Here is a 72,089-nt window from a genome sequence, read left to right as displayed (position 1 = left end):
GCTGGCACCACTTTTTGCCAATAGAAGTTTCTCATGGGCTTTAGGGAGAATTTCCCATACTTTATGTTCGGTATACTTGCTTGGTAGGCAAATTGTCGACATTTTATTGTGGCATTCTCTGTCCAAGGGCCGCTGTTTAAGTTTGCACTAATTTGCATGCCCAAGTGTCTTGTATTTGTTACGGTGCTTAATGTCTCCTTTCCCAGATGCCATTTGAAATTTTTGTTTTTCGAGGCCTTTAGGTTTTGGAATGTTAGAACCTCACTCTTCTTTTTGTTTATATATAGGCCGTTAGATCTTATGTAGCTTTCCACTGCGTCCATTTTTCGCTGTAGCCCAATCGGTTTGCCGTCCAACAGGATCAGATCATCTGCGTATAGCAACCAATTTATCATGGACCAATGCAGTTTTGGAGAGAATGATCGGACACCTTCAATTGCTCTACCGATGTCTGATAAGAATATGTTGAATATGATTGCAGCAAGGGGACATCCTTGTTTTACACCACAAAATGTATTGATCGCCGCCGTAAGAGTGCCCATCTGATCTAAGCGAATCTTGATGTTTGTTGCGGTGTGCAAATCTTTAATTGCTGCGATCAAGCTTGGAGGGAAGTCCCATATCTTCAGCTTCGCCCAGAGTAGTTCCTGGTCTATGCTGTCGAAGGCGTGCGAGAAGTCGAACACCAAGTACACCTTATTTCCAGTTCTTATTGCTTCCATTTTGAGAAGGTTTATTCAATGCACGCCCAACACCCTTCACAAAGCCAGCCTGTTTCGGGTCCATGTGATTGCTTTCCACAGCCCATTTCACCAATTCTTGTTGCAGAAGCGTTGCATACACCTTGCCCAAGACGTCCAGTAGAGCTATTGGACAATAGTCCTTTGGGTTAGCTTGGTTCCCTTTCTTAAATATAGGGACGACAATAGACTTCGGGGTTATGCAGTTAGATATTCTTATGAACAACTCAAAGCATAAATCGGCCAATCTCTCCCGATTTAGTTTTAAGGTGTAGTTGGTTAGGCCATCTGGTTCAGGGGCCTGTGAAGTACTAGCCTTTTTGATTATGTTTAAGATGTCATCCCTATCAAACTTTAGGTCCCAACACTCGAGTTTTGGTAAGGCAGGCTCCTTCCATTCGCACTTTTTGCTGTAATGTTCGCCATAGTGTTTTATCCATGCAGTTTCCAATACCATGTTTGATAGCAATGCCATTTGGGGAGCTCCCTCGTTGTTGATTATTTTCCAAAATTCAGACCAGTTTTTGTTTTCCATTTTTTTCCATTATTAGTTCAGAGTCTTTCTGGAGCATAAGTGCATTGTGCGATCTGATCCAATTTTTATATTTTTGTATGGATGCACGTTTAGCAATTAGATAAAATGTACTTTCCCTTTTTGATATTAGTCTGATTTGGGTTCGCATTTCTCGTTTCCTCTTCAACACGTCGAGATCACATTTGTGTTTCGCAACAAACGCTCTTTTTCTTGGTCCGTGTTTTTTTTCCGTTCTTTTCCACATAGTGTGTTAGTAGGTGGTTGTATTTGATTTCTTCCTGTCCATCAATATAGGCTCTTGCAATTTGACCTACATCGGCTTCTTGTAGCTTTAGTCTTACTCTGTTTGATTGCACCATGATACAGAGTTTCCATGAGGTATGGTTTGCCTCATCAGGTGTTAGTAACGTCAGCATCACTAGCTCATGGTCACTGTGAGTCATGGGAATCACCTGTAAGGAAGTGGTTTTTTGATGTATGTTCTCCGAGAAGAAGAAATAGTCTATGATGGATTTCTGCTCACGTCTAGACCATGTCGGAGTGGCCGGAATGTCACCAGCGGTGTTTCCGTTTAGCATGACCAAGTTTCTTAGCTCCAACTCCAGGCAACATCTTCTTGCTAGTTGTGCCAAGGCATAGTTGTCGTTTTTATCTTCTTGGTTTATGTTTATGCAGTTGATGATTAAGTCACAGCATAATATGATGTCTGTGGTTTCATCCTCTCCAAGCATTTTGTCTACTAATGCTGAGACTTGGTTGATAAATGTAGATGTACCTGCCATTTTGTGGTTCCAATATGAATTCATAATGTGGATGAGGCCTACATCCGAATTCAGTTTTTTTTATGGTCGTCCCATGTATGTAGGCTGATATGTTCATTGATTTAATGATTCAGTAGCCTGAGCTTCTTTTAACCAGGGTTAAAAGGCCAGCCATTGGCCCACCCTTTGGTCTTTTGATGGCTGGGTTGATTGCTACTTTGTATTCCCCAGAGGTGGGGCAAACGTCCCAGCCACGTTTCCTGCAGACATACCACATCCAGCCCATCAAGACAACAAGTGTGAAAATCCCCCAGTGTTCCATGTCCCAAACTTGTGCACTAGCTGCAACAGCTTGGCATTAGCTTCGAGCCGTTCTGCTCAGTGCTTCAGCCAGCCAGCACCAGTTGGTTGGCTCAACCCCTTCGTTTTTATGAAGTGAGTCTTCACTGGTGTCTGCCTTGGTTGCGTTCTCGCAAGCTATTGTTATTTGAATTTGTTCACCAGTACACAAAGGCTCTGTTATGTCTGCTTTGTCTTCTTTTCTGTTTTGAAATTTCATGTTAATCGGGTTTTGTGCAAATTCTCTGATGTTCTCATGCACCCGACCGTCACATGCTTCGTTGGCTCGCTGATTCACTGAAGGAACAGCACTCGTTTCGTTTTTTGGGTCTTCGCTATTTGGATTGTCAAGTACTTCCAATGTGTCAAAACCCAGTGACATAAGGGTAGGGGCTGCGTCTATAACGATGTTTAAGATGAATTTGGATCTGAAGTGCAGTATCACTTTATCGTACAGCTCCTCCTGCACAAATTCAACTATTTTTAGATCTTTAGATTGGATTGTCCTTAGGCAAGGCACGCAATGGAAAAGGCGTAGAACATTGCTGCGGTTCATTATAAGGCCATCGCAGCTCTCGATGTGTTCAAGCCTTGCTCTGTGCGATGGCTGTGCGTTCCATCTGTCTCTTACTCCGATGGATTTGAGTACCTTTGGCGCGGGTGCCTCGTTGGTGATCTTTCAGGGGACACTGAGACGCTGCAGTTCCAGTTTTGGTCATACACTGAGTTTTAGAGCTGTCTCTGAAGTTGCCAAAAATTCTCTTGTCTGCCGCCGACCGTGACTCAGTTTGCTGAACCTCCAAAAATCGGCTCTGCTTTGTTCTGCGGAATAGACCATTTTTCTCTCCTTTCTTTTAGTGTGACAAAAATAGGACTCAGTGCTTTTGTCATCTCTACATAGGCCTGAGGACGAGCCTGTATCAGCGTGCAGATTCTGAAAGGGGGTGCTGGATTGAGCATGTCCGCCACACCACCAATCTTGTCTTCTGTTGGTTGTATGGCAGTGTCTAGGGTTGGGGCACTTGGCTCCGGTGCCTCTTTCTCTACATCATCTTCGTATACTGACGTGTCCATAAGGTCAATTGTTGATTCATCTTGGCCACCAGGTTCGTCCGGCTGGTTCTTTGGTTGTCCAGGTGCAGAAAGCACATCGGTATCTTTCCTTGTTTTTGGAAATGTATCGGTTTTGGTATTGTGATTAACAGTAACGTTCAGTCTTGATATTGCGCAAAAACATTTTTGAGTCATTGCAGTGGCGTGACTTTTTCGTATGTTGGTTTTTTGTTTGCGTTTGTTTTTTTCTGGCAACTTTGGGTGTTTCAGACGTCAAGTTATTATTGCTCTTGAATATGGCAAATATGTCATTGGGTGCTCCTTCTTCCATAAGAGTCTTTGCCAAATGATATGCTTGGAGTGCACAGCCGCCTTCCGGATCAGTTGATGTGGTGGCTGTTTGTGGATCTAGAGTTGTGGGGTTGCCAGGTGCCATGGTGTTTTCCATGACACTGGAGAAACAAGGGATGGGAGTTTGCTTTTCCTGCAGGCATGCCGACGCCACACTAGGATTAGGGGCTGCTATGGTTTTTCCAGTTACACCTCCTGATTCTTTCATCATCTTTGGAATGTCCATGTTGATGTGCCGCAGTTGCTTCTCTTGCTGGCTTACTCTTTGCGAGGTCTCTAGTTGTGGGAGACTTGCCGATTCTGCGTCCCGCACCTTAGGCGTTCTGTCTGGGGCTCCTGTTCTACTGACCTGCCCTGACTCACAGCATACCTCTCCCATGTTTCCGTGCCTCATGTTGTGGGCATTTATTGCTGCAATGGGGTCTCATTGTTGCAAGGATGAAACTCCCTGTGCTGGCACGCACAGGCATGCTCGGCTCGCATGGATTTCCTCCGCTTTAGGAGACTCAGTGCCTCTGTAGTGATCTCTGCAAATCGTTTTTTTACATTCCATTGTTTTTCTTTTGGTCAGCAAAAGTATTTAAGGAGGCTTCTATCTTTCTGTTTAGGTCATGATGGATCTGTTTGGATGTTATACTTTCCATTTCCAGATTTATCAGTTTGGAATTTATGAGGGCCACCAGGGTTGTCAAGTCCTTAACATAGTCGTTAATCTGCTCATATAGTTTAATGAATGGTGCAATTGAGATGGCCATTGATGACATCAGTAAGGGTTGAGGTTCTTGGATGAGTCTTTCTCCTAGATCCATTTGAGGTTCATGGCCCCTCTAATGCAGTCTAGTTTTGAAGTGCAGCTTGTTTCGTCTTCTTTTTGGGTAGTTGGGTTCCATAATTGACAAATCCGTTGAAGGAGACTCGGATTTGTTGCTACCACGCCTTTGACCTTTGGGCTTGAGTGTAATTTGCTCCTTGTTTTTATTTTGTGAACAGCTGATTTTCGGTGACAAACTGTTTCCAATCCGTCTATGTTTGACTTGTCCACTTTTCCAATTTTTTGGGGTCACACAAATAAAGGTTTCTCTCATGACATCAGTGATGCTCACAGCAGCTTCCATTAGCATTGGTTGGGGGCTCATGTTTGTACCGCCAAATTTACTGGCAAAATTACAGGTTTTGTTTATTAGTGACGGGTCATATAATATTTTGTTGACAACGTCTAAAGAGTTTCTTCTGTTACTTTCGTCAGATTTGCCTTCACAGCTGGCATTGTCTAGGAGAACAAGACGAGAGGCATGACAGAAGACTTTGTCCTCGTTTGCAGGGGGTGTATCACAAACGTCACAAGCGTTGGGAGGAAGATCTGAGAGTGCAGGAAGACTCTTCTGTTGCACATCCACCAGGTCTATCAGTTGTGGATGTTTCAGCCTACTCTGGGCAGTTTAGGGGCATCTGCAGACCCCCGTTTTCAGCGTGTAATCTTAACTTGGTCTGAACACGCCACACCAGAAACCTCAATGGCCCCAAACGAGTGAGCAGGTTCCATGGTTATGGCATTTACTTGATTAGTCTTGAGAGGTCCCAGAGCGGCGTATAATTGGATGTATATGAATTGTTCGAACTACAATTGTTCGAATCACAATTGACCGAATTGTGAAGGTCAATTGTTACATATCTGCGGGGGGGAACCCCCGCAACCCCCCATTATATTTATATATATATATATATATATATATATATATAGTCAATTGTGCAAAGGTCATTTCGGACCCTTGACTTTCGATCAATTGGGTCATTCGAACAATTGTGTTCGAACAATTTGGGTAATACCGTATAATTGCTTGATAGAAGACACCGAGTTCCAATGCTGCAATTGAAGTCTGGTCTGTGGGTGAAGGGGGCAATCTGCTCATAGTCTGGGATTATGGAGCCGGTCTTCTAAGAGCGAGCGTTGGTCGCTGTACATCCTCACAGCCCTCACAGCCAAACACCAAAACACACTGTGCGTGTAGCAGTCTATGTACTGCTGCCTGCAGGCAGCAAAGCAATGGTAGAACGACTCCTGGAAACAGAAAGCAGCCCGAGTAAGATTTTGGGGCAGCCTCAGGCTCACCAAAACGCACTGTGCGTGTATGTATATATGTGTATATATACACATATATTTCTATAGAGCCTTATTGCCATTGTCATGGCCACTCCGCTCCTCAGGGAGTTCGGATTAGTCTGCACATATATGATTAAAAAAACATATAAGAATGCAAGAGGGGATTCTGTGTGCTACTATACATTTACTATTGAATGCAAATTGCCAGCTTTTGGCAGAGATGGCTAGTACTGTCATTTATTTTTAGCACTTCTGTGTTGAGTGCTGTGTGATTTGCTATGCCAGTGAATGTAGTTGCTGGCATGGATGGAATTTGGTATGGGTACACTGCACTGAAAGGTGGTGTGAGCAACATCTAATTGTGACCCACCTGGAAGCAAATTACTACAGCTGAGGGCTCGGCGATATTTTACATACACATTTGGTATACATCTGGTCAAAATGACATGTTTGAATGAGGTTAATATATTCTGAACATCCATGATAAATAATATGAATTGGACCGTGAAACTACATTTAGCAGTTCTATGATTTGTGTGCTGTGTGATTTGCTGTGGTAGTGAATATGTGGTCGCTGGCATGGACTGAATTTGGTGTAGGATTCTGCCAACCAAGACGCAGTCACTGCACTTAAAAATGAAGCAAGTGACTTGTATAAAAATCTCTTACACTAGTGCAACTGGCGACATATGAGGGCTTGCAATACTTTGCATGCACATTTGTTAAGCATCTCATGTTAAACTTTATGCTTAATTTACATGAATACTTGGCAGACTGAGGTTTGGTCATACATTTGTGAGAGGACATTTTGTTAAACTTGAGGCCTGACCAATTCCGTTGCTGCATTGAATGATTATTCAGCAGACCGTGGTAAGAATAGGATAATAAAAATGGGTCCTCACATATGTGGGCCATACTTTTTGGCAAGGGGAGCCCCAAGTCCCCTTGCTATCCTGCTAGTCACAATGGACCACCGTCTCTGCTCTCTCCTCCCTTTCCTGGAAGTAATGTTACCATCCTGGACAAGCTTGCAGAATTCTCTCTGCTTTCCCACCACTTATTGGATGGCAGTGGTGCCATCATGGATACTCGCGTAGCAAGCAGGATCTCGGAGATGAAGCCGTAAGATCCGAAGCCTGGGTCCTAAGCCCCTTCCCATTGCAAGGCGTAGAGGGGGTTCTGTGACCCAGGAAAGCCAGCCTCTCCCCACCCTTCTCTACATCAGGTCAGATTGCTCTGGAACAATGTGCTACTAGTGGTAGACCTCAGCCTTTCTTCACAGTTCCAGTACCCCAGCTTCATATGAGAGTGAGGGGGGGCAGGAGGCCCATTGCAGCGGGTGAATAAGCAGGGAACAGCACACTGAGACCTTAGGGAAACATCCTAAAGGTGTGGGGGTGGTGGGAAGAGGTAAGGGGGTGATATATGGCTCTGTTAGCACAGAAATAGAGAGTGAAGGAGGGCGAAGTGAAGATGAAAGAAGATGAAAGAAAACATGTGGGTGAAGATGAAAGAAAACATGTGAAGGGAGTTGAAGAGGGGGGCGCAAAGGGTAGGGTTGAAAGGGAGGGGGTAAGGAGGAAACTGAGTGGAATGGGCCTATGGGGTGAAAATGGGAATGGCACAAAAGTGAGGAGCGAATTGGGAGAAAGGGCTGCAAGAGGGGACATGGGGTGAAATTGAGTGTGGGGTTCTACGGGAGAAGGAAGTAAAGAGCATGAAAGAGAGAGGGGAAGCAATGAGGTAAAAGGATGGTGGGATGGACACCATTTTGGGTGATCCCAGCAGCTTCTTTGCAGCACATGGAAGTGCTACTGCTACCCCTGGTCAAAGACCGCTGTCTGGAGTAGATGTTTAGCACAAGGAGGCATTCAGGTTAATGGGGGGAAAAAGCATGACCTACAATCTGTTTTCAAAATGCATGAAATCATCTAACATGCTGTGATTTTCAAGGAAACTCATATTCTCAAACGTATTGGATGAAGCAAGCTGATTCTCTAGTACTTCCACTATTGTCCAAAGCATTTTGTTTTAACAAGATGGTGGGGCAGTCTTTATCTTCATAGATTAGGTTAACCAAATGCAACAATAAAGGGCTTGGCTATTCATGAACCCTGCACTGGGAGCACATTTAACTGTATTGGCAAAGGAATTTTCTTTTGCCCATGATCTTTTTTTTGTTTTGCATTCTAGTTCTTGTGCTTTTATAATATAGAAAATAAAATACGGTGTACTAGAATACAAAAAAATGATCTGGATAAACGATGCAGACCTTACATGGGACAACATTTGACATTTTATAACACTGTGCCTTCAGGTAACATTGCAGCTTTCCACACCAGTAGGTGAAATTGTTCAGTTCTCTCTTCAGAAATGTGTGCTGCCTGCAGTTATAGGATGCCCCCCGCCCCATGCCTTCATCATTGCAAGGTCAACAAACTGAATGGCATCCCACTGGGTACTAATTAAACTTATACTTATAATACTTAGAAGTTGTAGTGTTCCATTATTGAGCACTATATGAAAATGTGAATTATATTTAATAGGAAAAAAGGTCTGTAATATGTATTAAGTTGGTGGGGCCATGATTTGCTGAGGAGCTTGGCATGCCCAGGCCTCCGCATAAATCTTACTTTGATGCAATACCTCTTTAGATGAGAGGGGCTCAAGGTGCAGGTCAGACTGTACCTGTATAAAGGAAGCACAACTGGCATTTGATGGCAATATTTTGGTTGGAAGGCTGCAGCTTGCATATGACTATATAGCCATCACGTGACACAATATGGGGCATAAGATGGCTTATCCCTGTTTGGTGCAGTGCATCCATATTTCTGCACAGCCTATGATGTATCTATAGAGTATGGTTTAGGCATATTAATGTAGTACCATCCTAGTTAACCTGTTAAGATGTGGTTGTTAACCTAAAGAACCCTTTGCTTACTTAAACAATTGTTTAGTTTTTACACCTGGTTTTTCTTTTGTGTGTACATCATTTGATGCTTCTCCCTAAGATAACTTTAAGGTTTAAAAGAGCACGTGGAGGTCAAAGGTCATGTGATGTGACTTGCATTCTTGCCCTTGGTCAAGCAATGTCACTTTCCCCATCACTGACATTTTGTTGAAATGTTTCTGGCCAGAGCAAACTAAGAGTTGAAATGGGAGCACATAGTGAAATTGGGGGGAGATGCCAGTGTAAGGAAGGCATGGTAACAACAGTAAGACAGAGACACAAGTGACCACAGTTCAAGGGTGTTTATTGAACTTCAAAAAGGGGCTGAAAAAAACGCCCATCTAATCCTAAATCTACAGTTGGGAGTAAGCTACGACCATCAAATAATAACACGGTCCTAGTGGTGTCTTGTCAAAATAAAAAGGCCTATACTAATAAACCTTTTGCCAATCCTTACCTCTAAATACAAATAGTGTGGGAAATGGTGTTATGAAAAAGAAAAGTGTTCACACAATGATATGTCAGAATTTTCAAGCCTTTGGCCTCTCTTCCCCACATTTTTAGCACAGGACAAGGAGGTTCACTCTAGTGCAGCAGTGTCTCTGGCTTCTTTAGCACAAGGATACAGTTCATTCATTAGAATCAGGGCCTTCTGTGCACAAGTCTCCTTGCTTATCCTAGTCTCTTCACTCAGAGGGCCTGATGTGACAAAATAAATGATGGTTATTTTCCTCTCTCAGATTTTCACAATTACTCAATTTAGGTGATTCACTATTCACCGTGGATCCCCCTCAGCCGGGCACAGATCCTTTTAGCACAATGTTAGTCATCTTGGATCCCTGTCAACTGGGCTCAGATCCTATTAACACAAACTTCGTAGGATATATATTTTTTTTTAATTATACTTGTCTACAATCAAAAGAAAAATTTTGATTTTTACAAGAAGTCACGTCCCATATCTCAGATATGAATGTTAATGTCAAAATCTCAGATGTAAATGTCAAAACTGTTAAATTGCAGAACAGATAAGGACCATAGGAAAATAAAGAAGAAGAAGAAGAAAAAGAAAACAGATATTCTTTTTTGGTGACGCTTGGTTCACCCCAGAGCCCCCTCAGCCAGACTCCAATTTCAATTAGCATTAACTATCAAAGACTTTCGAGTGTGCACAGGGGTTGGCTTGACCTGTTGCAGGACCACTTGGATTTCACAATTACTTTCCTTTTAATATTTGTCAATGAGCACCCACGTGGTGCCAGCTTCAAAGTTCAGTCACTCATCTGCTGTTCTAATTATATTTGCTTCGCTTGCCACATATGCTTCATACACTCTCTTTTCAGTTTTCTCTATACAATGTTGCCACTTGCAACCTTGGCTTCAACACAGACTGGTCTGGTATCAGTCTCCCCAACTCACCGCCTGTGCTGACTTCACTGATGCTGCTTTGTTGTGGGAGCCAAGGACAATACCATGTCGGCATACGATTCTCCCTGCCATGACTATCGACGCGGGAGAGCCCTGGGTACCTCCAACACACAATGCAGGATTCTCCAGCTTTGATTCCGGGTCTTATGTTTCCTATTCTCGAAGGCTCATGAAAGTTATAGTCTTTTGGTGAAAAGGTCATTGCAATCCTCTTCGGTCTTGTCATCTTTCGTCTTGTATTAAACTGCCATCTTGGAACTTCTGCTTCCTCGTGTGCTTTGCCTTGCTCAAAGTGTGCTTTCGTGCTCTGCCTTTTATCTGTGTGCAGAAGTGTGATGGAAATCAGGTGTGTGTAATGATCAGTAATTGCCTGACCATTGTACTGGGACACGTCAGGTATATGGCTCGGGTATTAGTCTGTTTTCTCTCACAGTGAGCTGTCTTTGAGAAGGTTTTTGTGTTGGAAAAGGGGGTTGGAGGGGTTTAGTTCCTAACTATCCTAGCGGGTAGGAAGGGGTAAAGGTGCTACAGGCAAGGGGATACTGTGTCTTGCCATCCGGTGTCCCACTTCCACTCCCTGAAGACCCCTCATCCAGGTGATCCTCCCGCACTGGTTCACCCTCAGGAAATTGATCCAAAAGCGATGGCTGAGTCCTGGCCACCTGGATGGCAGAGCCCCGGTGAGACACCTTTAGTTTTCTCACAAGAGTGAAAGAAATAAAGGGGTTAAAAAGAGAGAGCATAGTGAATGGAACGGTAGTTAAGCAGTGGCAAAGGGGATTTGGGTGAGACGCTGGTGTAAAGGGAGAAGGAATGAAAAGAAGGGTGAAGGGGCTAAAAGGGAGTGAGAATGAGTGGGTGCAAGAGGGTAAGGAGGATCTAGGTGAATGAGGGAGTGAAAATGCGGGTGAAGAAGGGGATAGAACAGGGAGTGAGGTGTGAAAGGGGATTGTGGGATTGAAAATGGAGCTTTTAGGCACCGAATAGGGGATGTTGTGAGAGGTGGACCGGCTGTTTTGATAGCCGAAGAATGTTCACTTACTCTACTTCCATCTTGCTTCATGGTGTTTGTGTTTTATAGGGGTAACCTTACCGTCGCCAGATGCATACTCTGCAGGTAAATTTGATGTCTGCCCCTGTGAAATGGGGACTGAGAAACAGTTGGCTCTTCTCTCGGTCTCTCAAAGCCGATGTGACTCTGTATTCTGCAGGTGGCCGGCTCCTTTGCGATTGTATCACATTAAATGGCAGTGTTTTGTATGGCGCTCCATAAGTGTTTTAGGTTTAAAGAGTTTGCATTCCACACACTTGTCCTCCTGATCCCTCTGTAGACAACTATTGCACACTGCATGTCTATCCAAAGAAATGTATGGTTGCAGGATACACACATTTTAACCAAGTTCTGTGAGCCCTGAGGCAATTGAAGGTGTCAATCAATGTATGTGTCTGTAGAAATATCTAGAATGCCCTCGATTGTGTTTATCCATTACCTGCCCTCTCCATACAGTATGCTATTCGTCCTGTAGTCTATGATGCTGAGGGTAAAATATGTAAATATGTTCACCCCTTTTTATTGTCCACTTGTTCCTGAGGGTAAAGGATGCCCATCTTAAACCAACTCCACACCATACGAACCATAGGCAGGTCCCTACTCAGCCCCCACTCCCCTTTCCATGCCACACCTTCTCCCATTTTTCACCAACAGCTCTTCCTTTCTTAGCAGCTGCAGTTGGCCCTTAATTGTTAGTCCAAATGTTGTTACCTCTGTTAATGTCTTAAAGTCAAAATACAGTACCTTTATGGGCCTGTCCACCACTCTTTGGAAGTCTGGAACTCCTTTAACTCGACCCTGATCTGCCATGGGTGGTTATTAAATAGTCTGTGTTCAGGCATGACAAAGTGCCATCCCCAATTTCCTCAGTGGCAGTTAGGACAAGGGAAGCCCAACTTTCCTCCGTCTCAGTGCTTCTATTATTCTTGGGGCTAAACAGTCCAGATTTCCTCTGTGACTGCCATAGTTGTAACCTACTTCTGCAGCTGGTTTCCTCTGTGGGTGGTGCTGATCCCAGGCAGGTAAGTGTTAGCAAAACCCTCAGCCCAGATTCCACCTACCTGGGGAGAGATTACAACTATCCACCACACTCCTCCACTGTACCCCAGCTGTATCAGACTTAGCACGCCTGGGTAGGTCCAGCTTGCCTCGCCTGCCTTGACCCAAAGGAGGAGGTGGTCACTCCGGCCACATTTCTCACGCCCCATTACTGGTGGGGCCGAGGGTTTAATATTCGCCCGCTAACCCGGTATGGCAGAGTATCCGACCTGGGCCCAAGCTCTGTGCCCTTACTGCCCGGCTGCAACTGGCATACGAAGCATGATAACTGCATCATGGGAGGTCGCTTAAGATCACAGCCCCACCCATTGCCAATGGTGTGCTGCACTTCCCTTACTGTCTTCCATCGTCTCAACCTTCAATCTTTTTTTCCAAAATACCATTCTCCATTGGTCAGTCCTGTCCAAATCCATCAGTCTCAAGGCTCTATAGACAGGCTATGGTAGGGAACTTAGTACACAAGATAGTATTTGCAAGAAATTATACACCCTTAGTTAATTGTGTCCCCCCCCCCCTCCCCCCCCCTCTTTCCTCTTCCTCAGACCATTCATGCCGGGGGTCCATTTGTGCCAGGGGCTAATTTCGGTATAGTTGCATATCTAGATGTCAGAGTCATGTGAAACAATCTGAGCTGAGGTATCTGAAACCAAGTGCTTGATGCCACCCAGCATAACTAAAAATAAATTACTAGTCACCAACTCTGCATGCTTGCTTCCAAACAGACAGAGGGGACAGAAAAAAGGAGGATGTCAATGCGTGAAGGAGCATGGGTAGCTGAACACCTAGGTCAACCCTCTCGACACCATTTTCGAATTCAAAAAAGATTTAATACTCTGCACCAAGCACTCGATGACCTTTTATGCATAGCATGTTAATCCAAGCTGATTCACAAGCCCCAGAAAGCTTTATATTAACCGATTAACAACTGTCTGCAAGTTCTGATCAGTTTACATGTACACCAAACTCCTGAAGCAAATCAGGATGAGTGGTGGAAGTTGGTGCTGAGTTTCAGGTGGGCCTCCTGGTCCTCCGTGGCTGTGCGTGTTGAGGGTGCATGCAGGTAATTTGCATCTATGTGCGTGTGTATGGGGATTGTTTTAATGTATGCATGCAAGAAAGAATGAGTTTGAATGTTGCATGAATGCGTAGGCGAGAGGGTGCCTGTGCCACCCCCTAAATTTAACGCCAGACGAATCTGTGGGGAGCTTGTAAGAGGATTCAATTCAACACTACAGCTAAGTCAATGCCTAGTCTGGGATACTGAATGGAAACCCTTATTGATATATAAGGGTATATATTTCGCGGCACGAAAACGAGGCTGAGCCTCGATAACCCGCCCTAATTTGAAATCTGCATCCGCCGGCAGGCGGACGCCGGCGGCCACACGAAGGCCATACTAAGGCCTGTTCCTGCGCCTACAAGCCCACTCTGACGCCCATGCCAAGGGAAGAGGGCAGGAGCCCTTTCCCCCCTCCCAGAAGCGGCATCCACATCGCGGATCACAGCCACAGCATACAGGGGGCCTGCCTGTCCCTGTCCCACTTCCCTGCCTGACCCTGATATGCCGGGCGCAACGCGGCACGAAAACGAGGCTGAGCCTCGATAACCCGCCCTAATTTGAAATCTGCATCCGCCGGCAGGCGGACGCCGGCGGCCACACGAAGGCCATACTAAGGCCTGTTCCTGCGCCTACAAGCCCACTCTGACGCCCATGCCAAGGGAAGAGGGCAGGAGCCCTTTCCCCCCTCCCAGAAGCGGCATCCACATCGCGGATCACAGCCACAGCATACAGGGGGCCTGCCTGTCCCTATCCCACTTCCCTGCCTGACCCTGATATGCCGGGCGCAACGCGGCACGAAAACGAGGCTGAGCCTCAATAACCCGCCCTAATTTGAAATCTGCATCCGCCGGCAGGCGGACGCCGGCGGCCACACAAAGGCCATACTAAGGCCTGTTCCTGCGCCTGTTACGCGCATGGAAGCGCGGCGTGGCCACCCCCCCTGCACAATTTTTCTACTCTCCAACCGATAGACTACCACCCGGACAATGAAAACGTACTGTAAGTACATGCCAGCACCGGAGACACCACTGTATGTTTATAACCGTAACCGACTCCACTGAAATGTGCTCCCAGCCTCCAACATGGGTCGTCTACAGACCATTTAGTCTGCTATATTGTGCCTTTTGGTCGTCTACAGACCATTTAGTCTGCTATATTGTGCCTTTTGGTCGCCTACAGACCATCTAGTCTGCTATATTGTGCCTTGGTCGCCTACAGACCATCTAGTCTGCTATATTGTGCCTTTTGGTCGCCCACAGACCATCTAGTCTGCTATATTGTGCCTTTTGGTCGCCTACAGACCATCTAGTCTGCTATATTGTGCCTTGGTCGCCTACAGACCATCTAGTCTGCTATATTGTGCCTTTTGGTCGCCTACAGACCATCTAGTCTGCTATATTGTGCCTTTTGGTCGCCCACAGACCATCTAGTCTGCTATATTGTGCCTTTTGGTCGCCTACAGACCATCTAGTCTGCTATATTGTGCCTTGGTCGCCTACAGACCATCTAGTCTGCTATATTGTGCCTTTTGGTCGCCTACAGACCATCTAGTCTGCTATATTGTGCCTTTTGGTCGCCTACAGACCATCTAGACCGCTGTATGGTGCCTTGGTGCATGCATTTAGCATGTACTTTTCCTATGCGCCTCAGTTTAGAATGTGCCTATTCGCCAGCCACCGTGCCTTAGTCTGTTGACCACTGTGCCTCACCTTGAATGTGCCTACTTGCTAGCCACCGTGCCTTAGTCGGTTGACCACTGTGCCTCACCTTGAATGTGCCTATCTGCTAGCCTCTGTGCCTAGTCCATTGACCACCGTGCCTGCCCATTGTACCCACTCTGATCTTGACTACCTGCCATCCTGCCTATCCCGACCCAGTCGGCTCCCGCCTCACCTCAAACTACTCTATTACTACCACCTAGTCAACCTCGGCCAACTACACCCGGGTCTTACTCTGACCACCCATGGCAAACTTCTACTTAGCCACGCTCACCTTAACGGCTACACTCGCCCTGCTCCACCACAACAACACCACCCACCACAAACCCCGTCCGCAATCACTCCCAACCCAACATACTATGGGTTTTTTGGAGACCCAACATATTGACAAGCCTGACGCCCTCAGTCCTATAGAATGGATCTGCCGATTTGCTGCTCCGCCCACTCCTTGGAACCCATGCACATTGAAAGACAGAAACCTGAGACTCGGCTCTCGGTTCATAACCCCCAAGACACTCGCCAAAAAACACTCCTTTCATCCCACACACATTCAAGCAAACTCCGCTCAAACTTTGAACATCACCCAATCAGCCCCCTTGAGCACATCTGAACAGCCACTAATCAAGGGCGCCCTCGTCAATGCCCGCTCCCTGGTCGCCCATGCGCTAGATATCGCAGACTTCATCTCTATCAACAATCTACACTTCCTGGCTATCACGGAAACCTGGCTGCACCAAGCAGCAGGCCCAGCCTTATCCCTCGCCATCCCAGAAGGTTATTCAATACTAAGGAAAGACCGGGACATAGGTAAAGGAGGAGGAGTAGCCTTCATCGCTAAAACATCCCTTGGACTTAGATTAATCCCTCCGCCCAGCTTCCGATCTGCAGAACTTCTGTCAGCAAAGCTCCAACTCTCTGCCACACAAACCATACTATTACACCTCCTTTACAGACCTCCAGGCCCCATCACCACATTTGAGGAAGAGATATCTGACCTCTTGACCACCAACACCAAAACAGGATCTCAAATTATCCTTCTTGGTGACCTCAACCTCGGTCTCGGCGACCCAAACGATACCAATGCACTCTCCCTGGAAAGCACCATCTCCCAACTAGGGTTCAAGCTCAGAATCACAGACCCTACCCACAACAAAGGCAGGACCTTGGACTGGCTAGCGGATCTCAACTGCTCTACGACCATCACAAAAAACGAGCAAACTGCTTGGTCTGACCACCACGCCATCTCCTTCTCCATCCAAGGGAAATCACAACCAAACTCTCCAACCCCTACCATCCCCCAAACCCTCACCAGAAACAACCGCAACATTACCTTACAAAACCTCTGCCCACTTATAGACAATATCTGTACCCCTACAAACTACGCCAACCTAGATGCGGAGAAACTCGCTGACCTCTACAACAAAACGTTAGAATCAGCAGTAGACACCATCGCCCCACTCAAACTCACCAAAGCCAAACCGGCAGCCCATATGAACAAATGGTTCACACCAGAGCTAAAAATCCTCCGAAACTCCAAACGAGCCGCAGAAGCCACCTGGAGAAAAACACCCAACCTCTCCAACAAAACTCAACTCTCGATAGCAGCCACCACCTACAAAACTGCTATCCTTAAGGCCAAAAAAGAGACATATGATAACAGAATTGAGAGCGCCAAATCCAAAACAAAAGAGCTTTTCAATATCCTCAGGGAACTGGAATCCCCCCCCCACTCTGGCTGAAACCTGCGTGAAAGATGCAGACTGGTGTGAGAGGATTCAAAAAGCCCTAGCAGACAAAATCACCATGTTACAATCCAAAATCGAACAGAAAAAGCTCAGCCTTTCCAAAAAAACAAACCATCCTCCGTCCACCACCCCAAAAACACCTACTTGCCCCCCCTTCTCCTTCTCACCAGTTTCCACTAAAGAAGTAGAAAGCATCATTAAGGGCCTCAAGCCCTCTAGATGCCAAGGGGACTCATGCCCAGCTCCCATCATCCAAGAAGGCGCCAACACTCTGGCCCCCTTCATAACAGCCCTCATCAATGCATCCTTCAAATCAAGCTCAGTGCCCAGCAGCCTCAAGGAGGCCTGGGTCATGCCACTTCTAAAAAAACCTAATCTAGACCCCAATAACCCAACTAATTACAGGCCAATCACCACCGTTCCCTACATCCTAAAGATCCTAGACAGAGTGGCCTACCTGCAAATACAGAAGCACCTGGAAGACAACAACCTCCTGGGTCTCAGACAATCCGGCTTCAGGCCAAGGCATGGAACAGAGTCAGCCCTACTGGACCTAAAAATCCAGATGGACGAGGCAAAGGACAAGGGTAATCTAGCCATTCTCCTACTGCTAGATCTATCAGCTGCCTTCGACCTCGTCGACCATCAGATCCTCACAGAACATCTGATGACCTCAGCGGCCTTCTCTAACCAGGCGACTGCCTGGATCCAGTCCTTCCTAACCAACCGAACCACCCGGGTCTTCTCCCCAGGGGCATCAGCACTCCCTGTCCCCATCACCTGCGGCGTTCCTCAAGGCTCGTGCGTCTCGCCGACCCTATACAATATCTTCACAAAGCTATTGTTTGACCGCCTAGATAACCTAGGTGTCACATACACAAACTATGCTGACGATACCCAGGTTCTCATCACCCTATCAGGGTGCTACGACGAGGACTCCACCAGAATCAACAACCTTTATTTAGAGATCCAAGCCTGGATGGCAGAGCACGGCCTATGCCTCAACGACGAGAAAACTGAGCTCCTCATTGTCGGCTCCCAACATCGACTAAACAAACTAGACCCCCGTTACGCGTCCATCAACATAGACGGTAACCTAATCACAGTAGCCAAAGAAATTAAAACCCTTGGGGTTTATCTAGACTCTACTCTCTCGCTCAAAAGACAGGTGAACGCAACTGCCTCTTCAACAGCTTACACCAATAAGCTCATCAACGCCTGCAAACCTTTCCTATCACCTTCCAGCTGCATTACACTAGCCAGAGCGTTAGTGCTCTCAAAAATTGATTACTGCAATACCCTCTTTCTTGGCTCATCAGAACACAACCTGAACAAACTACAGGTACTTCAAAATAATGCCATCAGAGCCGCCTTCAGTATCCCACGAAACGCCCACATCTCCAGCTTCAGACAAGATGCTCACTGGCTCCCAGTACGAGACAGAATCACCCTCAGATCCCTCGTCATCGTCCATAAATGCCGCTCTAATGACGCACCCAAATACCTGGCAGACAAGTTCCACAACCACACCTCAACTAGACCAACTAGAACACCATACGCACATTGCCTTTCCGTTCCCAAATTCTCCCTAAAAAAAGCAGGTGGCGCCAGCTTCCCGGTCCTAGCTGCCAAACTATGGAACGCTATGCCACCATACCTTAGAGCAGAACCCTCATTTTGGACTTTTAGAGCCAAAACAAAAACATGGCTTTCCAACAAAAACGCTGCTTAATGCACTTCCTCTCTGCATGCCTCTGTTGACCACCTGTAACCCGGTCTGCTACACCGTTGTTGTTTTATCACAGTCTGTATTGTATATTTTTGCCATGCTGTAACTGTTTCTAAGTCTCCGGCGCCCAGCTACCCCAGGGTTCGGTGCGCGGTACAAATAAATAAACTAAACTAAACTAAACTAATATATCTTTATGTCCAGTTCATGCGTTCTGGATGACTACCCCTATATAACACCCCTCTCTTGGAATCCCCCTGACCCCACTGAGCCAAGAAGTAGTTCTGTTTTGCAAGTTTAAAAGGTTTATTTGATAATTTAAACAATAGATATATATATCACACTTTATAATAATTAATAATTAAATATGACACTTAATATGAGCAGTAATCAATAATGGATAGTCTGGCACTGCACACTTGTGAATAGGAACAGAAGAATAAGGTGGTAGAGAATGCTTTATATAAGTTCAGATGGATGTAATGTTGAATGAAAATGCAATACAGAAAATACTCAATATGATTTCAACAAAACAATGTAATCACTTTTCTCTGGCAATCCCCTCCCCCCTTTATGCAATGCAAGGAAATGGAAGGAAAGCACACAGTTCTCAGAAATGCAATCAAATGTAATTCAGTTCACCCCAGCAAGCTTAGACTACAGAAGTTTGAAACACAGGCCCAAAATGCTTTTATATGTGCTGGCAATGAAGTGAAAAATATACTAAAATGCTTTTAATTCCCTCTAGAGGTTCAGGGTGAGTGGTATCAAGTTAATATTAGTCCAGGCTCACTCTAGCAATGATTCAGGGATTGTTCTTAAGAGGCAAACAAATTTTTAGCAAGGAAAGCAAGGAATCTGCTGTTTTCACACGTGGAGAAATTTGCAAATCGCGGCAAATTCGCGAGTGCGTGTTTCGCGATTGCGGCAAAGGTATAGGGGGTAGGAATGTGGTTCTAGGTTCGTAGGAAAGCCAAGATTCCCAGCTTTCAGAGGAAAGTTACTGCAAGTCTCTAAGACAAACGGTCACGGAGATATGAGCGATATGGTAAAGGTCGTTTTTCAGATTTGAAATTTTAAAGTTCAAAGTGACAAGTGACAGCTTTGCAATGACAGGCGACAGTTAGGAGGCAGTTCTACTTAGATTAAAATAGCTTGGATTAGATTATTTTAACTAAGAGATTGGTTTTGCACAGTTCTGCTAGGTACTCACAATATATTTTTGAAATAAATGGGCCTCGCCACGGATCTGGTCAGGTTTTCTTCACTCGCCATGGACGGGCTCTGCGCACAGCGTCTGGGTCAGCTCTCTAATTCTGCGAACAGCGGTCTGGTCTGGGTCTCTGGTTCTGATCAGGTCTGTGGGTCCGGATACAGCGGTCTCCGGTTCAGCTGGTCTCTCTCTGGATACAACACTGCTCTCTGGCAAATGGCAAGAGTTCTTGCAAAGAATTCAAACAGCTCGCCTGGCTGTGATAATGGCAATGATTTGAGGCCTGCTAAGGAGGGATTTAGCTTGTAGTTGACCTCTCTGCTACAAATTCTGAAGTAAAGTCTTGGTCTCTGAAGGTGGATAGATTGAAGTCTCTATGTTGGCTCTCTGGAGGTTGATGGAGGTAAAGTATGGATTTTCCCGGCAGAGCGTCCTGCAGCAGATGGAATAGAATGTCCCTATCTGTCCTGACTGTCTGCCTTTATGTGTTTTGAAAATGGGTGTGTGTGCAGCATCACTAGCCAGCCCCTCTCTCAACTGCAGATTGGTCAAGCTTTCCTTTCTCTCTTGATTGGGGAAAAGAAGTGGAGTGTCAGAGCGATGTCATTTAATGGCTTGCAGATAGGACACTCCCCTGTCAAATTACACACAATCTATATTTGATCAAAAAGACATATTTCATAGCTACACAGTGGTTTGAAATTACATGCACCCATCATGCATTTACTGATGGTAGCCCCTGTTCAAACTCTGCTCTTCCTGGGGGCTTGCATTCAGAAATGGCAATATTTTTCACTTTTTGGTCAAGTTACCAATATCAGATTCTTACTCAAATTTATCCAAATGTGTGCAAGGCATGCAGGCATTGATTGATGAAGTATCAGACTTTTCACATGCAGACATTTTAAGTAATACCCTCTTAACTGCTAGTTTGCCCCCAGATCATGCCACCGGTTCTAAAAACCTCTTAAAATGTGGGCAGTAAAATCACAAGAATTATGGTATCATTTATAAAATTTTCACAAGTCCGCTCTATGAATGATCCATCTTTTAAGAGTTATGTTCTGGCCCCAAAGGGGTGTGGTTTCCCCCCAGCACAAGGTTGAATTTCTGGTTTTTCCAGTTCTGCCAAGCCAGCTTGCTCTCACAGGCAGTGCTCCTCTCCTTTCCTTCCAGGAGGAAGCCACTTTTACGGCCCCCATAATAAAACATTTGCCTGAGTCAGGACAGGGCTTTGTTCAATTTCCTGCAGAGCCCAGGTAATTCAATCAGGGAAGTGTCATATCCCTTTTGGTGGGAGCAGCAAAAGGCAGATAGGCCTGGGAACACAGCTGTTGTGCAAGTCTCATCTCCTGTCGGGGGTAGCTGGTGGGCAGAATTCAGTTCCTTAAGCCAGGCCCCAGCTAATGTCACTTTTAGTTACCCAGTTTTCTGCATTCAAATAAAACTAACCATTTTTACATATGCAGCTAAAATGCTGATTCTAAGTTTAAAACTATGACATTTAAACAATTGCAACCTATGTGACACTCAAAGGTAGGTCACTCATTTCTTTTAAACATTTAGATTTTTAGTGTCTTTCAGTCCAAATTTACTTAAACTGCTGAAATCCACAGCTCAGCCAGTCTTGTTATAAACCTTCAAGTCACTTCAGAATATAACTTTACATTGGATCCACCTCTCAGTAAGTCTTTCTTTGGCCTGCTTTGGGTTCATTTATTCAGTTTTACACAAAAAAGAAAAGTCTGGTGTTGTTTTAAAACGCCGGCTTTCTGATAGTGGTGAGTACTGGTAATGCACCCATTTTTGGGATTTAAGAAAATGAATTCCCCACAATTCTAGGTTGCTTTTGGCAATCAGCATTGCCATTCCCAATGGTTTCGGACTACTGTGTGGGTAGTCCAATGGTGGTTTTAGGCAGTGCCCTTCTGTGCCCATAACATCGGCAAAAAGAGTGGCAGCCTATTCTTCATGCGTTTCCCTGTGCATTTTCTGGGAATCTCTGGCCATCATGATGTTTTCCATGTCAGTACTGCACAGTTTTGAGGTAGGGCTCGGATGCATGGATAAAAACATCCCACAAGCCCCCCTCTTGCGATGGCCATTCTGTTTCACTGATGGGACTCGCAAGACCTGGGATGTTTCCTCATCTTCTTCCAATAGATGGCACAGTTCAGCATCTTTTCCTCCATCCGGTACTGATCGATCGGTTCTCCTCGCCGGTCCTGATGGGAATATTGGGCGGTAACCCGGGCCCCTCGGATCGTCCTCCCAGTCTCCGGATCATCCTCCTTGGCCAGGCTACAGGTTTTCTTTCTCCTAGGACAACAAAGGAAGAGCGGCAATACCTATTCATAGACATTTTTCCCCCACCATCGATATAGTGGGGTGGCATATAAATTTATAGTCAAAACATATGAACATGCACATTTCTTTTTGCATTCAAAAATGAAAACACCCACATTGAGAAACTCAGAATTTGATAGGCGATAAGTAGGATATTTTAAGTTGGAACTGAATTAATCTGAGACAGCACCCTCTAGGATTCCAGAGGATTCCTCCAGTTGTTGCAGAGTGTGCCTGGGATGGCAACACTTCAACTGGTTAATGTGGACCCACTTGTCTTCCCCCTCTGCCAAACCGCCTTTGGGGATGCGGATCTTGTAGGCCACAGGGGAGATCTTGTCTATAATCTCAAAGGGTCCCTTCCATGTAGGCAAAAATTTTCGCTGTTTGGCCTGGTTCCTTTGGAAATTGTATAGATAGACCCGGTCCCCCACCTGATATTGCTTCCTGGAAGTTTTCAGGTCATAGTGGGTCTTCATGCTATCAGCTGATCTTTCTAGATTCCGCTGAGCATAAGCAAAAGCATGTTGAAGGTGTTTCCTTAAATTCTCCACATACTCATGAGTTGTGGAGGCATTTATCAGTGTCTGCTCTTGGGTCCTGTAGAGCAAATGCTGAGGAAGCACCATCTTGCGCCCAGTCATCAACTCAAATGGCGACATTTTGGTTGCAGATGAAAGGGTAGATCTGATGGCCATTAGGACCAGAGGTAATCGGATATCCCAACTTGGCCCAGAATCTGCCACAAACTTCTTTAATATGCTCACAATGGTTCGGTTATATCTCTCTACTGCCCCAGAAGAAGCTGGCCTGTTAGCAATGTGTAGCTTTCTCTTGACCCCCAGTATCTCCCACATCTTTGTCATCACTTCACTGGTGAAGTGGCTACCTCTGTCTGACTCAATCCTTTGAGGTAGACCAAAATGGGAAAAGATGTGGTTAATCATCAGGGCAGCTGCAGTTTCTGCCTTGCAATTTGGGGCTGGGAGACATTCCACCCACTTGGTAAACAAGCATGTCACAGTCAACATGTACTTATTCCCCCTAGCAGAGCGAATCACGGGGCCTACAAAGTCGATTTGTAAATCTGACCATGGCAGTGTCATCCCCCTCTTTTGGAGAGGCGCACGGTGCGTGAGGGATGATGGCTGAAATTGTGCACACACAAGACACCCCTTCAAGTATTGGTCGAGGTCCTGCCCCATGTGTGGCCAGTATGCAACCTCTCTTAAGATTTCCAATGTCGTGTGAAACCCCCTATGACCGGCGGTGGCCGCATCATGGGCGTGACTTAACATCAGGCTTCAGAATGAGGTAGGAACCACCCACTGATCGTGGCCCGCTTTGGATTTCCTTACCAGCAAACCGTCTTGGATTCGGAACATTTTTGGACATTTCATCAACACTCTTAGGTCCTCTTTCCCAATGTAATCGGTATCCGTCAGGGGAAAGTTCTCAGGGTCCTCAAGGTGCTGGTAAAATTTACCAATTATTGGATCCCCCTTCTGAGCGGTAATCAAATCAGCATCAGGGGTCTCCTTGCTCCATTGTGCAATTGAAAGGTCATTGTGAGCATTTGTCTGGGACCCAGTGATAGCAGTGACCTGGATTTCCCCCAACAGGGACTCAATCTCAATTAGATCCCCTTGGATGGCCCCGGTTTTGGCCAGCTGATCAGTTAAGTCATTTCCAGTTTTGTCTGGTCCCTCTACTTTGGAATGACCCTTGATCTTTTTCCAATAGATGGTCATCTCATTCGAGGTGACCAGATCATCAATGTTTTGGATCAACTTCCCATGTTTCAAGGGTTTGTTGTTAGCACATAACATGCCTCTGGTTTTCCAATTAACCAGGTGCTCCACGAACCCGTTCCGTACATAACCCGAATCTGTGATTATGACCAGTTTGTGGAGTTGATGCTGGACAGCAGTGAGGATGGCCTGATGCACAGCCATCAATTCTGCCACCTGACTACTTCGGGGACCAATTTTGTATCCAGCGGAGGGTTCTGGGGACTCATTCACCTATGCATTCCCTACGCCGGCCACCAGTTCTTTCACCCCGTCGTTGCCAACATGGTAAGAGCATCCATCCACATATACAGTGGGCATTCCCTCACACTTGTCTTCTTCAAAGACTTTGTGGGGGGAATTAAGGTATGCCTCCATGTTGTCCTTTATTTTTAGACTTTCGTCCTCGAGACAGTTTTCTCTGGCACAATCATGCAAGTCAGCCAGACCTTGCGCGAGGGGACTCTTCTTGTTTTGGCCATATCTGACCTCCACAGGAAAGCCTTGCATTGACAGAATCTAGGAAGTAATTCGGGAATTACTCACATTTCCGGCCCGGATTCTATCACTTTGGAGATATTGCAGAGGCTGGTGTGGAGTCTCCACTATGATGTGTTCCCCCTGGATAAACGGGCGGTAATTCTTCAATGCCCACACCGTTGCCAGGAGTGCCTTCTCACAATCGTTGAATTTTTCCTCCACAGAGGATAAAGTTTTGCTCGCATAGGAGATTACTTTATTGACCTTGTCATGCTTTTGGTATAATACTGCCGTCAAGCACGTATTAGAGAACCCCGTCTCCAGGAAGAACTCCTTGTTTCTGACAGGGTAAGCTTGGCAAGGCGCTTTTGAGAGGCTTCTTTTGAGTTGTTTTACTGCCTTGGCTTGTTCTGGACCCCATTCCCACTTGACCCCCCCCTTCAGGAGATGAATCGGGGGTCTGGTGATTTCTGCGTGGCCCTCAATGAACTTTCTGCTGTAATTAGTCAGTCCAAGGAGGCTCCTTAGTTCCCGCAGAGCTGTGGGGTCTTTCAGTTTCTGAAGTGCTTCCACTTTCTTTTCCTGGGGACAGAGACCCTGAGGAGTAATCTCATGCCCCAAGAAATTAACACGGGTTCTACACCACTGTGCTTTCTGAAAGGAAAGTTTTGCTCCGGCGGCCCTCAACTGTGTCAGAACATAACGGATCTCCGCTATGTGTTCCTCAACAGTTGAGCTTTTGATGAGGACATCGTCTACATAAGCCAGGTTACCCCTCGCACCCAGGTCGGGCATGGCCTTATGTAGGAAAATATTGAACTCATTACCGGAGTTAAGGTATCCGAAGGGAGTCCGGGTCCATGTGTACTGCTGGCCCCCAAAGGTAAAAGCCAGTTTGTATTGGTCCTCCCTGCTGACAGGCACGGTCCAGTATCCATTGGTCAGGTCTATTGCAGTGAATACCTGTGACCCCTGAATCTGGGCCAGCCCTTGGTCAATGTAGGGAAGAGGCCATCGGGAAGTATGGACCCGTTTGTTGAGCTCCCTAAGGTCAGCGCAGAGTCTCCACTGGCCGTTTGGCTTCAATATTCCCAGCACCGGATTATTGAAGGTGCTGTGGACTGAACGGATTATTCCCCGGGACTCAAGGTTCTTAATTATTTCCGTAAGGGACTCCATTGATGCGAGAGGCAAGCGATATTGCTTCACAAACACAGGAGTCATGCCAGGGTCCGTGGGGATTGTTGTTGTGTGGATGTCGGTGCGGCCACAGTCATATGAGTCTACCGCAAAGAGATCTTGGAAATCCAAGAAAACTTGTTTCAACTTTTGCTTTTGTTCCAGAGTCACACAGGCATCAGCTAGGTTGACTCTCTCTTCCACCATCTGCCTGAAGCCTGGAAAGACTTCTGGTTTGGCTATTTCAGCGGCCTCCTCCAGCTGGGTGGAGAAGTCCCTGGTCAGAGTGCTGATTTGGACTGGAGGCTTCAGGTGGGAAAGGCAGCCCTCATGGACCTGGAAAATCACCTCATCCCTCCTGAAGTCACAAGTCACATCTTCCTTACCATAGGGGCAGGAAGTGTACACCAGGAAGTTCCCCCCCATGCCGGGTAAAAATCCTGTCTGGTGTTGTATTGTCATCACTGTCAAAGCAGTCCTTGGGGATTGGCCCTAACAGTTCATTACCTAAATCTATGGAAAAATGTCAGTCATCAACCGCCATTCCAATAATGGTGCCTGCGGCTAGAATAATACTCTTTAAGTCGCTGTTATCCACCTCTATTGGAATGGTGTCATGTTCTATTTTGACTAATGGAGTTGGGTTTACCCCTAACCCTTGCAGTTGGAGAGAAGCATTTAGATGTATGTAAGCATCAGGGTTTTTCAAATGTTGTCCTCTTTTAGCTTTCACTTCCAGGGAGAATTGTCGGGTCCTTTCTGGGATGGTGACTTCCTCTTTAATCTGAATTTCAACTGCATAAGGTAGCAATTGAGCTGACCTAAATGCTTTTTCTGGATCATCAAAGCCCATGGGATTATCCGCTAATCGGGACCAAGCTTTGAAGTTTATTAGGTCCAAACTAATGGCAAAGCGATTGAGAATGTCACTGCCTAAGTAAAAGGCGGCAGTGACGTCTCGCACGACCCAACAATTATGGACTATGCTCTTGTTGCCAATGGAGATTTTGAGCATACACCTGCTTGGCAGGAGATGTTTGGAATTAGGTGCTTCCAGGTCCATTTCCCATTTGTCTATCAGTTTGAAGGTGGGAATGGCTGGATCTTTTGGGAGTTGGCGAAACATGGCTTCGCTGATGAAGCTCTTACCATTGTTCACGCACACTCGAGCGAGAACAGAGTCCTTCCCATCATTTAACTGAACAGGGATGAACAACTGCTCTCCAATTTGCTGAATATCAGCCAGGCTCTGAGCTGATTTCACATCTTTCTGGACTATAGGAGTGGGAGTTTCTGATTGTGGATTAGTAAAGAATTTCAGGGTGTTTCCTTCCAGTGTGGAATACCACCTTAAACTGGAAGGAAGGTTGATTTTCAGAAATAGAGAGGACCCTCCATCACCAGTCTGTTGTCCTACTGCTATTACTGTCACGTCTGGAATTTGGCTATTCTGGAAGTGAAATTCTACTTGGTCAGATTTTTGTTCAACCATGTGGCAGGTGCCGTTTAAACTAACATGGTTGACACTCTGTTTTAATTTTATTGGTCGGCTAGTCTGGGTCCAGAGGACCTTGTTTACGCAATCTATTAAGGGTGACAACCTCCTCAGGAGGTCATTCCCCAGTAAACAAGGGGTGCCCTCTGGAGTCACTACTATTACCGGGTGTTTCACCTTGTGTCGCCCGATCTTAATGTCCAAGTCTGCAGTCCCCTCAACGGGAATTTCCTTCCCGTCAAAGTTCTGCAGTTGTCCAGGAAGAGAGGTGAGAGGAATTTGGTAATTCTCTCCCCTTCCTGCATTCAGTTCGTCAAAGGCCCTTCTGGACAGAAGGGTAGCTTGAGATCCAGTGTCCACCAGTGCCAAAATTGTACCCTGCCCCTGTACTTGTACCGGGGCATAGTATCTTCCCTCCTTCTCCTCAAGGGGGCACAGATAATGCACATTTTTGGACAACTGGTGGGCTAACTTTCTGGTTTTGGACATCGCTAGCGAAGAGATTTGGGCAGAATTCTGTGGAGAGCCTTGGGAATCTGAAAGAAAAAGTTGGCAACTGAAGATCAAAGCCATTGTGGGTTCCCCTGGCTCCGGTTCTGGGCCGCCCCCCCCTTTTTGGAGGCAGTCACCAGGATGGGTTTGAACCAGGGGATTTTCTTGCTGTTGGTTCTGGGATGAGATGGTGGGCGGCGGTAGCTCAGTCTCCCCCATCTCCCCAGTCTGGATTTGCATCCCTAGGGACCCATTTTTCTTTGGGAGGAGTTCCCCCCTCTCTGAAGGAGAAGATCCTTTTCCCAGGATCCTCTGAGGATCCCTCTCCCTCAAATTGGAAGATCTGTACCTCCTCCTCAAACTGAGTCTGTTTGGGTCTTTTGTTTCTCCTGCCCCCCCTCTGCTCCTTAGGAGGCAGACTTTCAGGGGCAAGAGATTTTGTTTCCGGTTCCTGGGTTTCCAGGGGCTGTTTACAAGTGAGGAAGGAAGCTTCCTCCAAGGCTTTACACCCCCCTTCCCTTTGTGCCTCCTCCCTGGGGACCGGTGAGTTATCGGGGTGCTGCCACCGTCATTGTTCTGGAGCACCAGGTCCAGAGTTGGGTGCGTTCTGCGCCGGCATGCCGATCTGAGGGTTCTGCTGAGCCCTCAGTATGTGACCCAGATCCCGTGCCATGTTTTGAACCTGGCGCTCTAACTGGGAAACCCGCTCAGGCTGATACGGGGCCCTGTTTTCTCCCGTGGGCTGATCCCGGGAAGGGTAGCTATCCCTTCTTTGGTAGTACCCCTGGTTGGGAAGATTTGGATACCGATCCACCCTTGGCCTCCCCTCTCCCGGATTCGGTTGTCTGGGCTCAGGGAATTGGGGAAAGAAAGGTGGAGGATTTTGGGGCTGGAAATTGGGTGGATACCTGGGGAAAAAGTTCTGCCCAGGATTCAGAGAATTTCTGCCCTCCGGTGGGAAGTTAGGAGGAAAGTTCCCTGGGTTAGGTTCTTGGCTGGATCTCCCCCCTTGGGCTGGATGAGTCCACACATAAACCAGGATGGGTCGATTTCCCTTGTAACGGGGACTTACATAATCAGGAGAGCGAGGGACCCCATTGGTGGGGCTGCCTCCTTGGCTCCCTGTCTGTGACTGGCCCGAGGACCTTCTGGGCCTAGCATTATTAGGTGCAGGTAGGTTTTTAGGCCCCCCTATCTCCAAATCCAAAACGGGGGTGACCTTTACCTCTGCCACCTTGGCAGCAGCAGGGGTGATGTTGGTTTTGGGATTTTTCTGGGTATTGCTTTTATTTTCTATGGGCTTCTGCACCTCATAGATCCGGGTAGCCTGTTCAATGACCCAGTCTAAAGATCTTTTCTCATGAAAATCTCTCACGAGCTGGGTCATTATATATTTGGGCAAGGCATGGAAAAATGTATTGACGAATTATCTGCTGTCTGTGCGTACCCTTCTGGTGGTCTGCGCAAAGGCACGTTTCAGTTCTTGCACAAACTCTTGTGGGGCCTGATCCTCCCCACACTGCAAATTGTAGGCTGCCTTGCGAGCCGCTTGGGGATTTCTGTGAACAGAAAAATGTTTTAATATGGCCGTCCTATAGGTGGACCACCTGGAATGATTTTGGTCCTCCAGCCCTGCAAAGAAACTGGAGTACTCTGGGGAGAATGTCCACTTTACATATTGGATACAGCTTTGGCTGTCCTTCAAATGAAAAGTCTCCATCATTTGCTCATAGAGCTCCAAGTGTTCCCAAACAGAGTACTTGGCGTTCTTATGATAAGGCGTGATGACACTCCTGATTGCCTTAATCTGTTTCAATGGGTCCTTAATCAAGGCCCTTTTTGCCTTATTGGCCTTTTTGGTTCGGGTATCCCTTGTCCATTCGTCCTCTGACTCAGAGGCACTGCTCCCAGAGGTTCCTGTCTGATCTTCCAGGTTTTCCTGGATTCTGCGAGCCTGGGAATGGCTGGCAGAATGTGGGGACCTGGTCTCCTGTGTCCTGTACCGTTCAGAGGAGTCTTCAGATTCCTCTTTGCTGCCAGGATTTGATGGGTACCCCCCCCCCACTGACCTAACTGGGCAGAGGTTTTCAGGATGCCCTTAATGGGCCTACTCTCCTGGGGTTCCCCACTAAATTGCACTGTGCTTGGGTGCCCATACCCGGATGCCCGCCCATCCATTCCTGGGAGGTACTGGCCTATGAGCCCCATGCTTCTGGCTGGATAGTAATCTGCCATCCCTGTGGCCCGGTGCTCATGTGCGCCAGGGGACATGGGGGTGGCAGAGTCCAGGGACTGAGAGAGATAAAGGCCTCTGGTACTAGGGCTCCTGAGGTTATGCTCAGGAGTTTCCCTTTCCCAGCGAACTTGGTCTCTATCCGCCCCTACTCCCTGTTGCAATGCAAGAGCCTGCGCCTTCAGTTCCTCAGTTAAGGCCTTACTAGACTCTATCAGTCTCTCCTGCATCGCTACCTGTTGTTGGAGCCTATCATTGTGCTGGCAGAGAGCCTCGTTTTCTCTCTGTGCCTCTAGATTGGTCCTGGAGTACTGGGCCAGTCTCTGCTGCAGGAGGGTTACCTCCTGAGCTGTGTCCCTATTGGCCTGCTCCTTTCTTGCTAGAGCATCCTCCACCCTCCTGGTGTGCTCTAACAAGTTCTGGTGTTCTTTTTGGAGGTCACCCAGTCCCTGGTGGGCCAGGTGATTTTCTTCCATTTTTCTTTTTAAGTGGCAGACTTCCTGGCCTAAGGTGTCCCTTTCCTGACTAAGAGTCTGCATCTGTACCGTCAGGTCGTCCCTTTGCCTTTGGAAGGCACCAGCTTTCTGGCGCTCCTGATCAAACTCTGCCTGGGTATCCAGGTCTTTCAGAATCAGTTTATTGCTCTCTGCCTTCTCCCTATCTAGGTGGCTTTGCAGGGTGACTACCTGCTCAGCACATACCCTATTGAAGTCTAACTGTTGCTCCAGCTTTTTCTGGCTCTGCAGTAGGGAGTCCAAACCTTCTTGGTACTCCTTCTGCAAGGCCAGAAATCTGGTATCCTGGTCAGCCTTTTCCTGTTGCAGGATGTCCATATCCTTCTTTATTTTAATGATGTGCTGTCTACTCTCATTTTCTGACTCCTGGCTCCCCTGCAGCCTCTGCTCAGAAGAGACCAGGTCAGATTGGACCTTCTCTAACGCCATCTGTCGCTTATTCGCCAGATCTTGGCTTTCAGTACATTTATCCTGCATGTCTCCCATATATAGGTACAGGTATGCCGCTATCCTAACCATCTTGTCTTGTTCATCCTTAGCTTTAGAAGCCATGTATAGTTCACTCAGGGCCACATGTAAGGGACCCTGATCTCTCCATAAATCTGACCCTGTTTCCGTGACCTGTTGCGTGATGGCCTGCAACCAGACCATGCGGTCCTGGTGAGTCCACTCACCTCTCACAAATAACTTATGTAAGAAGTGCTCTCTGGCTATTTTCATATCTACCAAGGTCGTCATTCTGGAATTTGAGTTCCTTCCTGACTTACAGAAGTTTGTATTTTATTTTTGCAAAACAGACCTTTTCCTTAGAGCGTTCCTTTGTGGAGTGCTTTACAGCGTAACACAGCGTGGTGATCTGACCGGATATGTGTATCTGGTCAGCTGGCACGCTGTATTAATCTGCACAAGTGATAGATCTAACCCAAACGTCCCGCTCGAGCCCCTAATTTGTAAGAGGATTCAATTCAACACTACAGCTAAGTCAATGCCTAGTCTGGGATACTGAATGGAAACCCTTATTGATATATCTTTATGTCCAGTTCATGCGTTCTGGATGACTACCCCTATATAACACCCCTCTCTTGGAATCCCCCTGACCCCACTGAGCCAAGAAGTAGTTCTGTTTTGCAAGTTTAAAAGGTTTATTTGATAATTTAAACAATAGATATATATATCACACTTTATAATAATTAATAATTAAATATGACACTTAATATGAGCAGTAATCAATAATGGATAGTCTGGCACTGCACACTTGTGAATAGGAACAGAAGAATAAGGTGGTAGAGAATGCTTTATATAAGTTCAGATGGATGTAATGTTGAATGAAAATGCAATACAGAAAATACTCAATATGATTTCAACAAAACAATGTAATCACTTTTCTCTGGCAATCCCCTCCCCCCTTATGCAATGCAAGGAAATGGAAGGAAAGCACACAGTTCTCAGAAATGCAATCAAATGTAATTCAGTTCACCCCAGCAAGCTTAGACTACAGAAGTTTGAAACACAGGCCCAAAATGCTTTTATATGTGCTGGCAATGAAGTGAAAAATATACTAAAATGCTTTTAATTCCCTCTAGAGGTTCAGGGTGAGTGGTATCAAGTTAATATTAGTCCAGGCTCACTCTAGCAATGATTCAGGGATGGTTCTTAAGAGGCAAACGAATTTTTAGCAAGGAATCTGCTGTTTTCACACGTGGAGAAATTTGCAAATCGCGGCAAATTCGCGAGTGCGTTTTTCGCGATTGCGGCAAAGGTATAGGGGGTAGTGATGCGGTTCTAGGTTCGTAGGAAAGCCAAGATTCCCAGTTTCAGAGGAAAGTTACTGCAAGTCTCTAAGACAAACGGTCACGGAGATATGAGCGATATGGTAAAGGTCGTTTTTCAGATTTGAAATTTTAAAGTTCAAAGTGACAAGTGACAGCTTTGCAATGACAGGCGACAGTTAGGAGGCAGTTCTACTTAGATTAAAATAGCTTGGATTAGATTATTTTAACTAAGAGATTGGTTTTGCACAGTTCTGCTAGGTACTCACAATATATTTTTGAAATAAATGGGCCTCGCCACGGATCTGGTCAGGTTTTCTTCACTCGCCACGGACGGTCTCTGCGTACAGCGTCTGGGTCAGCTCTCTAGTTCTGCGAACAGCGGTCTGGTCTGGGTCTCTGGTTCTGATCAGGTCTGTGGGTCCGGATACAGCGGTCTCCGGTTCAGCTGGTCTCTCTCTGGATACAACACTGCTCTCTGGCAAATGGCAAGAGTTCTTGCAAAGAATTCAAACAGCTCGCCTGGCTGTGATAATGGCAATGATTTGAGGCCTGCTAAGGAGGGATTTAGCTTGTAGTTGACCTCTCTGCTACATATTCTGAAGTAAAGTCTTGGTCTCTGAAGGTGGATAGATTGAAGTCTCTATGTTGGCTCTCTGGAGGTTGATGGAGGTAAAGTATGGATTTTCCCGGCAGAGCGTCCCGCAGCAGATGGAATAGAATGTCCCTATCTATCCTGACTGTCTGCCTTTATGTGTTTTGAAAATGGGTGTGTGTGCAGCATCACTAGCCAGCCCCTCTCTCAACTGCAGATTGGTCAAGCTTTCCTTTCTCTCTTGATTGGGGAAAAGAAGTGGAGTGTCAGAGCGATGTCATTTAATGGCTTGCAGATCCCCTGTCAAATTACACACAATCTATATTTGATCAAAAAGACATATTTCATAGCTACACAGTGGTTTGAAATTACATGCACCCATCATGCATTTACTGATGGTAGCCCCTGTTCAAACTCTGCTCTTCCTGGGGGCTTGCATTCAGAAATGGCAATATTTTTCACTTTTTGGTCAAGTTACCAATATCAGATTCTTACTCAAATTTACCCAAATGTGTGCAAGGCATGCAGGCATTGATTGATGAAGTATCAGACTTTTCACATGCAGACATTTTAAGTAATACCCTCTTAACTGCTAGTTTGCCCCCAGATCATGCCACCGGTTCTAAAAACCTCTTAAAATGTGGGCAGAAAAATCACAAGAATTATGGTATCATTTATAAAATGTTCACAAGTCCGCTCTATGAATGATCCATCTTTTTAGAGTTATGTTCTGGCCCCAAAGGGGTGTGGTTTCCCCCCAGCACAAGGTTGAATTTCTGGTTTCTCCAGTTCTGCCAAGCCAGCTTGCTCTCACATGCAGTGCTCCTCCCCTTTCCTTCCAGGAGGAAGCCACTTTTACGGCCCCCATAATAAAACATTTGCCTGAGTCAGGACAGGGCTTTGTTCAATTTCCTGCAGAGCCCAGGTAATTCAATCAGGGAAGTGTCATATCCCTTTTGGTGGGAGCAGCAAAAGGCAGATAGGCCTGGGAACACAGCTGTTGTGCAAGTCTCATCTCCTGTCGGGGGTAGCTGGTGGGCAGAATTCAGTTCCTTAAGCCAGGCCCCAGCTAATGTCACTTTTAGTTACCCAGTTTTTTGCATTCAAATAAAACTAACCATTTTTACATATGCAGCTAAAATGCTGATTCTAAGTTTAAAACTATGACATTTAAACAATTGCAACCTATGTGACACTCAAAAGTAGGTCACTCATTTCTTTTAAACATTTAGATTTTTAGTGTCTTTCAGTCCAAATTTACTTAAACTGCTGAAATCCACAGCTCAGCCAGTCTTGTTATAAACCTTCAAGTCACTTCAGAATATAACTTTACATTGGATCCACCTCTCAGTAAGTCTTTCTTTGGCCTGCTTTGGGTTCATTTATTCAGTTTTACACAAAAAAGAAAAGTCTGGTGTTGTTTTAAAACGCCGGCTTTCTGATAGTGGTGAGTACTGGTAATGCACCCATTTTTGGGATTTAAGAAAATGAATTCCCCACAATTCTAGGTTGCTTTTGGCAATCAGCATTGCCATTCCCAATGGTTTCAGACTACTGTGTGGGTAGTCCAATGGTGGTTTTAGGCAGTGCCCTTCTGTGCCCATAACATCGGCAAAAAGAGTGGCAGCCTATTCTTCATGCATTTCCCTATGCATTTTCTGGGAATCTCTGGCCATCATGATGTTTTCCATGTCAGTACTGCACAGTTTTGAGGTAGGGCTCGGATGCATGGATAAAAACATCCCACAAGCTGCTGGGACATGGCATTCTTTTTTGCTTTACCTTTAATGCACACCAAATATACTTTGCTGTGCCTCAAGGGTAATGCAACCATATAAAGTGTTTCTACGTGGCTAGGCAGACCAATATTCGTTGGAGGCTAATATGGTGACTAGACTGGCCTACATTAGTGGTGCCAGTCAGTATATACATTTTTCATGGCATGGCACTGCCTGTTTATTGGCCAGAATTGTGGGAAGAGACTGCATGAGCAGGGAACTTGAGATCAGTCATGTCACACTAACGAGAGCTTATCATTCAAATACAAAATATATCTTACAACGTGCTGCTATATGGATTTAAATATTGTTAGATTGCTTTCCTTTGCTATTTGTGTATTTTGCAAATAATCACTTTAAGACAATATTTTAAAGTGCTTGAATGCCAAACCTAAATATTAGTACCAAATAAAACATGGAAAGTGTGTGTTCAAGTGCTGAAAGTGCAGTGTGGGTTCAAATCCTAGCTTTATTGCTTAACCAAGTGTGTGATCTAGGGCAAATTATTAAATGTCACTGTGAAGTGGCTGCAAACATTGGAGTCCTTAGAAGATTAATTTCAGACTACTCAGGAAAAAAAACTCCCTTACAATGGGGCAGATTCAATGATGTTAGGGGCACAATCCGTGTGCTCTTTTATCTGTGGGCCTTGAGACTGTCACCTAAAAATGTGATGTTCCTACACTGGCTCTCCATCTGCCCCATAACACTGCATTTGATAAGCAGATACATAGGGCCTCATTACAAGTTTTCCGGTGTGGAAATAATGTGCCAGTAATAAAGTTTACCAGCACTTTCCCGCACCAGTAAGTCAGACACCCCACCGGCAAAAATAGCCGTTATTACCAGCAATCCCCCCATGGAGTTGGGAATTCCCACCCTTCCTTACACTTTTAATCTGGTAATTCTGCCAGACCAAGTGGCAGGAACAATATTACCGTTTGGTGATATCCCGCTGGATTTACCAGCCGGTTACCAATCAGTACACCATAGTTTCTAGAATAGCAGACTGACTGTGCCAGAAAGTTAATTTCCTACCACTGCTGCTAATTACTGAAGTTGCTTGAGCTGTCGAGAGTACAGCCACACAGACAAACAAGTGAAACTATTTTATAGGTCCTGTTATATTATATAGTCTTGCATCACAACCCTTCTGTTTTCATAGATTTTTGGAGCTTCATGATGTGCAAGGTATGGTTACGGGATCAACATAGAAGCATGGGGAGCAGGGCACATTTGCTTTGTTACGTGCAGGTCTGAAAGGATAGGGCTTTCTGTCTATGTACATTGTTTCTGTGGTGTCTGTCTGGGTGGTGCTTAAGGAGTGTGAATTGATGTGTTGCTCTAGTTGTGGCGAGCTTGTTTGGAGTATAGGGAAGTTTAGTATAGAAGTCTGTCTTCACATGGTAGTGGTGCAGATGGTTCAAAAAGATCCAAACTAGTTTGTCTCCAGTGTGTAAACTGTGTTGTTTCGGTGAGGGAGTTGTTTGAAGAGATGTGTTGTACGTTATTAGGGTTATTAGGGTGGGAGGAAGAATATTTTTGAGGTGGTTATTATTACCATATCTGCCCAACAAACCACCCAATAAGTATGTACAACTGTAGAGGAGCAGCCGCGTACCTCTGCAGGAAACCTTGCCTGCCCACCCACTATATTTTGGAACCCTTAGCTCATGCCATGTTTGACACCAGCAGTTGTGCCAATACTACAGCGTATATTCGAAAGAAGATACCCATTGAGACAACCCTATTGAATGAATCCCTGAAGAGACGGCAATCTGAGGGAATAACTCCCTGCAGGAATATAAAAAGAGCAAAGAAAGAAGTCAATGACATCATAAGAGAGTATGAACGACATCTCAGAATATTGGCTGAAAAGGATGTATGGATTCTACAGAAACTAATGATGAATTAAAGAATCAAGTAAACTTTCTAATATGGAAAAGATTACACATGCACAAAATGCTGCACAGAATCAACCGTTCAATAATTGTACAGATGCTGAAACGCGAGGTAAACTAAGCCATCATAGAAGCTGGCTATATGTAGTGAATACAATGAGGCAATAAGCTTGACATTGGTGTCATACATTTTAGTAAGCCAGGACCCAGGAAGAAGAAAGGGAGAATTGTGTTGCAGCAAGAATACGGATAAATCGTGAAGCTGCATGGCGAGGTTGTCTGGCCTGGAGTCAAGACTGAAGCAGCCAAGGTCAGCTATCTAGAAAGGAGTAAACGTGTGAAGGATGAATCATCTCTTGTTAAGGTGCAAAGAAAGAACACCAAGAGTGCTACGTTTTATTAATTTAAGACTTTTAAAACCTGCAAAATGGACCAAATCGTGGTCGCCTTTCATGTGAGCCAAGGATGAAAACACAGTCCAACTTGGAGTTCTAGAACAATGAAAGGATACTTTGCCAGGCCAAGTTCAAAGACAATCTTCATGGCAGAAGGCTTGAGTGATGAGAGATGTTGGGCTAATTGGGTGGGGATGTAGAGTCGGGCCCACCTCACTGCACCTGGGTCTGGGCTTATGTGCTGCTAAGTGAAAATGTTCCAGACAGGCACAAGTGTGCCAACCAATTGTAGAGGTCCTTATAATGAAGGACCTTATAGTTTGAAGAGCAAATAGAAACCATGTACTTAATGGTTTTGACGATGACATGTTTTAGAGGTAGGCATGTATTGTCCACCTGACAGTGGGCAGCCAATCACAATCCTCGTTCCCTTATAATGTATACTTAAATGTTCCCCTTAAGCCTGCCCCGATCCCCAGTAGGTTTTTCATTGTTTGCCATGTAGTATGACGTCACCTCCGATGTATTTTGAGTATATAATCTTGTTTTTATAAAAAGATTGTTCAAGGAAATCGAGCGTACGTCCCTTGATGTTCTTTGTAACTCCGTTTTAGATCATTGTTAATAAGACAGTGCTTTGCCATCTTCCTGAGTTGGTTCAGTTATTTGCCAGAGGCTATAGGTCAGTTACAGATCTTCCTCCAGAAGCCTTCCGTCGCGATACCCCTTGTGACTATCTGAAACAGTTCCCCGATAAAAGGGCTAGGGATAATTTTATGCGGACACGCCTGAATTTACATTCCACCAACGAGATTAGAGCAATCAGAGGTTTGTCTGAGGAAAAATGGTTGTCGCCAACGCCAGGACCCCGCGACAGTGGCGTCCCTTTTTCATTTAATGGCCTTGTGCCCAGCTTTGAAGGTGCAGCTTTCCAAACATTTTTGTTCACTATTCTCAGACTGCATTGGCCGAAGAGAAAGCTTGGTGGCCATATTTGATGTCTGGTCAAAAAACTTTTTTATGTACTTGTAGTAGTGACATTTTTGACGGAGGTGCTTCTGGAGAGTGGAATTTCTAACACATTTTTAAAATGTTCTCTTTCTTTTTTTCCTTTCATTTCCTTCTTTTCTGTATCCGTTTATGCTGCTGAAAAGCCGTAAATGGTTATTCTTCGTAGATATTGGTAAAAAACTAAATTCTGCTTTGCTAAAAAAAAAAAAATGTTGACTCCATTTTAATGCAAATAAAATAAAAAAAATAAAAAATAAATGCATATGAATGTGCAATAGATGTATGTACTGCCGGAGCAAGGACATCACAATACGTCATTCCCGGAGAGACCACACATCACAGCCAAGCCAATCGTTACGAAGATGCTCCGAGGTAATTGAAAGACAACGCAAGAGCTAGAGGCGCGCGTCAGTGAAATATGGCGCATGACTCACAAGGGCGCCGGTTGCAGCTCAACAGTCAGAATGCTTCGCTTTCTTTTTTGGGGCTAAAGCCGCTAGTCTTCCATTGAGGAAGAATGCATTAGAACACGCACGCTCTGGCTGCGGCACAGAACCTCGCATGCTCTACTAAGACAATGCAACGCTGCCTGGGTTTTGTGAAGCCGGCTCGACGCGCGTGCAGCGTGACTTGGGCTTGCGGATCCAGAGCGCCTGTTTGCTGGAGCAGGGCCGCCTGCGGCCTGAGATGTGCAGGTTTCAGTCTACATCCTTCAGGCGGCAGCTGAAGACGCGGGCGCGTGAGCCAATCCCCGCGCGCCTGGGAGGCGAGGCTTCTTCCTGTGCAGCATCACACACTCGCCACCCGCATCCTCCCTGCGGTATCTGAGCCCCGACAGGCTGCAGCCTCCACACTTTCGCTTATATAACTGCACGGCAGGGGAGTTAATGAGAGGCAGAGGGACGTAGCTGGCATTTATAAGGTAACAGGTGACATGGCGTTTGAGTCCCTCGGTTAATGATGGTATGGTTTTCTCACTGAAGTAGCATTGATTATTTTCCTTCTGATAGACTGCATCGCCGTTCACGCGCCCAGCAGTGACTCACAAAAGACACTACAATAGGCGACACGGGGATTCCCTCACGCCTGCCAATACGGGAAGGGAATCTGATTAGACACTACAGTGCTCAGTAGGCATGATGCGCGATCGGAATCTATTGCACGGACGAGTGACAACGGCATAGTTCTCCATTTTACATCATGCATTGTGTGCATTATGCAAACGCACAATTGCCATCGTAATGGTGTGGCGCACAGGACAGTAGAAGAAAAGACGCGGTGCACCGCACCGCAAATGCAAGGCTAACAGTACACGAGCACCTGCCTGTATTCACGGCTCCGCACTCCCTCATAGCGCCTGACATTCACAGAAGTCCGTGCAGGCACGGCGAGAAAAGAGAGATAAACAGACAGTACGTTTCGGCGTTGAGCCTCCCATCCGGAACCTGACAATTTAGGATTTGAATAATGCCCTTAATGACCTATCAAATCTTTTGTTTTTGTAAACAAACAGGATGTCTTCAAGGTGGCTGATGGCGGGGGAAATAACATAAAGAATCCCACAGGGCTAATGTAATGTCCACCGCAAGCACCCACTTAAGAAAGGTCGCAGTATCTCGATGCCAAGCATGGCAGTGCTTCCCCCCTGACCAATAGTGCCCGGGGATACGGAATTGCACGTAAAAAGGCCTGGCATGCTCCTTGGGAATATGATATAATAAACAAGTAGATCATTGATAATCATTTCGATCAGACTGGTCTACCAACATCACAAGACATTTCAACAAAATGGGATTGTCCTCAACATTTTACAACTGTAATTGTGATATGTTTAAGCAAATACCTACAATTAAAAGTGACACATCTCTAATAATACATGTGTGTGTCTGTTTGATATTTTAAAATTCTACATATTTTCTTAATTAAATAATGTCCCTTCGCGAGTATATGTGTTCCCAATTCCCAAGATGTACATGTTTCTGTCCATAAAGTGTATTAATTTGGTACACTAGCACTGTAGCAAGTATTTATAGTGTTAATATCAAACTATGTAGACTAGTAAAGTAATCGTATTCCATGTTATACATTTTCAGAATCTGGTTCCAACAAGGGAAGATTCCCATACTTGCTACAGTAATTACTGCATCAGCAGGTTTCCCTGATTAGAGTACCGGATTCTTGGGGAAGTACTTGGGGAGCAGAATATTTGAAAATATTGTGACAGAAGGTTGTTTGTAAACGCGTTTTGGCCGGTAATATTGGTCAAAGCAAACAGCTGCGTGGTGCACCGAGTGGCCCGCATCAGCCAATGAAAGGGACACACACCCTGGATCCCCTGCCATTCATTGCCCTGTTATGGTATATACCATTCTGAGCCTTCTGGGTGAATACGAAGCTCAGGGGTGCTTCTCATGCAGGATATTTGATGTCCCAAAGAAATGTATGACTTTAAATAAAAAGCAAAATCAGGAAAGATCTGGTCAGACAGATCCACGTGTGCGTGCCTGCCACATCCCTCACTTCTTCACTGACTGCGTGCAGAGGCGGGACTACAGGGAATGTTTCTTTGGGCGAATAGTAGCAGTCTGTGCGCTCTACCTGTGATTTAGTTTAGTTTCTTTGAGTATTGTTCGTTTAGGCCCGCAGCCAAACTGCGCTGAAGATACCGAAAGATAAACATTTATCCTAAGTTATATTATTTAATGGAGCGTTTTGCGGCTATTTTCCTTGTTCAGGATCCGAACCCTGGTCATCCAATTACAGGCGGGGAGCTTGGCTGCTGTGCCACATGGAGCTGCTTGTAAATCCACTGACAAATGTCAGTATCACGTTATGCTTCTGCAGGCCGCCTGTAGTACCACAGTTGGCCTTGTGCACCCCCATGACAGTCTTGCTTAAGCAAGCTGCTCTTGTTTGCCAGAGATGTTGGAGTGGCTGGGGCAGGATCAGGATCATTGTGACCACGTAATGAAAATATCACAGTAGCACTGCCGCTCCCCTGGAAATGTTCAAAATAATATTTAAAAAATGGTGCAATTTCTTTTATGTGGCTTCTTTCCAAATTCCACATTGTACATTTCCACTTTAAATCACTTCCATGACACTGGTACACCCACTTTTAGTACATTAAGTTTCCATAGACACGCTGTACAGTAGAAGCCTACCAGGGTAGCTCAGCAGGTTGACAGACCGATGCTGAGATGTTATATATTGAAAACTACAGGTTGTTAATCGTATGACTTTTTGCAATGCCTTATAAAAAAAAAGTGCTATAAAATGTGTTTGGCCAGGGTATGGGTTGGGCTGGTTGCTTGCTTATATTCAGGGCTGAGGTGGGGATATTTCTGCCCCTGTAGTGAAAATCAAAAGTTGGTACCCATGAACCCACAGTTTAATTTTCTAAAAACTGCTGTCAGCATAACAGAAGCATTTATTTGCGATTAACCAGTTTGACAAGCATTTAAAATCTTTATAAATATAACTTGTGCTAAAACACAGAGGGGCACACAAATAATGATAATGATGTGTTATTTATATAGCGCCTTAATCCAAAGCGGTTTACAGAGCACATATTTACATGCAATATCACCCAACTGAAATTGGTACTCATTTATCGACCTCAGAAGGATGAAAGGATGAGTATGCCTTGCCGGGACTTTAACCTGCGACCTGCAGATCACGCTCAGATCGCAGCAGCGAGCGCTCAACCCGCTGAGCTATCGTACCGGCAAATAACGGAGTGTGTTGTGTCTGACAAAAAAAAACATTTCAAAGAAAACTCGTGAACGCAAGCAGCATTTTTCAATTTGGAAATTACTTTTTTTTTATGGAAGTGTGAAATGCACATTTGGAAAACAATAGTGTGCTTAGCATGTAGAAAGCCTGCATAAAACGCAAAGGAAGGGGCACAAAAATTACAGGATATTTGTGTGGAAGTCCAACAAATATCTGTCTTTTTGAGACAGCTACTAATAAATAATAATGCAACAAAGAGGTTTTTGAAGTAATATATTCGTGAAGGCATATGTTATTCCATCTGTTTAAAGAGGGGAAATAATGCAGCCAAAAAAATATTGGTAAAAATTCTGAGGTTTATAAATATCCCCATCCCGATATCGCCTGCTAGTAGCTCTCCTCTGTTGGCCTCCACTGCAAGTAGCTCTAGCTAACGTTAAGGTTGGAGACCCCTGGTTAGGGTGTCCCCACAGATTTTCAAATTATATAATAACTTGTGAGGTATACACTTGTTAGTGTTTTTCATACAGGTTATATACTTTATTTGATATATTTTCCATTCATTTCATTAACACGAGTTAATTCACTTAGTGTTAATTCTATTTTGTTCCATAGACATCGTTATGATACAAGCTATTTAACTTAGTGTATTCCTTTGTGACAATAGCAGTGACTTTTTTAGTGATTCTTTATATAGAGCATTTCATGCAAGTGTGAATTGTGTTATTTATTACAAAAACCATGTGTGCCTACATTTCTTTGCACATGCTACTGTTTCACCGTTTCTTGGGCTTTGTCAAGGCACATTCTTTACTTTGTATTGTGTGTCAGTTTTGTATTTCACTTCACATTTTAGTGCATATATTTCAAGTTTATGACACGCAGCAATTTTGCATAAGCTAGCAGATATATACATAGGATTATTCCATTCTTTCTTTTTTTATTGCTTTACAAGAGAGAAAACTTCAGTGGGTCTGAAGAGTTCAGTGTGGGAGAGGCTTGGTTAGTCTGGGCTGCTAGTGCGCAGGAAGAAGCGCCACACAGTTATGTCAGGGTTACTTTTGGGAGTTGTAAGCAGGTTGGCTTACCTCGGTTGCCAGGTAGTTGCACTGGTGTGTAGTTGGGGTTCTGCGTTTGCTTGGAGTGTTTCTTCCCGTCTCTTAGATCAGTATTCTGATTGCTGTTGCTTATATAAACGACCCTACGGTTGTGCTTGGTGCATAATTATTCTATTCATTGTGAGGTTCCCGTAGTGTACCTCGTGAGGTTTGTGCTAGATAGTTGCGCATTGGTTGGCGACGGAGCAACTATGGTTTGTGCGTGTACATTCGTTGTTGCTGAACATTTCAAACCCGGTTGGTGATGGATTATTTGTAATTCGTGGTTCATATTTGAACAGATACTTTGTGCTTATAACATTTTGTGCAAAGTGGTTCATAACTTCATCAGCATTCCTTATATGTATTCGTTTTCTTTTATAGAGTTTGGCCTCTGTGTATTCTGGTAGTGCAGCATTTGTTGGCTGAGGCTTTAAATTTAATAAATAGACCATTTGTATACACAGTTGGTCTACTTGCAAGGTTCTGCATTATTAACATTTGATGCAAAAGTCTCTATTTTTGGCAATCCGATGTTATAGGTGGTGTGCGTCTGGCATATATGAAGTCAGCAAGTGGCTTGATATACTTCAGATGCTACTCTGGTGCGTTTAGATGAATGTTGTGCATGTGGACGTGGTTTTTGGGTAAGTCGGGTGCTTTTAGAGTGCTTTCATTAGCCGTTTGAATCCTTTCTACGTCCCTTCCCTCTGTGAAGCCTTGCCGCGGTCGATTTGTTCCCAGGCGTGGTCAAAATTGTGCCCGCGAGGTGTGCTCCAGTGCGTTCCTTATCAGCGTGTGGATTCGCATGGAGGTCGGTGTCCTTGCGATAATATGCTATGTTCTGTTAGAGATCTTTGTGCCTTCTAGCTTCTAGAATCGCATTGTATTTAATAGCTTTTTATTATTAACATTGATTCTATTAATATAGCAACAGTTGAGTTACCCGCGCTTTCTAATTCGCATTGCAATGTTATAGAAAGCCAGTCGTTAGGGATATCAAAATACATTTCTTATGTTAGAATTATGATTCAAATTGAATCGTGTGGCGTGCGCGGGAGTGTTACCCTTTAATCACAAGCCCATGTCACTTGCAGGGGGCCGCAGTTCCTCCCCGGTTCCGTGCTCGGGTCCCCCAGTCGTTCCGGTGCATTGAGGAGGAATGACATGCAGTTCGGCGTTATAAAGTTTTACTCACGTTGTAACAGGTCATGTGACAATTGCTGCTTCAAATTGCTGATCACTGTTTCCATCTGGTGCGTCACATGGTTCTGTGTTTACAGGCTTATTCGCCTAGCTCAGTGGTCCTTTCTAATCCAATGTTGCTTAGCGCTTGATTCATTCATTGGGCCTCATTCCCAGTTTGGCCAAAGGGATACCGGGCACCAGTAAGGACACCGGTGCCGGTAATCCCTTTGCGCCCTATTCCGAGTACCCTTAGGGGGTCCCTTCCTTAACGCTTGGTTTCACCAGGCGTTAAGGACGAGACCCGTTAAGGGACTTTAGAGCAAATAACGGTACCGCAAATTGCGGTACCCTTATTTGCTCCCTCCCCATTCCCATTGAGCCCTATGGGGGCTCAATGGGAATGGGGATTGCCTTTTTCAATGGGGACTTACCGGTCCCGCAAAGGTCGGACTAGACAAGTAAGTCCCCATTGAACCAGGTCGGAGTCGGAACCGGTTTTGGAGGCAGCAATGGCGCAAATAGCGCCATCGCTACCTCCAAACTCGGAATGAGGCCCATTCTATTTGTTAAGTCGTTAAGGAAGCTTCGTTTTCTTATCTCCCATAGTTTCGGCGGGGTGTCATAGTGACTGGCTCTAGAATCTTAGGACTTAAAGCGTCCTTCATGAAGCGATGTACCGTATTAAGTTTCATCATTTGTGCATTTGTGACTTTCTGCATGTGGTTTGGCAGTGGTTTCCCTCTGAGTGAGTTGGATGCCATGGGTGATAATTGTATTTGGTATTGTAATGTTGTCAGCATGTAGGTGCCAATATGATAATGTTCTGCTGTATACGAGCTCTAAATGGTTAAATAAAAAACTATAGGCTCATATTCCGTATTCCAGTAGGGATTATACAATTGTTATCATTATGCATCTTGATCGAAGGAGGTTCCTTCTGTGTGCGCTAGGAGCCAGGTTGGGGCTCTGGGCATTACATTTGGTGTAGTCATGTTGTTTACCACAATTGTTCCATTAATTGGACAATATATTTGGTATAGTCATGTTGTCAGCCCAATGATTTAATCAATTGGGGAATAGGCCCACGCATATTTGCCATGGAAATAGTAACTCTGCTTCACCAATATTCTGCGTGCCCTTTGGCCTACTGCTGGTTGTGTTGTGTTGGGTTAGGTGGTTGCTGGTTGAATCTATGTTGCTGCTGAATGGTGTGGCACAATCACCGTTAAGTTTGCTAATGATCTATGTTACTTCAATTGGTTGAGGTCGCGTTTCTTGTGGCAATGGGCAGTGAGTGATGCCAACTCCCCAGGTCCCACTTCCATTTGTTCACAGAAAGTGGTGCATTTCTGTGTCAGTGTTTAAGCCTTCTGTTGTAGCTCTTACATCACATATAAAGCGGCATTCATTTTGGCGTAGTCGTTTTTCTCTGTCACCTAGTCTTTCATCCTGGTTTACATGTTTAGCCCCAAAGAATTTGATGTTCTCCTTGTTTTCATTTTGGTGTTTTTTTTCTCCAATGTTCCGATACTGCTGATGGGTTGTCCTCATTTGTGATGGTCCCCAAGTGTTCCCTGATTCTTATTCTCAGTTCACGGATGGTGCTCCTGACATAAATCTTGTTACAAGTACAGATTATTAGGTAAATCACATACGTAGTTCTGCATTTTATAAAATCATTGATAATCACATGTTTACCATTAGCAGTTCTGTAGCTTTGTACGTTATTTGGGGCATGTCTACACATGCTGCAGTTTGAACATTTGTAGAAACCCTTAAGACTCTTGCCAGTCAGTATGTTTGTCTGGAGTTTGTGTTTGTTAATTTTCATATAGCTTGGGCTCAGTTTAGAGTGTAATGTCGGTGCCTTTATATATACTATGTCAGGTTTGTCCGGTAGGTATTCGGTCAGATCTGTGTCCAGTTCTAATATATACCAGTTTTTCTGGAAGATCTTCCTGATCAGTTCGTTGTTTCCTGTGCATTGTGTTATCATTCTTATTTCTCTGGGTGTTCAGGTCTTATTTTTTTCCTTTGGTTTCAGGTAGTCCTCTCGGTTCCTGTTGTCAACTTTGTTCATTGCTTCTTTTATGCAATTTGCTTCATATCCCCTTGTTTCTAATCTTTCTTTGATGGTCTTGCATTCCGATTCATATGTCCTTTGTTGCATGCAATTTCCTTTGTCCCTGGTGAATTCTCCTATAGGTATGTTGTGTATGGTGTTCTGGAGGTGACAGCTGTCAGCCTTTATGGTAGCGTTAACCTCAGTCTTCTTTCTGTATGTTCTTGTCTCCAATTTCCCATCTTCAATGTAGGGTATATTTATCTTTATATTCAACGACAACTACTATCAACAAACAAAGGTGATAGCCATGGGCACATGCTTTGCACCATCATGGCCAACCTATTCGTAGGAGAATTCAAAAAGAAACATGCAACACAACACCCAGAACTATCACACAAAGTGATCAAATGGCAAAGATGCATTGATGATATTTTCATAATATGGAATGGGAGCGAAACCGAAATGATGGAATACTGCGAATACCTTAACAAAAACAAATTTGGATTAGAATTCACAATTGAAACAAGCAAAACAGAGGTAACATTTCTGGACCTATACATCTAATTGATTATCTGTATGGATTTTTCTTTCCTCTCCTTTGTCTTTGGTTCCTTTGTAGTAATTGGCCGTATCGTATGCAATCGTGGGTACTTGGATTCTGTTTGGAACTGTATTTACGCAATGATGATCCATACTGCAGATAATTGTTATTAAGATTTGGTGCAACCGCACAAGACTTTAAGGTTATTATTTATTGGTTAAACTAATCTATGGTAACATGTGTAATGTGCTATTGATGAAATACAATAGTGACTTTGGGATGTTTCTCTGATTGACAGATATTTGGTGGAATATATTACCTATGCTTAGCCAAGTTGGTAAGTAAGCTAAACAGTGTCTTATTGAATAGAGTGAGGGTTAGTCGGGTCTGTTGAGTTAGTATGTGATCCAGGGCTTTACCTAATTCACATTATTTAATTTTATTTTCATGTATCGTGTAGCGACCCAAGCAAATCAGCAAGTGGAACTGGTAACTATACAAATTAATTGCCCTGACTATGAGATATACGTGGTGTGACACACCACACTCTTGATCACTGACATCAACTAATTTTTAAATTGACTAATGGGTTCTCCTTATTTCTGTTTTTTCTATCTGTTTTTTCCTATTATTTTATCTAATTGTATTGGTGAATTGCAATTTGCTGAATGATTAATTGTAAAATGTTAATTTGAATATTATGATTATTTTGATTGGAATGAAACATGACAATGGGTGTACAACATATGATGTTTTTGTACACAAAAATAATGTTTTTGTTCCATGCCATCCAATGATGTGCTTTGGTTTTGCTGCATATGTTTTTTTTAAATGTATGACTTTGATCAACTATTATCAATTGTAATGAATGATTTCATTGTAATTGACTATATAACACAGCCTCAGAAGAAGAGACAATTCTCGAAACACGTGTCAGGCTGATCTGGTTTACAATTAAAAGATGCACAACTGTGCATTCAAAATGTGATTGTTTGGCGCAATGTGACTGTACAAAGCCAATGTGATAGTCTACTTGAACTGTGGAGTGTAGGGCAATACACCCACGATTTACAAATCAACTGCAGCTTCCAAACATCCAATTACTATCATTTTTGCAAGCGCTGGGGATCTCTGTCTTTGTTTGCTCCCCTTTCTCTTTGAAGTGAAAGGGGTATCTATCAATGCTTGAAATTTGCATGGCGTCTGCTTGAGCCCCACCCTCCAATTTCATCAGGCGCTACCTTCTGCACTACAGTCCTTTGATGGCACCTGAGTAAACACCACCTACATTAATAAAATGGATGTGTTTTCGGCAATGCGTGTTTACTGTGGTTTATGGTTCCGAGACCTGGATTTGCTAAATCCTCGCTTTGTTTTGGACTGGGATGAGAAAAAACAGGCTAATTATGTAATTTGCGGTAATCTTTATTACTCGTCACAGTCCTCATTGCTCCCCTACTGGTCAGAGTCCTCATCGCTCGCTTACACTCTGTTTCTGCATCGGTCTTTGAACTTGGTTATTGGCTTGAGATGGACAAGAGGGCATGGGGCTCGAGCAACACTTTATAGTCCATCTCAGAAAAGGGAGGAGCTATGGGTAAAGGTTATTGTTTTACTGCTTACCAGCAGAGGTCTACCTGGGGTTAACACCCTAACTATGTCCAGTATTGTGAAGAGGTAGATAAGTAGTCGTAGTCCATGGTCTCAGTTTTTTTTAATTCATTTGTATTAATGGATTCCGTGATAATTGGTGTTGATAGAAGCATAAGAAAGGTGTCCGTTCTGGAGTCTGCTTTTGTGCTCTTATTGAACCAAAACATTTAAAGCTGAGCAACAAAGATGACTGTAAATAAAAAACAATGTTTTAAAAAATTAGGCTTCTTTTAATTCCCTCCATTTTATGTTTTTCATCCACATTTTCGCAGTTCAAAGAATGAAGGAAGATGGCACCCGCAGAACGAACGACTTCTGGAGCACCGGGAGCTACACCATTGGGGCTGCCTCCAGTTTTATGTCAACTTTCGCAACCTTTCCCATCTACAAAACCATCTATCGCCAGCAGATACATGCGATTGCCATGAGGGAGGCGGTTCGGCAGCTCCGCCAGGAAGGCCTCCGTCATTTCTACAGGGGAGTATACCCACCGCTGCTGGCAAAAACAGTCCAAGGAACGTTGCTGTTTGGGACCCATGATACCTTGCTCCACTTCCTCTCAGGAAGTACCTCTGGGCCTTACAAGCTTAGGGACCGTTGGACCGCCGGTTTGTTTTCTGGGTCTGTGGAGGCCTTCCTCCTGAGCCCCTTTGAACGCATTCAAAATATCATGCAAGATGGACGGAAGGTTGCTAGATTTCCACAAATTCACACCATTGTGCGAGAATTTAAGTCCTATGGGCTGAGAGAAAGTCTTACCTTGGGCTACTATCGGGGGTTCTTCCCCATTCTTCTAAGGAATGGACTGGGAAGTGCCCTATATTTCTCTTTCAAGGACCCAGTCCGTGATATCTTGTCCGAGAAGGGCTTGCCCAGCTGGTTGCCCGCCCTCTTTTCTGGCAGCATAAATGGTACTGTGACATGCTTGGTGCTATATCCCCTCAGTGTGCTGATTGCCAACATGCAATCCCAGGTTGGGCGAGATTCTCTCAGTGTCCATGAGTGCATGAGGACCATTTGGGAGTCACGTGGAAGGAAGATATCACTTGTTTACCAAGGCAGTTCCCTTATCATCCTGAGATCATGTGTGACGTGGGGTCTTACGACGGCCATTCATGATTTCTTAAAAGCAAAAACAGAGGGGAAAATTAAGAAACTGTGACCGTATTGTGGGGTTTTCTCAATCTTTATTGACTTTTTTAAAACTGAAACTGTAGCAATTTATGCGATGTCATAGGTATTTCTTACAAACGTCCAGTTCTGCAGTTGATTATTTCAGGAAGTCCCTTCTTAAGATATTTTATGGTGAATAATAGAATCATGTAGAAAACACTTTTTCTTTCATGTTCTATCCAGTGGCGTCGCCAGGAATCAAATTTAGGAGGGGGGGCAAAGAGGGGGCTAAAGACAAAAGTAGGGGGGCACAGACAAAAGTAGGGGGCTGCCTATGAAAGGCAATATGTGACGTCACACACACTCCTGTAGAGAAGCTTTTGTGCACACCAACTACCAAACCCCACTGCACCTCCCGTCCCATCAGAATGTAGGCACACAACCATTAAGTCACTAATGACCCATCATTCACAGTTTTGTGTGCTACATTTTGATTGGAGGGGCTGGTCTTGATGGCAGAGGGAATTTAACAGCTCTTCATTGTTGATTGCGGCCCTGTGTGTGTGCCGTACAGGCAAACACAGCACTGCAGACAGTGCAGAGTGAGTAGCCGGACCCTCCTAGTGACGCCACTGGTTCTATCTTCTAGCAAATCCAATAAGAACAGCAACTGCCAGTTGACCACCTTATATAATCAACTATTGTGTCTTTTCCTACCCGATGTAAGAGCATTACAGTGTTTTATAAAGTAAGAAATGCATACAATGGAGTACGAAAATCATAGCTTTGAGTCCTACCTCTCAACCGGCTACGCCTCAGGCCATTTGGAAAGCTATTTTTCCAGGCAAGTGAAGAGATGCAATCATTTGTGTATCCCTGCACTTGCGTGAAAAAAACTGTGTTGTTAACAGTTTTCGTTTTTTGTAGGCATGGGATAAGCATTTGTCAGACAATGCCATAATAGTACTCCCTGGCCAAAAGAGGAAAGGAGCTAGTCGATGGTTGGAGTACCTGGCCATGTGATAGCGGTGCCTAATACTGATACACAAGAACATACCGTTGGCCTTGCCAATGTCCGTTTTTTTTCCTCAAAATTAAACTTTATTGGCATTTCAGGTACTGCATTACAAACCATCAGGACACATTTCCTAAAGAACCAACCCAAATGAATCCCCCTCCCATGCTCATCTCCCTCCCTCCCCAGCGCCCACCCCCCCATGCAGCACGTTCTAATATGTCCGTTTTTTTAAAGAGGGCTTCAGTGCAAGGTACATATATAAATCAATTGGTTGAAGGGCCACTTGTTTGAGGCATTTTTATTAGACCAGAAGTGCATTTGCTGCTGCAATTAAGCAATTCATTCTCAGCAGACTGCTTAGAAATAACACTGGCATGCCAAAGCTAGATTTTCCTTCCTGAGATAGCTGGCTCAAAGAGACAACAGGGGGATGTATTTAGGGTGGAGAGGGGCAGGTGGTGGGTGGGAATGGCCCTGGGGAGTACCAGGGCCATGAGCAGTAGAATAGTGTATAAATAACCAAACAACACCCACAGGTTGTATGCCCTTCTTCATATGTCATCTCCTTCCTAGCAGTATTCCAATGCAATAGTTTCAGCTCATAAATGACACCCAAGTACTGCCTAATAGCCTAAACTAAAAGTTAAGCACATGTAAATATGCACAATGCATGTGGGTCAACAAGAGCATATACTGTGTTTTCCTGCAATTTTAGGGTACACATAACTTTGCAAATACATGAGCAGTGACCAACCAAATCATGCCATTTTTTTGGGGGTGCACTTGCAGCAAATTCTTTCATGACACCACTCAAGAAATCTAATGAATAATAGTGTAACTGCCCAGCTGCAAGGTCAATATCTAGTAGCAACCGGATGGGCCGCTGCCATCATCCCCTCCCTGCAACATGATTTTAGTTTTTTGTGAGAGAACTGCAGCTGAGAGCCTGTATTGGTTATCTCAGACTGCATGGATCTTTAAATTGGTAGCAGGTCTTGTTGAGTTTGTTGCATAGTAAAAAATACTGTTAAGATCAAAATACACTAATATCTTACAAGAAAAAAAAAGTCAATGCAATCTTTGAGGAATGACACAGAAGCAGCATCAAATTAGCATCAAAATTATTTGGTAGATGCCAAAATCCAGAGAGGTCAACTTAAAGGAGTTTTCCCCATAGTTTCACCCCATAACTGCTAGGCTATTATGCATGCCTGTGCAAATGAGAGGAGCATTTAACCAAGGCCATCCCTCCTGATTAACCATCTGCATGAATCCTGCAGTGTTGCCCTAATTAAGCACGCTTTGGGATATGGTGAACCATTACCCAGAAAGTATGCGCGTGGTTTTAAGTCTACCTGCCAATCGATACATTTTACCCCAATAAGCAGCTACTTTACCATCAAAATATGTTTAAATTGCGACTAAGGCTGCATGGTTAGTATGTTCCCCAAGCCTTGCATGTGGATGCTGCAATAGTCTTGCCATGATGTATGGCAGAGGGCTAGGTGGACTGAGCCAGTTTTATATGTGAACTTAAACATCTTTCACAAGATTGCATGCCCATGTGGTCAAAGTGTGACGCTCTATCAGCAAATCCTTGATCCCAAACTATTGTTCAAGGTTGTCTTAAGCAGATCATTATTTTATTTCTACTTGTTTAGGATCCACTGGGCTGTCGTAATGATTGCTTACTGTGCCTTAATTTTTTACCTTCATGAGGATCACAGTTCGTCTATTTCTGCAAGGATCCTGATATGCGCAACATTAAGGTACAGCTCTCATGTACCCCTTCACTTGTAATTTGTCATGTCAGACCTCAAATTGCATGTGAACCTACTGGTGTACTTTCTTTTAAAATTAATTTCATGTAGCCTGGCCTGAATACATTTTGATTGTAATGGCAGATGAGGCCCGTACACACATTAAAACACAGATAGCACTTATTTACTAACCTCTGATAATAATTGGAATTTATTCAAGATCTAAATCAAGCGCAGGCATGACTACAACATCAATCTTTATCAGACAAATTAATCCTCCAGAGACCAGTTTGGCCTCGCATGCATTTTCCCAGGTTTGGTAAAGGATTCCTTGGTAAGGTTAGTTTTTCTCAGCTGTTACACAGAAATTGCCAGTTTGCACTTATTTTAGCCTTTCACAGAGCCAGGGGAAATCCTGTTCATATTTCACCATCTTTCTTCAAGTACCACAAGGACTGGATTCTCTCCAGAGGATGGCTAGACCATTTTCAGAATGAAATGTAACAACTATGAAATTTGAACAACCAACAACTAGAGGCACACTTGGAATAGCATTAGCCTAGAATGCTTCGAAGATAGCCCTTTTTTTGGTGAAGAAATTGTACCTTATGGTTGGGTTTACAAAAAAGGCTACACTCACTTCATATGTCTATACTTTTTTCAATTGTTTAGATATTTATGGCTGGTTCCACTTTGAGTGGGGGCAGGGTCCAATTGCTCACTTAAGGAGCTCAGACCCCTATACATTAAAATGCTAAGCTGTGGGCCAGCAAAGCAGAACACTCTTTGAGGAATGTTGCCAAGGTTTGAGGTGTTTCCTTGCCTTTGGCCCTGGACCATCTGCTTGCTGGATCATCCCAAGGACCAGTGGTAACTTCTGCTTTCTTGTGGGAGCTATGGCACTGTCCATTTGTTTGAGTAGAAGTGCCTGGAAGCCTGCCTGAAGATCAATCCTCTTAGCTATGCTATGGTTCATCAGTCATTAGTCAAGAAGGGAGACTGAAGTTGATGTCTCTGGGGAGCAAGCAATACTTTATTCAGTATTTCACCATTAACAATGAATACCAGAGGCCACCAGGGGGCGCACAGGCGATGGCTGCCTGAAGATGCTGCTCCCCCCCCGAAACTGGGGATTGAGCCCCCCCCGTAACCCCCCACGGAGCATCTGCGGTTCTCAGTGGCGGTGAACCCCGGGGGACCACCCCGGGCAAAAGAGTGATGCTGAAAGACCCTCGGGTGCCCGAGAACGAGGTCTCGTGGCCCAACGAGAGGATCCACGAGAGGCCCCGCCTGCCGCCGGAGCTGCGTGGGGAGTCGTGGTGCACGGTAGCCATTGAGGCCTGCAAGCGCGCCTGCCCTCTCCACCCCACCCCAGTCACGCTCCACCGTCGGGGCCCCGCGGCACAGGAGGACGGTACCGGCGCGGGGCGGAAACCCCAGGCGGCGGCGACTCGAGCCACGGATCCGGACCCGCCAAAGGAGAGGCAGCCCGCCTGACCTGAGCTCCCGAACACGGAGTCGAGCAATAGGGGCGCCGAGGCCCCGTCCGACGGACCCTGGCGAGGGCCATCAGAGTGGTGGACAGCGGACAACAGCGGGACAAGGCTGGTGAGGAAGGTGAGAGGCCCAGGCGGGAGGAGACTTACACAGTTGGTGGCTCCTGGGCTCCTTCCCAGGGCGAGTGCCCGCCTGGAGACGAACTCTAAAGAAAACATGGCCGACAGAATCTAATCAACACGCCGCGGGCGCTGCGCCCCCTTTCCCCGGGAGCTTAGCCTGGACCCTCTTCCGATCACAATTTGACACACATCGTTGCCACCTCCCCACCACAGGGATAGACGACCACAAGCAATGGGAAAAGGACGTGTAAAGAGTGTGAGGCCCCCACCAGAGGCCGGTGGGGCATGTGCCCGCTCTAAGATAGCCCCCCACGGAACAGTTTTGCCTGAAGGAGAGAGGGCAGTCTCCCAGCTGGATCATCGCTCTTGGCCCCTGAGGACCGCCGGCCGGAGGGAGAGGAAGGGAGATCGGATGAGTTGGCGCCACACCCTCCAGGAGTACCGTTACCAGGATGCCAGAAGGGAGAATAGCGACCCAGAATGGATGACCAGAATGACCCAGCCTGAGACCTCGCCCCCGCCCACCCTTACAATGGAAAAGGGCTTTACCCCGGTCCTGCAGGAGATCAGAGACATGCGGGCGGACATTGCCCAGAAAATTGAGAACATGGACCGTAGGGTGGACAAGGTCGAAGACAGACTGTTGCAGCTGGAGACCAACCAGTCCTCAGCAACGACCCAAGAGATGGACATGTCCCTGAGAATAGCCGCTCTAGAAAAGAGAGACGAGGAAAGGGCCAGGCAAATGGACGATTTCGAAAATAGGGAACGGAGGAACAACCTCAGGATCTTTGGGGTGCCGGAGTCAGAGGGAGAAACGGAAAGAGAATTGAACCGGGTGGTGAGGGATATCATCACCCTCCTTTTCTCTGACGAGATGATGACCGAACCAGCGTTTGATCGGGTCCACAGAGCGGGGGGCATAGCTGGGGGCCCCTGGTCAATTCTGGTCTGCTTTCATTACTACACCGAGAAAGCGAAGGTTCTGGAGGAGGCCAGGAAGACACAGGAGATAACTTATAATAATGCACAAGTGTCCATCCTCCAGGACCTCTCTTCATACACGCTGGCCAAACGCAGGATGTGCCGCCTTCTAACACAAATGCTAAAAGAGAAGGGGGTGCGCTATAGATGGGGGGACCCCTTCTCCCTCACGTTCGAATACGAGGGTCAACGGTCGACCCTGATTACAGAGGAGGACATAAGGGGAGCCATCCAAGAGTATGTGTCAGGCCCGACCCCGCGGAGAGAACCCACGGGATTCACAGCGGAAGGAGCCAGAGAACGCTGGCCACAAGGGGGGGGCTCAAGGAGGAGTGATTTCCGACATTAGCCCAGCCGGAGGCAGTAGGCTGGTGATCCGGCCAATTACCAGCAATGGTGGAACTATTTGGCTGGACGCCGGGGAGGGGGATGGGGGATGAAGGAATAGTTGGGGTTCAGTTCGGAGGGGGGACCAGGGAGCAATTGGGGACAGGTTTAAGGCCAACCTGGGGGGTAGGGGGAGGGGGCAAGGGGGATCAGGACATAACACAAAAGGAGCTGGAAAGGAAAAGTGCCATGAGTCAGCTATCCAGTAAGATGTTGAACCTAGACAATGGCTGAGGATCTGCCTGCCCTGGGCGTGGGTTCCCTCAATGTGCGGGGGTTGAACACCCCAACCAAGAGATCCTTAGTCTGCAGGGAATTCAGGAGGGCAAAGCTTGATCTGCTCTTTCTTCAGGAAACCCACTGGGCTCGGGGGAAGGAACCGAAACTGTGAGGAGGCGGGATTGGGGAGGTCCTCAGCGCATCCCACAGAACCAAGGAAAGGGGAGTAGCCATATTGCTAGCAAGGAATGTTGGCTTTGAAGTGGAAGCCACGGTGAAGGACCCAGAGGGCCGATACCTGTTGGCAAGGGACTCTTTGCGGGGCTCCCCTCTGACTCTGGCAGTTGTGTATGGCCCCAATGAAGGGCAAGCGCAATTCTGGGAGGGAGTGAAGGACAGATTGAAATTGTTTGTTCACGGGATATTGGTGGTGGGATTTTAATATGGTCCTAGACCCAACCGCGGATAGAAAACGCTTGGGGCCCCAGCCCACTAGGGCTGCAGATGAAACCATGGCCCGTACCTTCCAGAGGGTTAATGCGGAGCTGGGCCTGGTGGACACCATTCCGACTCCCAGGACGGGGCTCCCCTCTTTCACATACTACTCAGCAATCCACACATCATACTCCCGTATAGACTACATCCTGGTAGACGAACCCCTTCTTCCACATGTCTCTGGCCACAGGTTTGACCCGGTCCCTTGGTCCGACCACGACTTGGTCCGTACCACCATAGTGGGGGGATGGCGGAGTGGCAATAGAGGGCGATGGAAATGTTGAAGGATGAAGTTCTGGCACAGGAGGTCCAGGACGCCATCTTGGAGTATTTCGAGTTGAACGACAATGGCGAGGTGGGCACACACGTGCTGTGGGACGCCTTTAAGGCGACCTTACGTGGTGTTCTCATTAGAATGGGAGCCCATAAAAAGAGGGAGAGGGAGGCCCAGGAAAAGTCCCTGAGGGAAAAGATAGCCCAACTTCAGCCGGGTGGCCTCCCGGAGGTACCCCTGGAAAGGGATCAGATTGCCTCCCTAGAAAACTATAAACTCCAGTTGAAAGACCTCCTGTTACATAAGACTGAGCGGAGCCTCCAACTAGTGAAACAAAAGTATTATGAGAAGGGGGACAGAGCCGACAAAATCCTGGCCTGGAAACTTAGAGAGATCCAGAGGAACAGAACGGTGAAAGCAGTGAAGAATGATCGGGGATCACTAGATTACGACACCCCGAACATTGGAGCGGCCTTTCGCCGTTACTATGAAAAGTTATACTCGTCGGAATATGACGGGGATGACACTCAGATTGAGGATTTCCTGGACTCCATCCAGATCCCGTCCTTGTCAGGCGAAATGGCGGAGGGTCTAGAGGGCCAGGTGACGGAAGAGGAGGTGGAGCACGGGATCAGTGGGATGAAGGTGGGAACGTATACTTCTATAAGAGGTTTCGGGCTATCCTAGCCCCACATCGGTGAGGGTGTTTGACGAGGTGTTAGAGGGGGGCTCTCTGCCGGATACCATGATGAGGGCCATAATAGTGGTACTGCCCAAAGAGGGCAAAGACCCCACTGAATGCTCCTCATATCACCCGAGTTCCCTTCTTAATATAGATGTTAAGATTCTGGCCAAGGTGATAGGTAAATGGGTGGAGGGGATAATGCCTAAGCTGGTTCACGGGGATCAAGTGGGGTTCATAGGGGGCAGGCAAGGCTCTGACAACATCAGAAAGACGATAGACCTAATCCACCATGCCCAAGAATCGGCCCTCGAAGCAAGTCTGCTTTCCCTGGACTCCGAGAAAGCTTTTGACAGGGTAGAGTGGAGGTACATGCAACTCCTCCTCAGTCGAATGGGCTTCGGGGCTCACATCAGGAACTGGGTTTCTGCCCTATACGGGGCCCCAACGGCGAGAGTACAGGTGAATGGAGAACTTTCTGACTCATTCCCTCACGCGGGGGACGCGGCAGGGATGCCCACTCTCCCCTTTAATATATGTCCTGACGATGGACCCCCTGGCCATAGCGGTCCGAGCCCCCCCCAACATTAAAGGGATTAAAAGAGGAGAGGTGGAGTTCAAGCTCTCCCTGTTTGCTGATGATATTCTAGCATACCTGGTGGAGCCCAGCTCCTCGCTCCCCCCCCCTCCTGTCCCTGATGACGACCTTTGGGCAATTCTCGGGGCTAAAAATAAACACATCTAAATCAGTGTTACTCCCTATGAGGGTTCAGGACCTGGGGCTGGACCACCGGGATAGGTGTGCGGGGATTGTGGTGGGGAGGGACTCCATTAGGTACTTGGGTGTGCTCCTCACGAGAGATCTCTCAAAGTTGGCCCTGGCGAATTATGGGCCCATTATGGCGGAGATTACATCGGATCTGAGGAGGTGGGAAGGTATGATCCTATCCTCGTATGGGCGCATGACGGCGGTGAAGATGAATATCCTCCCGAGACTGCTGTATCTTTTTACGGCTCTCCCAACGGGGGTCCCTGACCAGATGTTTCGAGACCTACAGAAAGCAGTCAGAGAGTTTGTATGGCAAGGGCGGAACCCGAGGATAGGGAAGACCATTCTAACGTTACCTAGGGAGGAGGGTGGTTTCGGGCTACCGGACTTTCTTCTCTACCACCGGGCCGCCCAGCTAAGGGTCCTGTTGGAGCACATGAAGGAGGGGATGGGCACCTATTGGTCTTATCTGGAGGACATGGATGCCCACCCTCTGAAAGTACGCGACCTTCTGTGGTTGCCGCGTAAACACATCCCAAACAAACTGCTGACCCACCCAACCCTGGGACTACTTTGGTCGATCTGGAAGGAAGGACCCACAACTGCATACCTTACTTCATGGCCCTCCCCGATGTCCTCGGTCTGGGGCCACCCACTCAAACTAGGCAGCAGGGGATTCAGGAATGCCCAGTCCTGGTCGGATGGGGGGTTGGAATGGACGGGGCAACTGTTCAAGGACGGCGAGTTCCTCGAATACGAGGAGCTGCAAGATGCGCTTGGGCAGGGGTCTCTTTCAGTCTTTGAATATTTGCATCTGAAGGGCATCCTCTGTGACCAGACTTGGGGCCTGAACCTGCGGAAACAGTTGACCCCCTTTGAAAAGTTACTGGACACAGCCACAACAAGGAAGGGGGTAGTATCCAAAATGTGCCAAATATTGAACACTGTTAACTTGGAAGGGAGGAGAGGGTTTCGTGGGTTCTGGAATGACTTGGCGGGAGAGGCTCTCTCAGAGGTCGCATGGTCCAGGGTATTTAAAATAGCATTCCATGGGAACCTATTTACATCGGACATGGAGCACAACTTTAAGATCTTACAGGGATGGCACAGAGACCCATTGAAATTATCCAAGATGTTCTCGGCGGTGTCCCCCAGATGCCCAAGAGGATGTGGCCAAGTGGGGACGAGGGGTCACATGTGGTGGTTCTGCCCTAAGGTACAGGGGTTCTGGGAGAAGGTTCGGGGGTGGATGGCGGAGGTCACCGAGGAACTCCCACACATCCGTTGACGATGTTGTTGGGCCTCCCACCGGAGGAGGCGGAAATATATAGGTACCCAAGAATGTGGGAGACTATGTTGCGAGCAGGAAGAGTGGCCCTAGCGCAAAGGTGGAAGAGCCCGGAGGCCCCCTCTAAGGAAGACTGGCTAAAAAAACTTAAGAACATGTTCCTCATGGACAAACTGATGGCCATGGTAAACAACTAATCGAACGCCTTCCAGGCAAATTGGTATGGGGTTTACCAGGCATGGGGGTGGGACGCCCACTGACATTATGTAGACAACCTGGGCGTGAAGGCGATGGTGCCCAGAGAGTACCACTCAAGGACAATGGTGTAATCCACGGCCCGGGAGACAGCGGACCCATCTAAGCCAGCATTTACGCGAACGCATAGCACAGCTCCAAGGCATGGAACAACAAGTACTGATGACAACTCCTTCGGTTGGATTTTCGATGGGACACTGATCTGGGGGAAGGGGTGGAGTTGGGGGGGGAGAGGGGGGATGGAGGGGCGGGAGACCCCGGGGGTTTGATGATGATGTTAAACGTGATATTCATATTGCTCCTGGTGTTGTAATTGTTTGTTTCTGAAAAATTGCCAATAAAACCAAAGTAAAAAAATAAAAAAAATAGCAATGAATACAATATCACAGAACATCTGCATATTTATAAACATGCAATTCAAATACTATCATCACACGTTTAAACGTTTCAACAACATATTTACATAGTCCATTCGTAAAATGTGCATCTGTGCATGACGAAACAAAATTCATAGCTGCTGCAACATAATATTTTTAGTCTTGCCATTTTTTTTTCAGCCATAGGCGCCTTAAATCCTGCAATTTTGGGCAAGAGAATAAGAAGTGGATTAGATCTTCCTCAGAACCACTACCACATGTACAAAACGTAGAGTTAAAGAGCCATTTCATGCGTGCCCTTAAAGGTAAAACATTAAGACGAATCATAGCAATGATACGTCGCGGAATCGGTGAGCGGACAGCGCTAAGAGCAACCTTTTCACAATGAGCCCCACGAGCCTGCCTTAAGAACCCCAGTGAGCTGAATGTATCCATATTGTTTGTTGCCAGCACAACACTTCTCTTTCTGGCTTTCAAGAGTAATTGGTGTTTGGTGATTATGCCCTGACTCGGCTCACAAGGCCCAACACCACACATCTTGCATACACTTGCACAATCTTTTTGCCATGGGTATAGGACATACACCTGCGCCTTTTCTCTGGGGAGAACAGAAGAGGACCTTGAAGTTCCGAATTGGTAGCTCGAGTGCTGTTTCAAGAGTGCAGTGTGACATAGATGTTGGTAGCAATGTGGACAGGGACGTGACACAAGTTCAGGACTTTGCCGCATTGTCTGAACTTCAAAAACAACTGCGAGTGGGCTTCCGAGAATTTCTTTGGGTCTCTTGTCAAATATAGCTGATCTTATGCTGTTTTATGCTGAGCCTATGATTTCTGCATGGGTAAATATTGTTAATGCATGTGGGAATTTGATGGTTTGGCACTATTAGATCATTATTACCTACCGGTGGTAAAACTTGCAGATTCTCCAAAATACTGCAGGTGGTATTTCAGGAAATCAGAATGTCATCTTTTTGTTACATCAAAATAAAAATGTATTTTCATGTTTTTGGGGGTGGCAATAGGTGTGGCACACCGGTGAATCACACCACTATTGTACCATATAAACAAGTGCACAAAAGGTCTCTGACAACCCTTCTGTCCATTATACAGCAGGGGGAGTCTTCACATTTTCACTTATTTGGGTCCTCGGACAAATGTTTGTCCTTTAGTTTAAGAGATTACTAGGGCATTCCAATATTGAAGGTAGAAAAACGTGTAATTATGCTGTTTAAAACCTTATGGTGGAGGTAAAAATGTATTGGAATCTTATGCAGATTTACAACCTGTATCATATGGTATTTACTGCATGTGGCCTTCCTCGAAATAATACATGCAGCAAATACGTCATGACGTGTAATCAGGAGGTTGGTCAAAACATGTGGTATCTGAAATACTGCCTAATTCTTTCCATTACTACCTTCCTCATAATACCGCTCTTTGAGCTCGTCTAGGGACACCTCAACTTAATGGAACAATGTCCACATCCAGCTCCACATTCTGGGAATCCATGAGCAGCCACAAAAGAGTAGACTGGAAAACCCAATAGCACTGATCTAATGACCAGGTATCCTGCTTGGATATCTGGTAGTGCCTTTTCCTGCTTCAAGCAAGCATTTTATTATTCAAAAATGTTCTTCAGCTCAAACCCTCACCACACTGGTCTGAGGTTGTAAAATCCTCTTGGAACAATGGCTCTATCCTTCCTTTTGAATATATTTGGTTCAGAAAGAATCAAGTGCGGAACGACGCAATGTCTTGGTGCTCATGGATCTTTCTTCAGCCTCCCAAAGTGCTTTTCCACCGGGAGCTTCTTCTTCGCTGTGCTCTGAGTCTGCTTCACTGAGGGCTTCCATCAAACCAATCTCAGGTTGCGGATCCCGCCTCATCATGCCCGTGTCTATCTTGTGCCTGAGTGAACTGAGCGCTGAAGATTCATACAAGGTCTCAGTGGTGTTTTCAAGAGACCCCAGATCCACTGGATCGTGAATCAGGTCCCGCTAGAAACAAGGGCAAGGATACGGAGAAGAAGTCATGAATAGGTTCTGTTATCTCCTGCAGCTTCATGGACCCCTTTTATAAAAACTCAACATGAGGCTACTCTGACTCACCCTGTAACGTGGTTAGTGGGATATTTATTTATGTTTAACCCCTATTGTCACCCTCTCTCCTTTAGTGGTATTTAGTAAATCCATGTTTACTATGTTTTATATCACCCTTTGTCTTGACACTACATTATTTGCCACTGACTGTTTTGCATTATGCTCCTTTCCCAGCGTTGTGGCAGGGCTAAGCGAATGACCTCTGTATTTGTAACTTGTTGGAGGTGGAGTATTGTGGGAACATGGATAGAGAGCATTAAATCTGTTTCTCCCCCACATCCATTCAGCACGAGACTTCTTCAGTCGTTGAATAATACAGAACAAAATAGTAGAACTTTAATGAAAGCATATGTATAAATCACAAGACTTAAATGGAGCAGGATTGGTAGCTCTTCACAGACGGGCACAGTGTTTAATACGCATTTCACCTCTAGTTATAAAGGTGCAGCCTGACCTCTGCTAGTGTTTTTTGTACATGTAAATATGAGTCGCACATCTCGGGGACAGCTCCTAGAGTTTGGATATTACTATGCCCCATTCCAATAACCACCACAACAAGGAGACATGTCCATACAATGAATTGACTTATGCCTCAATAGATAGGATAATAAGTATTAGGGCTGGTGGAGCAGGTCTCCCTCTTTCCCTTGTAAGGGCAACCCTTCATTTCTCGGACGGTGACGCTAGATATGGAAGGGTACAAGTGTGAGGTTGCATGCCATTTCATCAGAAATGTATTGGAAAGTGTGCTCATACAACTGGCAGTCAGGAGGGAGGAGGTGTAAGAGTTACCAGTTCCTGTTGTTTGTATTCGCTCCGGTATGCTCAACAACACTCACACAAAAAATAAAATGTGCTGCCATTGTCTGTTTCAGATTGTGCCACATCAATTGATAACATGTTTGTTTTTCCCTTTCACATAATGAGCTATTCAAAATTAACTTGCATAGTTTGCTTTGGGACCTGGCTTGGAGATCAGACACAGTGAATCTTTTGTAGTCATTGAATGTATGAGATAAGATAGCAAAAAGGTGGTTGAAATTTAACCCAAAATGTTCTGTTGCAGGGTTCCCTTCCCAGCAACCGGCAAGATCCTGTACCAAAAACGTGTGTTTAAAAACAAAGAAATGTCTCTACAAAACCAATGTCATAAGATTCTCAATCACTGTGAGTTGCCTGAATAGGAGCTCTTGTGCAACCTTTGCGACACTGGTCTCACAAGGGTCTCTCCTCTTTTCACCTTCTTCTCCTCTGTGACTTGGCCTCTTGACCATGTGGTCTGCTCTTCTTTTTTTGGGTAACCTCTTGTTAGTTAGAGAGGTTGGCCACAGCAGATCCCCCTGTCATAAATAGGAGAGATCTGAGATAGGGTTGAGGTAACCAGGGGAGCTGGGCAAGGTAAGAGGGTGGCCATCTACTCTGTAATCTACTTGGTGGCTTGTCATTCTGACCCTGATCCTACGTAATCTAGCTGCCCTCCTACTCTCCTGAATGCTAACGTACCAGTCAAATGCCCAGGCTTCCTCTTCATTCTGGCTGGCCTCTTTCAGTTCTTTCCTCACTAGGTGTTCCCCCTTCTCCTCTTTTCTCTCTCTCTATTGCCCCTTCTCTCTTACACTCCATGTCCTACTCTTCACTGATCCACTCCCCTATCAGTACCTTGGGGAACTGCCTATCACTCTCATCCCAGGATCTCCCCTTTTGTAGCCACCTCTGCTCTGTGTACTTCCGGTCTTGTTTCCCTTCACCATCTTAAGTATGATCGTTAAAATCACCCTCAACAACGTAGGCCCCCTGGGCACCTGCTTCTCTCCTCTGAGAAATATCCTCCTCTTCACAACTATCATCCTTAAGTTATTAATTCACCTGGGTGCCTGTTTCACTCCTTAGTGCACCACTCTTCTCCATGCTGGTTGTTTTGCTCTCCTTGGCCAGGACTCTCACCCTCCTTGCCTCATGCTCCAGCTCTCTGGACATTTTGGTCGTGTCTCCTGGGTCTCTCCTCCCTCCAGCTCATGCCACCCAAACTACTGGCCCTCTCCTCTAGTCCTGCGGTTCCTGAGCAGTCGCCCGCCCTCTCCAATCATCTTCTCATAAGCTATTGTCGCCACTCTCTGGTCTTCTGCTGCCACTCTAACATCCCCACTGGCTGCCTGGGCTCCCAGGGTTTGATACTGCTCTACCAGAGTTTGAAATGCCCTACCTAGCATTTATTTGGCCTGTCTGCTATTTTGGATTTCCCTGTGCCCACCCTGCAACTCTGTGCCCCGACCTTGATCTCCTGATTCTTCTGTGTGCTTGAAAATCTCTCGGTAGGTACATCCTTGCTGAGCGTGCGGGAGAGAATGGATTTGAAACTTTGTATCACTCACGTAAAACTCCACGGTCGGAAAGCTGCAAGCCTACAACACTGTCTCAGCCACGGGAGCTCACAAAGTACCTTTCCAATGCTTTGAAATTACTTCCCTGACACTGTTGGTCGAATAAAAAAAACTGGATCAATTTGTCAGATGCTGCATGAATACAATTGACTAGGACTGAAACAAAGTGTTTGCTTTCCTTAGCCGGAGCTCTTGGACTGCTCAGAAAGAGTTTCAGGAGCTCTAAATTGGGGAGGGAGTGCATCGGGATTCTTTGTGTGACTGTCCCCTCCCTTAAAATGGATGTCTACAGATGGTGACCCTGAGCCCATCATCCTCTAGCTTGTGGAGGTGCCTTTCCCGTTGATCTCCCCTCTCGGGAACTCCAGGATCAGGGAAGGGGCTTTGTCATACTGGACCCAGACGGCTGTTCCAGGGCATATAGTCTGAATCTAGGAGTAACATATGTGTATATAGGCATCAGTCGGTCACTGGGCATATAAGGCCATACTAGGGCATGATATACTCTACCTGATTATTTAAGACTGTACGTATACATGCCAATCTACATGGGCATGAGGTTTGTTTACCTGGCCATTTTAACTTGCACCACAGCATATAATGATGAGCCTTGGCCTTATAACTGCCAGATCTGCCAACTAACATACCATCGGCCTGCATGATTATATCCTCAGCCACAACTTGACTGTCCTCTTGGTAGGGGAAGCCTGGATCACCCCTATCTCATCTCATCTTCTTCCTTCACTCAGACAGCTTCTTCTGGCTTCTAGAGGCATGGCTTTTATACACAAATCTTCTCTCCATATGAGCTGTCTGAACGTTCCTATCTGCAAGCGGTTCAAACTCACCACCTTTTAACTTACCACTAAATTAACCAACATGCTACAGATTCCTTTTCCTACAACACTATTCCCTCTTCCATGGAATTTCATGATATATGCCACAGTTTTAACCTTGAAATTAACTCCATTTTCAAAAATGCTAAATATCCCACTTGCTTGAAATTATTATTCTCCAAGGTATCTCCACAAATCCTACCACCATCTTGCCAGTTATCCTGTCTGATCGCTTCATGATCCTTTAATCCACCCCATTTCCACCTTCTGATCTGAAGACCTCTTTTTACAAAAAATGTCTCTTCTGCCCAAACGCAAACAGTGATCTCTAAAAGTTCTCTATAGGCTTCCAATACCCCCTACCAGGAAATGTGTGTAGTGACTACCTCCCCCTACTCCTTTCCTACACCATTTCTGCAGTTTTAGATTCCAGCACACTCTTACAACAGGTAAAATGTAGACTGTCTAACAAAAAATAATTTAGTGACTCTTTCTTGCCTCTGTAAAAGATGTGCTGCACGCTGGAATCAGAGGGGCACAACAACAAAACCCAGCAATCAAAGCTGACCTCAGGATTGTCTGTACCTCATACAAAATGTCATTTTTCTGTCAGAAAAAGTGTACTATAACAACACGATCCTTGACCCCATCAAATTTTATAGAGATCTATTCAAAATCTTTCATTCCTTAGTTTCCCCATAATAATCTCCTACTCAATATTTCAGTAAGGCCCTCTCATCTTTCTTCATTGACACAGTAGCATCAATTAAAGAAGGGATCACACAATCGCACACTACCACTTTATCCTCATTCCATGGCAATTCTCCTCCAATTGAGACTTTTTTGACACCCACCAACGCAATTGGCAAACTTCACCTTGATGTTAGAGCTGCCAACCGAAACCATTTAAACCTTCACTAAGAACTAAGCACTCCCTTCTAACAAACCCCTACCTGGATTCCTAAGTGCTTGGTTATCAATTCCCTATGGTGCGTCTTCAATAGTTCTTACGGTCTGTCTGCAATAGTTCTAAGAAATAATGGAAAATAATTACAATTTGATAGTATGCTGTTCCCAGTGCCAAAGTTACTTCTATCCAACGAGGGTTAGCGGGCCTACTCCCAGCAAAAGCAAAACCTGGACAGTACTGGTATTGTTTGATCGGGGCCATTACCCTTCACACTCATGCAAGGATTAGGTCCACACTGCCTCAACACCAGAACAGGGAGACAGTCACCAACGGACTGTAGCAAGGGTGACTTATTAGAATACATACATTTAAGTGCAAAGCCCTAAAAACATGGATTTTACATTCTTTCTGGTGATCGCCGAAGGGTGCTTCTTTGTACACCTGTTTTATCATCATCAATGGGCCTCACCATGGGCATGCCTGTAGTACCAATCTTTGTTGAGCAGAAATGGACACATCATACCTTTAATAAAATATATATATACATTTTAGAAACATTGAAAGTATAAAGTTGTTTTGATAACTGCATACCATGTGCCTCTGATGCACTGATTTCTAAAAAGGCTTTCCTCTGGCAGCCTTGCAAATGTACCTTTATCTGTGATTTTAATCACAAGCGTTGCCTTCTCTGTCTGGAAAATCATCCAGTCTGGGATCCTGTGCATGGTCAGCAAAAGACACTTCCTAGATATTCTACCCTTCCCAGCTTCCTGTATCATAGGATCAAACAGGGCATCACCCAGCTTCCTCAGCATCCCTTGCCATGTGACCTGGCAACCATGACACTTTGGCTTAGGTTCGTGGTAAAAAAGTTCTATACTTCATATTGTGTTACATCTTTTGATATACTTCCTATAATTAGAGAAGTCTACTCTGTACGCACTTTGCAACTTCATCTAGACATCAAATAGACATAAACCATGCTGTTTTCGATCAATACTCATCTGACTTTCGTCCTCTCAATGGCACTTATCAGCAACTAATTGATTAAATCCGCCAACACGGGAGTCCTTTTTATTCTGATTCTATCGATTCTCTCCTGCACCTTTGACATGGTGGCCCCCAGCATCCTACATCAGCAGCTACAATCGGTGATTACTGTCTCTGATCAAGTGTTAACGTGGTACTCTTATTTTCTCTTTGAAAGAGATCAAAGGGGCTGGGTAGATGATCTGAGCACCTGTTGTCACGTGGTTCACCAGCCATTCATGAGGTTGTGAAGAAATGTAACTTGGTATGTGCAAAAACTGTATCAAACTTAACTGCACAATGAGGACACTTACATAAAAAACATGACTCTTTTGCCGTGTACCTGCTTTGATGAAACAGCTAAAATAACAAAAAAGTTAAAAAAAAACGGAGTTTCATTTGGGAACCCATCTGTTCCCTTGTATCTTTCTGTTTGTTTCTTACTCCTCCCTAGGCTTCCAGTCTAGTGCTTGATCTCTTCTCCTTCTGCTCCACTCACTGCAAGCTTTCTTTCCAACCCGCTTTGGGATTTTAGGGCCTAGCGGAAATTTAGTTTTTGGGGATTACTGTACAAAACAATAAACATATGGTTTCACCATGGTTTATAAGGTTGAACTGGGAAATACGAGACTTTTCGAGATGTGGAGAAGTGCTGCCATGAAGGAAAACAAGACGGCTATTCCACAACTGTATTATTCCTATAAATAGTCAGCTGGCTGGATTTGCAGCTCCACAGAGATAAGACTGGGCAGAGGGGAGATAAAACATAGCATTGAGCGAGGCAAGTTGGCAAAGACACGAGTCGTCACTGTACCGCAGAGTTGCTGAGTCGACGTCCGAGGAGAACTGATGTCCTGCTAAAGCTGTGCAGAGAAGCTGAGTCCACGAGGGGATCCAAGGTACAAGATCACCACAGAGGATCTCACAAAGCTACAGAGAGTGTACGTAAGAAGGATCCGGGGGGACTAGAGGGATAAGTGGCTCGAGATTGAAGATTCGGGCATTAGCCGGTGTCTGAAAATGGGGAGGGGAAGGTAAGGTTACACTGGAGCCAGAGCAGCATTGAGGGTCTGGAAGGGAGCCCACGCGTTCTGTTAGCTGGGCATTATGATTTCTGCCTGCTAAAGTGGACTTGAGGGGTGCTGAAACATTCAAAGAAAGTGAAAGCGATTTGGATGCTCGAAGCTGCAGACTGATAACTTCCCAAGTGGGTGCAAGAATCACATAATAATTTACGGGAGCCATTGAGAGTTGAGGTCAAATAGGCGTAAAAGGTGCTGCAATATTTGAAAAAAAAGTGACCAATCGTATGTCGGGAATTGCACCCATGTAATTCCCCAGAGTAGTGAACGAGGTGCTAAAAGTGAAAAAGCATACCATTAAGAATGATTTGCTGTAAGTAGAGGTTCTAAAGCATCTCAAAGCAACGAGGATAGCACTGACAAAGCCTCACGAAAACCATAAAGAACTGTGGCGTGGGAGATGCTGAGAGAGAGAAAATGAAACTATGGTGCAGGAGGTGCAGAGAGAGAGAAATTGAAACTATGGTGCAGGAGGCGCAGAGAGAGAGAAATTGAAACTATGGTGCAGGAGGTGCAGAGAGAGAGAAATTGAAACTATGGTGCAGGAGGCGCAGAGAGAGAGAAATTGAAACTATGGTGCAGGAGATACAGAGAGAGAGAAATTGAAACTATGGTGCAGGAGGCGCAGAGAGAGAGAAATTGAAACTATGGTGCAGGAGGTGCAGAGAGAGAGAAATTGAAACTATGGTGCAGGAGGCGCAGAGAGAGAGAAATTGAAACTATGGTGCAGGAGGTACAGAGAGAGAGAAATTGAAACTATGGTGCAGGAGGTGCAGAGAGAGAGAAATTGAAACTATGGTGCAGGAGGTACAGAGAGAGAGAAATTGAAACTATGGTGCAGGAGGTGCAGAGAGAGAGAAATTGACACGAGAGAAATTGAAACTATGGTGCAGGAGGTGCAGAGAGAGAGAAATTGACACTGTGGAGCAAGAGGAACTGAGAGCGTAGGGGGAAGTAGTTCTAACACTACACAAGTCAAGTGTTTGGTGCTAAAACGTCTCGTGGGAACTAAAGATGAGAATGTAAGCTTGGGCAAGAGGTGCTGAGAGAGAGGGAGAGAGGGGGAGAGGAGAGAGATGGGGCAGAGGAAGTAGAGGATGGTAAACTGTAATAGAGGGGTGGATGTCCATCCACTCCCCAATGCTGCAGAAGAGGCTCTGAGAGACAGTGAGCCAAAGAGAACAGTTTATTGGAGGTTGTAGTTTTCACATTTCACAAGGCAACGCGGTGTCCAGTCATTTGGTCGACTGAAAACTGGTCGACTGCAATTTGGTCGACGCAATTTGGTCGAATTTTTTTTTTATTTATATATTTATTTTTCGGGTTTTCGTTTTGTAAAAAAAGGGGTTTTTAGAGAAAAAAAGAGGTTTGGGGGGGGGGACCCCCCAAAAAAATAAAAAAAGGGTTAAAAAAATAAAAATAAAATTCGACCATTTGGTTTTCGACCAAATTGGTTCGACCATTTGTCTTGTCGACCAATTTTTTTCGACCAAATGTCTGGTAACCGGCAACGCATGTGGATCAGAAATGCTTCAAGTAAATCAAGATGAACAACATTCTATGAGGGGCAGTGCAGTCACTCACCAAGGTGGCCAAAGATATGCTAATAGAGAGAAAGTGAAACAGTGGAGGACCATTGGACATTTTGGTTCTGGCACTTAACAAGGTAAGTATTTGGCAGTGAGAGGTCTCCAAAGGACTAATGTGAAATGTGTTCTGGGGGTAAAGTCCAATTAATCCCCAACTCGGCACAAGAGTCACTGGTGGAGAAAGAGACATTACTCAGTAGAGAAATACATAATAGATTAATCATTCTTAGAGAGGAAATCTAGGGATGCAGAGCAACTGGAATGGTGACATATGCTAATTGGCAACCTTTGAAGGCCAGCTGAGAAAAACTATAATCATAGAAAGACAAAAAACAAGAGACATATTGAAAGAAATCTGTTTTTTATGATCCTGATAAAATGAATATTTAAAAAAAATTATGACGTAATTTGTAATGTCATAATTGGTGGTGACCATCGCGCAGAACAAATAAATGAGGCTGCATCAAGACACATGCTGATTTTCACTGAAGGAAACCAAATTTGATGAACAGAACGCTTTGAATCAATCATAACCACTGGGAATTCCTCAAATCAGCATTTCAGTTCATTTCTTTTTGCCTGCCTTTGCCATTACAGATGTTTACATCCATGTGCACATCTCTCTTGGTCTCACACCAACAGGGAGTGAAGACTGAACTCCATTCCTTCTCCACAGGACCGCAAGTAACTTGGACATATTTTGTCCTTTTTTCATAGTCAACAGTTACTTACGTGTATTGCCGTGCAGAGACAACAAGGTCCTGGAGGTCAGGCTTGACTGCTTCCATTGGTGGCAGTGCCACAACTGATTTACAGATAGTTGGTCCCATTATTTTAATGTTAGCAACATCCTAAAGCAATTGAATGGGGTGCTGCTCAGAGAAATTTCCAGTGGTTAGGAATAAAACAAACCTTGTGTATTCATGTTGGTATGTACGTACGTATGTATGTATGTATGGGATTTATGAATTGCAACACTAGGAGGGAAGCAACAAGGTGTTGTTCACTCTGGTGCCACCACTGTAAACAAGTAGCAGTGGAGGAATTTGAAGTTGCAGATGAGCTTCGATGGGTAGAAGAGCGGGCTGGGTAGTAAGGGGTGCTCTGGAATGGGAAGAGTTTGGTTGAGTGAAGGCAGCAATGAGGTGAAATGTTCTTTGAAAATTAGATTCTTCAAGACCTTTCTGAAGTCTAGGATGGATAGGGGCCAATCTTATCTGCACTGGCGGTGCATAGCAGGAAAAGGCCTGTTTTCTGTTTTTTCCCTCTTGCAGTTCTTTATTTTCAATCTGGGGATGCTGTGGTAAACTGGCCTCTGAAGATGGTGCGGCACTCAGTGAGGTAGAATGGTCTTTTTGTTGTGACTACTTTGTAGGTGATGCCGTCTGTCTTGAATGTGAGGAATGCTTGAAGGGGTTGCCAGTACAGCTCTTTAAGGATGGAGTAATTTCACTGCTTCACGACTTGCAGATCCCTCTCTGAGTTTATAATGAATGTGCAACCAGTTCATTCTCAGGCAGAGCGAACTTGCGTGAGACCAAGCACTGACTGGTTTATCCTGCAGCAGTTGCACAGTCATTATAAACTCGGAGAGGAATCTGCAAGTCGTGACGCTGTGAAGCGATACCGAAGAGTAGTAAACCACACGTATGGAATAAGGAAAAAGATGGGTTCATGAAATACAATAAGAGTTGTGCGCTCTGTAGCCTGGAATGAAGGCAATAAGCCAACAATGTTTTGAAATTATATAGTGTTATTTTAAGAGTTAAACACTGGTCCTGAGGAAGGTGACTTAATTATTATGTATTGCCGAAACCAGTCGACCATTTTGTTGAGACATCTCAAAAGAGACGCAGAAGGCACTTTTGCATTTTTAACGTTCTCATTCACTTTGTATTTTGTTCGTAATCCTTGATTTAATCCAATAAGGAATTAATAACAACAAATTCCAGTTGAAGGAATGCCTTTTATTAGGCCTTAACAACATTGGCGTTGTTAAGGATTTCAATCAGGCAACACACACCTTGGTCTCGGCCTAATATGTAGCGCACAACTGAGATGCTTTTCTCCTTATTTTATGCAGGTTCAATTTGAGATTGTACGCCACTCCTATCACACCCCCTTTCCAAATACCACGGGTCACAATGGACCATGAACCAGGCTGGTTGGTAAAATGCAATATGCATTTATTTATTTTAAAATTCCAAAGAAATCATACAAATTTTAATATAGGGCAGCAATCACCAATGGGGTGATAATTACAATGAGGATGTAAGCAATACACTTGGTTTAACCTTCTAGTGGAACATATACAAAACACCAGGGAATAGGAGCACTTTTTGATTTAGGAAAGATAGCACCCAAGTTAGGATTTCCCCCTGCAATGGTCCCTCAACCCACAAAGACACAGCAGGTAATCAGGTATAAGATGCAGAAAATGGAATCCAAATCCGACCTTCCCTCATCAAATTAGAGTGGAAAACTGATTTTAAACCCCTTCCAATGTTATGAAATGAAACTCGGAAATGGACAAATAATTAATTAATGTGCGGTTAAAACTTTAAGGTAAATACAATTTAGTATTTAAGTAAATACTAAAGCAACCGTGCATAGACCCTAACAATCACCAGCAATGGATTACCAAGAGCATACAATTGAAAACTGAGTGGAAAGTTTAAAACATGTTGCAGCAAAATGACACGTGTAAAAGTTGCATTTCCTTTAAATTTCCATGTACATTTACCCAAACGATTTCTAATAGAAACAGGTGAAATACTCTGATTTGGAGTGCGGTTTTTGGGCTGGGGGATAGATATATATCACAGGTACAACA

The 72,089-nt window shown here is 45.4% G+C and overlaps 1 protein-coding gene across 2 annotated transcripts; it reads left to right on the top strand.

Moving 5' to 3' along the window:
- The first annotated feature begins 38,203 nt into the window (after nt 1–38,203).
- Nucleotides 38,204–49,961, top strand: SLC25A53 (solute carrier family 25 member 53). 2 transcript variants are annotated; one of them, XM_069613043.1, is made up of 2 exons: nt 38,204–38,731; nt 48,361–49,961. In XM_069613043.1, exon 2 carries the CDS (start codon nt 48,369–48,371, stop codon nt 49,248–49,250), a length of 882 nt encoding a protein of 293 aa, XP_069469144.1. In that variant the 5' UTR covers nt 38,204–38,731; nt 48,361–48,368; the 3' UTR covers nt 49,251–49,961. The 2 variants fall into 2 exon arrangements, with proteins under 2 accessions (XP_069469144.1, XP_069469145.1); XM_069613044.1 differs by lacking the exon at nt 38,204–38,731 and adding an exon at nt 46,195–46,431.
- Nucleotides 49,962–72,089: the final 22,128 nt, after the last annotated feature.

The sequence above is a fragment of the Ambystoma mexicanum genome, chromosome 5p, assembly GCF_040938575.1.
Source record: "Ambystoma mexicanum isolate Mex_15411 chromosome 5p, UKY_AmexF1_1, whole genome shotgun sequence".
Classification (NCBI taxonomy): Eukaryota; Metazoa; Chordata; class Amphibia; order Caudata; family Ambystomatidae; genus Ambystoma; species Ambystoma mexicanum.
The sequence above is the reverse complement of the archived record's forward strand: the minus strand, read 5'-3'. Positions and strand labels throughout refer to the sequence as shown.

What these genes read in the sequence shown, in the direction of transcription:
- SLC25A53 (XM_069613043.1), top strand. Translation starts at nt 48,369, where the DNA reads ATGAAGGAAGATGGCACCCGCAGAACGAACGACTTCTGGAGCACCGGG.